The 68,345-nt window shown below is 43.8% G+C and overlaps 1 protein-coding gene across 1 annotated transcript; it reads right to left on the bottom strand.

Moving 5' to 3' along the window:
* Positions 1 to 45,162: 45,162 nt before the first annotated feature.
* Positions 45,163 to 57,190, bottom strand: LOC149443886 (uncharacterized). Its single transcript, XM_089655216.1, has 5 exons — positions 57,155 to 57,190; positions 51,621 to 51,692; positions 49,929 to 50,264; positions 45,822 to 45,927; positions 45,163 to 45,698 (listed from the first exon to the last, which is right to left on the bottom strand). Exons 2-4 carry the CDS (start codon positions 51,664 to 51,666, stop codon positions 45,851 to 45,853), a joined length of 459 nt encoding a protein of 152 aa, XP_089511342.1. The 5' UTR covers positions 51,667 to 51,692; positions 57,155 to 57,190; the 3' UTR covers positions 45,163 to 45,698; positions 45,822 to 45,850.
* Between the last annotated feature and the right edge of the window lie 11,155 nt (positions 57,191 to 68,345).

Here is a 68,345-nt window from a genome sequence, read left to right as displayed (position 1 = left end):
CCCAAGTCACCTTCCCATTAAGAAATTTCCAAAACGGTACTTTTCTGAGGGTGAGGTTGATGCCCGAGTTTTAGGAGTCGGATAACATTTAAGCTACGCTGCACTTTCAACAGCCAGTTTCCCTTTACCTTTGAAAGGGTCACACTTTTAAACACAAAAAGTGTGGGTTCTTTTATTGGGGTTACCTTAGACCCTCTCTGCATTCTATGTACATGCATCTTCTTACTGACCAAACTTAGCTCTGCTTGTTTCCCCACGTACACTGCATGCTTCCTTTTGTCACTGAGATTCTCAGACAACAGCAATGTCCTACTCTCCTTCTGAAGGACAGACCGATTGTCTTTCCCTTCAGATGTTTTTATGTCAGGGGACCTCTTTAAATATTCCACTTCCTTCAAGTTTTCCCTCGGGGGAGATAAGCCATTTAAAGTTTCCCTTCCCAGACAACCCTCCTGAACCTGTAAGGGGCCTAATTCTACTGCAGCTTTTATCTCAGCGGCATCTACCACCTCATTACCCGCCACATCACATGTTTCAGGGTTATCAGCACGCATGTCCACATGACCTTCAGGTCCATCATTAGGCTTATGATCACCTACAGAAACTAAATGATCGACATTTCCTAGTGCCTCGCACTTTTCCTCATCATATTTTTCAACATTTACCAGTGCCTTGCATTTTTCCTCATGGTCAGAAACATCCACACCTTTGTCAGAACTCATTTCAATGTTTGGCAGGGCAGTGTCTGGAGACCGAGCGCACAAAGCGGAGTGGTTGTCTCCCATGGCAACGTCACTATCCACCAGCCCCACTGGCACATGAACCTCTTCCAGCAACTGTCCTGACACCTGACCATCATAACAATTCTACATTTGGGTTACTGACCTCAATCACTTGATTTGTGCCATCTGACACTTCCACCAACACCAGCTCATTTGGTATCACACTATTCATTACCACACCATTGGATGCTTTGTGGTTTGTGGGCATGATCTCTGCTATGTGCTCAATCTCACTTGTCCCTTCCATATTGGGATGGGGACCATCTGCAGCAACAGCAAGTGTGCCCTTGTCTATAAGCTGCTCTGCAGTCCCTCTATTTAGCACAGCAGAAGTCGTGTCCACTCCATTGTTGGCAACAGAGGTCCCTTTCAACAAAGCCAACAGGTTTTTAGCCCATCTGTCCCAGTCTACTTTCTCTGCGCTCCAATCAGAGGTACTACGCAGTACCGCACCAACTGGCGGAGGAGACACAGGACAGAGAGGCTCAGCAGCCGCAGGAACATCACATATCTCACTTTTGTTCAAACCAAACTGTGCACTAAATTTTGAACCTCAACAGGTTGCAATACTACACCCTCACCACCGTACTCTGATGGCGCTTCATTCAACTCATGAACATTTCCATACATTGTATTGTCAGCACTGACAGACTCCATTAACCCATTATCGCCATCATACATTGTATTGTCAGCACTGACAGACTCCATTAACCCATTATCACCATCATACATTGTATTGTCAGCACTGACAGACTCCATTAACCCATTATCGCCATCATACATTGTATTGTCAGCACTGACAGACTCCATTAACCCATTATCAACATCATACATTGTATTGTCAGCACTGAGAGACTCCATTAACCCATTATCGCCATCATACATTGTATTGTCAGCACTGACAGACTCCATTAACCCATTATCACCAGGAGAATTTTCAAATATTTCAGTTTTAGCATTTAAATCATTTGGTTCAAGTACTCTCTTGTCCAGAGCAACACCAAAGTTGTCCTAGGCAACCTCTGGCTCCAACACACAGAGCTACCAGGAGGTTTCCATGGACACCTTTGCAGCCCTGGATACTGTTGCCAAGGGCAACAACATATCTTTACTCATATTCACATCAACGCTGTTATCTTTAGTGAGCTGTGCTAGCCCATCACCAACCATAACATTACATTTACCAATAGTAACAGTTTTGTCGGCATGACCATCAGCATTCTCATTACATATAGACATGACTGTGGCTTTTGCGGGTAGTCCCTGGATATTACCCAGCTGAGCAGCCTGTGAGCCATGCCTCACAGCACTCTCTCTCTCTAAAGGAGCAGTATTTTCAGTTTCAGCAGCTCCATAGCTGACCTGGGAAATCCTCTGCTCCGTCACTGCGGGCTCCTGGGAGGTTTCCCTGGGCATCTCTGCAGCACCTATCACTAGGGAACACGGTGCCAGGATAGTTTTGGTCACCCCTAGTCTAACTTCCCCAGCCATCTGCTGGATTATAGCAGGCCCCTGCAGAGTCCCCATGTCCTATTCCATATTTAGTCCTGCTAATCGTTGGGCTGTTCCCTGTGCCTCCCCACTACTCAGGGTAGCACACAGCAGCCAGTCCATGTCCATCTGTATTGTGGAACTCCCTGAAGGACGCTCTCACTTCCTTGGACTCAGTCCCACAAACCGAAACAGTCTTACCGTTTCCTGAAGCAGGTGTCATAGGCTTCACTTGAGTGCGTAGTCTGTCCTTTGTGGTGTCTCCACGGGCTGATTTCCCCATGTGGTCACGGGGCAACACTGCAGCTGTTCCTGACCAACTTACACCCCCTGCAGGTAACACAAGATCCCTGTTGCTAGGGGTAACAGTAGACTCGCTCTCAAAAGGCAATTGGCTATACCTCATGTCGGATGCAGGCTGTTGTACCCTCTGTTCAGGGCTGACCACTTCACCTAAGCGGCTGTAACACGAAACCTTGCATTTCTCTGGCTTCAGATCCCTTGGCCTTCCAGCGACACCTCTTCCAACCTGGAGCATTGCTGGCCAGCCATGACACGCCGAACTTCCCCTCAAAGAAGGATTTCCTCTTTAACCTCCCTGGTGGTATGATTATTTCAGATTTTTGGTGCTGAAAGCGGTACCATTTTTTTGCATGGAAATATGTATTTTTTTTTATTGTAGGCCTGTAATTTAGGAATAACTCCCTGAAATCTGTCCGAACAAGAGTATAGTAAACATCCCGGGTATGATAAAACTTGAAACACGAAATCATAAATTATAATTTAATAAATACTCATAAAAAATAATAATATAATAATAATAAATTGAATTCAATAATATAATCAAACCAAAAACACAGAAATTTGAAATATATCGCCAATTTCGCACATCGCTGAGCAAAGTCGCAAAATCGTTTTCAGTGTCTGATGATGAATTTCCCCCACGAATCATTATCACTCAATTCTGCAAGTGGTTCTGATTTACTATCGCTGTTCTCTAGCCGGTCTAAAATCGATTTTGACCTAAAGGGACGCTTTTTGGACGCCGTGGACTTTTCTAAGTTTCCAGGCAGAAAGAACAGTCAAAATGCAGGCAGGGCACAGGACAAAGCACTCAGGACAAAATGTATGTGAAATGCTTTGATACAGGAATGTTTTGCTATGAAATAATCGTTTTAAAAAAAATTTCATTTCTTTAAAATTTTCAAATTTGCCACCGGTTCCGGCGCCCGTACGTGCCGACATCACAGGGACCGGAACACGGAAGCCAGATGCCGGCATCGGCCGGAGGAGATCGCCGGGGATGCTGCAGGGGACACATCGTGGGAGCAAAGGACAAGGTAAGCGCTGTAGGGAATCCCTATGCAACGCCGCATGGTAAGCCCGAGTGTAGCTTTTGGTACTGAAACTTTACCCCGAGCTACACTCGGGAATACCGCCAGGGAGGTTAAAGGTGCAGTAGTCATCCTGGTCCCAATCCATGAAATGGTAAATCGACCGGAACGCCCTCGGTAATAAGGATTGCAGCAACTCTGGCCACTGGTCCCTAGGCCATTTTCTCTGTGTAGCGCCTTTTTCAAAGTTTTCAAGGAAGTCCTCCTCTGTAGGTAGCATGGGTTGCATGTAATCAGAGGCCCAGAACTCAGCACCTCTCACCGTAGACTTTACATTGCAGCTATTGCTACGAGCAACCGCACTCCTCTCAAACTTGTGGTCAGCCTGTCGCTCCTTCCTTGCACTCAGAGCCGGCTTGCCAAACGCAGATGCAGTCCTTTGCTTTGCTATGCAACTTTGCACTGGAGGCTGAGACAAAGGGCATTTGGAGACAGTGTGCCCCCACTACCTGCACCGCAAGCATCGCTCTTGCCAGCGTGTTTTGTCCACATTGCAGCCTTTTTCCAGCTTAGGTACACAGCCGGTGACAGATCGCGCCGCTGCGCGGCTCTGCTGGAGCGCAATCTGTGCAGGAGGACGCCATATGGCGTCCACCTGGAACGCTGATGACATTTGCCGGCGGCCATTCGGCCATAGGGCGGGCGGTAAATGGTTAACATTCATTTTCTCTCATTGTATCTATTTGGAAAGCCTTTCATGGTCCCAGTACATTGTTCTGGGAGCATGGTGACAAGCCTTATCTTCCCTTACACAGTGAGGGTGTTTTTTTTTTTTTTTTTAAATGTATTAATTTTTGAAAAATAAAACCTTCAAAGAACTCTTACTAAATACCTTGGACTGTTTGCTTTCCAAAAAGGCGGTCATCTGGGGGGTATTCGCACTGTCCTGGTGTTTTGGGGCCTCAAGAAATGAGATAGGCCATCAAGTACATCAAGACTGATCGATTTTCATATATATATATACAGTATGTGAATCAGCACTCAACCCTAACGGTGAATTTTTCTCATTTGCTCTTTTTTGGTCTGATAAACCTAAATCATAGCAAAATTATTTTTTTTCTGTTTAACCGCCTCCCGCCCGCCATATAGTCCACGAGGTGGTTCTCTAGTTCTGAGAGGACGTCATATGATGTCCTCCCATTCTCACCGTGCATGCGCGGCTCCGGGAGCAATCGCCGGTGCACTGTGTCCCTCGGACACAGCGGATCACCGATTCACGGAAAGAGCCGAAGATGTCAGCTCGGTCATGTGATCAGCTGTGTCCAATAGCAGGTGCCTTGATGATCAGTGTAGCCCCAGCAGTACCACCTGTCAGTGTCCATCAGTGCCAGCACTCAGTGCTCATCCATGTCACCTGCCATTGCCCATCAGTGCCATATCAATGCCACATATCAGTGCCCATCTGAGCTGACTTTCAGTGTCACCTGTGAGTGCCAGCCAGTGCCACCTATCAATGCCAATCAGTGCCACATATCAGTGCCAGTCAGTGCCGCCTATCAGTGCTGCCTTTCAGTGCTCATCAGTAATGCCTGTCAATGCCCATCAGTGCCACCTACCAGTGCCTCCTCATCAGTGCCCATCAGTGCCTCCTCATCAGTGCCCATTAGTGCCACCTATCAGTGCCCATCACTGCAGCCTCATTAGCGCACATCAGTGAAGGAGAAAAATCACTTATTTACAAAATTTTATAACAAAATCTAAGAAAAAACTTTTTTTTTCAAAATTTTCAGTGGTTTTTGGTTTGTTTAAGAAAAAATTTAAATCCCAGAGGTGATTAAATACCACCAAAACAAAGCTCTGTCTGTCACAAAAAAAATGATAAAAATTTCATATGGGTACAGTGCTGCATGACCGCGTAATTGTCATTCAAAGTGTGGGTATAAGTGCCCTGTAGGCTAGTGGTTAATAAAAGCAAAAAAAAAGCCCCATTTATCCTGCCAGAAATCTTATCAGCCCATAAGTCATGGCCTGGACTGAGCGGAGCTAAGGGGAGGGCCAGCATGACTGCGGCTTGCAGACGAGGCGGAGATTGGATTTGGGTGGGAGGATATTCAGTAGGTAGGGGAGGTTACTCACCTGATTGGAGTATTCAAGTTTGAGGGTGGTCTTTCCAGGATGAGGAGAGGGGTTGGGACTTGCTGGGTGTCAATCGGAGCTTGTTCCAGCACGGGTGAGGTTTGTCCCGCCCTCCCTCCCTCTCTGGATTTGTTTTATTGTTTTGTTGTTTTGTTTTTGTTTTTCCTCTTGTCCTTTGTGTTTGTCGTGTTGTTTGGTTTTGTTTGGGTTCCTTGATTTTATCTTCTTTCCTTGATCGGCATTTTGTGTTCTGGGGTGTTTGGCGTTGTTTGTGTTGTCATGGCAGCCGGCAGGGGTCGCTGGGTCTTTGAAGGCGGTGCTGGAGTGACCATTTGGTGGATTATGGGTTGGGTCCATCGTAGGTATGGGTGTTCTTTCCCAATTATAAGGTCATCATGTTGGTAAGGTGGGAGTTCATTGGCTGTATCTGGGACTACGTAGTTGTAGTATTGTCCCCGACGCGGTGTAGTAGCGGCTGGGGGCCTTTTCATTGGGTGTCAGATACCGCCGAGTTATTGATGTGAGTAACAGGGCCTTGGAAGACCTTGGACCTGGTTGGGATCATTACTGTCAGTTGTTATTTGATTGTACAGTATGAAGTGTTATATCAGCTTCCTTTCATGCCATCCATTGTATACAAGTGTGTCTAGCTGTGAATGGTCACAGCGATCACATGCACAAGCTGGGCCAATCACAGCCCAGCTGTGTCATGTGATTAGCCGTGGCCAAATCACAAAAAAAAAAACCCCAGAGTGAATCGATTTCATTCAGGTAAATGCATGCTAGTAGCAAAGTACTTCTTTGCTATAAGCAAATTGTGTAAAAAAAAAAAAAAAAAATACTAATCACTCCCCCAAAGTAGTACAATGTTATTATGGTAACATTATACTACTTTGGTCATAGTGAAATATGAAAAAAAAATATTAGCTGAAAGTAGAAAATATAGTTTTTTTTCAAAATTTTTGTGTTTTTTTTGTTTATAGCGCAAAAAATAAAAAGCGCACAGGTGTTAAAATACCACCAAAAGAAAGTTCTATTTGTGTGAAAAAAAGGACGTAAATTTCGTTTGGGTAAAGCATTGCATGACCGCGCAATTATCATTTGAATTAGTGCAGTGCTGTATTGCAAAAAAGGCATAAATTACAGTATCTATACCATAGTTTGTAGACGCTATAACGTTCACACAAAGCAATCAATATACACTGATTGGGATTTTTTTCACAAAAAACATGTAGCAGAATACATTTTGGCTTAAATTTATGACTAACTTTGAGTTTACGATATATTTTTTATAGCTGAAAGTAGAAAATATTGTTTTTTTTCAAAATTCTTCTGTTTTTTTTGTTTATAGCGCAAAAAATAAAAAGCGCACAGGTGTTAAAATACCACCAAAAGAAAGCTCTATTTGTGTGAAAAAAAGGACGTAAATTTCGTTTGGGTACAGCATTGCATTTGCGTGCAATTATCATTTGAATTAGTGCAGCGCCAAACAGCAAAAAAAGGCCTGGTCATTAAGGGGGTTAAATCCTCAGGAGCTCAAGTGGTTAAATACCACCAAAAGAAAGCTCTAGTTGTGTGAAAAAAAGGTAATATTTTACAATGTTGTATGAGCGCGCAATTGTCATTCAAAGTGTGAGAGCGCTGAAAGCTGAAAATTGGCCTGGGCAGGAAGAGGGTAAAAGTGCCCGGTATGGAAGCAGTTAAGCACTGCACTATAGCTACTTGACATTGGGCAGGTGACAGTTGGCCGTTTTTGAAAACAAGGGTCAGTTTGACAGAGTCTATACCTGGTAACCTCCATAGCACAGTAGTGAGAGTGCCCGTCTAAAGAGTGCATGGTCGTAGGTTCGAGGCTTACCTCTGCCAAGTGCGTCTTTCAGCATGACTATGCAGTACTGGACATGAGATAAATGGATGTTACCAAATTTTTTTTTTTTTGGGCTTTGGTTTTTTTTTTTAACATTCATTTTCTCTCATTTTATCTATTTGGAAAGCCTTTCATGGTCCCAGTGCGGGTAAAAGAGTCCGGACTGGAAGTGGTTAACCACTTGAGCTCCTGAGGATTTACCCTCCTTAATGACCAGGCCTTTTTTTGCTGTTTGGCGCTGCACTAATTCAAATGATAATTGCGCGGTCATGCAATGCTGTACCGAAACGAAATTTACCTCCTTTTTTTCACACAAATAGAGCTTTCTTTTGGTGGTATTTTATCACCTGTGCGCTTTTTAATTTTTGCGCTATAAACACAAAAACCACAAAAATTTAAAAAAAAAAAAATATTTTCTACTTTCAGCTATAAAAAATATATCGTAAACTGAAAGTTAGTCATAAATTTAAGCCAAAATGTATTCTGCTCCATGTTTTTGGTAAAACAATCCCAATAAGTGTATATTGATTGCTTTGTGTGAAAGTTATAGCGTCTACAAACTATGGTATAGATACTGTAATTTATGCCTTTTTTTGCTATACAGCGCTGCACTAATTCAAATGATAATTGCGCGGTCATGCAATGCTGTACCCAAACGAAATTTACGTCCTTTTTTCCACACAAATAGAGCTTTCTTTTGGTGGTATTTGATCACCTGTACACTTTTTATTTTTTGCGCTTTAAACAAAAAAAACACGAAAATTTTGAAAAAAAAAAATATTTTCTACTTTCAGCTATAAAAAATATATCGTAAACTCATAGTTAGTCATAAATTTAAGCCAAAATGTATTCTGCTCCATGTTTTTGGTAAAAAATCCCAATAAGTGTATATTGATTGCTTTGTGTGAAAGTTATAGGATCTACAAACTATGGTATAGATAATTTGAAATTTACACAGCTTTTACTTTCTGACCGCCCATCACATCTCTTGAGGTGCTAAAATACCAGGATAGAACAAACACCCCCAAATGACCCCTTTTCGAAAAGCAGACACCCTAAGCTATCTGCTGAAAGACATATTGTGTCCATGGAAGATTTGAGTTTTTTTCACAAGCTTCTGGAAAATGACAAAAAGGTTTTTTTTTTTTTTTATTACACAAAATTGTCATTTAAATGATTTATTTCTTGCAGAAGCCATGGGTATATGTGGAATTACACCCCAAAATAGATTCTACTACTTCTACCGAGTATGAGGATACCACACATGTGACACTTTTTGGGAGCCTAGCCACATACAGGAGCCTGAAATCCAATGCCCACTTTGAAAGCCTGAAGGTGCGTAACTTCTTCATTTCACTTCCCCACTACCTATCACAGTTTCGGACCCTGAAATGCCAGGATAGCACCAAACCCCCCCCCCCCCCCCCCAAATGACACCTTTTTGGAAAGTAGACACTCCAAGGAATTTAAAAAGAGGCATGGTAAGTATTTTGCAGATCTCATTTTTTTCTCACAAGGTTTTGAAATATAAAAAAGAAAAGAAAAAATATGTTTTTATTTTCTTTTTTCATTTTCCAAAAACTTGTGCCAACAAATGAGATCTTCAAAATACTTACCATGCATCTTATTAAATTCCTTTGGGTGTCTACTTTCCAAAAAGGGGTCATTTGGGGTGTTTGGTGCTATTGTGGCATTCCAGGGCCTCCGAAACTGTGATAGGTAGTCAGGAAGTGTAATGAGGAAATAAAGCCCTTTAAAAGCCTGAAGGTGCTTATTGGATTTTGGGGTCCTGTACTTGGCTAGACTGTCAAAAAGTCTCTCATATGTGGTACCCCCATACTCGGGAGAAGTAGCAGAATGTATTTTGGGGAGTAATTCCACATATACATATGGCTTGTGTGAGCAATAAATTATTTCAATGACAATTTTGTGTAATTTTATTTTTTTTTTTGTCATTTTCCACAAACTTGTGGTAAAAAAAAAAATTCTTCTATTGATTCAACATTCCACTCAGCAAATAGTTTGGGGTGACTACTTTCCAAAAAGGGGTCATTTTGGGGGGTGGGGGCGTTTTATGCCCAGCATTAGAAGTTTATGCCACACATCATTCACTCTTCTAACCACCTGAAGACCAATCCTTTTTGTTCACATAAAAAAAATGTGTATTTTTTGCTAGGAATTTAATTTAAACCCCCAAACATTATATATTTTTTTAAAGCAGACACCCTAGTGAATAAAATGGTAGGTACTACAATTTTTCATGGCACATAGTACTCACGCAGCGATTTTTCAAAAGCAATTTTAAAAAAAAAATACACTTGTTTTACTTTTAATGCACAAGAACACAATATATTGGCCAATTGTTTGGTAAAATATAAAAGATAATGGTATGCCGAGTAAATATATAGCAAACATGACATGCTTTAAAACTGCGCATGCCCCGTTCAATGGCGACAAACTGCAAACATTTTTAATATCCATAGGCAGCGCTTTAAAAGCCACCATTTTAGATTTACAGAGGAGGTCTAGTGTTAGAATTACTGCCCTTGATCTGATGTTCAGTGCAATACCTCACATGCATGGTGCAACCGCTGTTTACATAATGGCACAGGGTCAAGGCTTGTGCACACAGGTGTGCTCGCATGGGAGGGGCACATTTTTTTTTTTTTTTAGTTATTTTGATTTTTTTTTAATTATTTTTACATTGTATCTTTCATTTTTTTTTTTATCACTTTTAATGCTATAACAGGGAATGCAAATAACCCCTATAACTTCAATGGGCATTGTCATATATTCTTTTTTTTTGAGAAATCTGGGGTCTATCAGACTCTAGATATTGTCAAGGTCCTACCTTTTCCCAGAGATTATGTTTCTCCATGTGCTGGCATCCATGTTGGATTTCTGCAGAGCATGGTGGGAATCTTTTATGCCTTCTGGTCTCTGAGGTCCATCCCCCAGAGAGGTGTGGCCGATTACATATAAGCCTGTGGTCCGCACATGCCCTTTGCACTTGTGTCTTGTGTCTTGGTGTTGCTATAACGCTGTTCTGACTCTCGTGACTCTCCTGGAAGCTGACTCGGCTTGTGACCTGACCATTCTTTGTGTTCTCCTTTGATCTGACCCTCCATTGCTGAACTCGGCCCGTGACCCGTGATTCTCGTCTGCTGTCCTGTACCGTTTTGTCCCGTTGTTGTCGACCCGGCCTGCCCAACTACTCTATTGTCTTTTCCACTAGCTACACGCCATTGGCGGCGGCCATTACCGCAATTGAGGTGTCCCGGGGGCCGCGACCTGGTTCCTGGCTGCGTCAAGTCCATCCCCACCATCAGGGGCCCTTGTGAAGGGCAGCCTGGGACTTAGACTCCGCGCCCTGGGGGACTTCGGTCTGTGGGTGGTGGTTGTCGCCAGCCAGTGCGTTACATTGTTATTAGGCCTGCCTGTCCGTTCCTCAGCTCCTGCCCTGACAGATATCTCCTCTGCCCTTACATTATCTAATCAAACCAAAATCGGTGTGATCAGATGCTTTCCCAATTTACAAATGGCGCTGTTTATATCCTGCGAAACTGAAGTGATGAAATGCTTGTAGCTTCCGAATTATTAGACTATAGAGATGATTGGCACCACTCTGGTCTCCAATCAGCTCTATGGTCAGCTGGCAGAAACACCGGCTGCATTCTCAGGTTCCCCTGATGGCATGGGACTGCCCGAGATGGCCGTGGAAGGCAGTGGAGGAGGGGGGACATCATCTCCCACTTCTTGTAAAAGCAATCTTGCAGCTAATTAGCCACTAGGATTGCTTTTACATGAAAGCCGATAACCGGCTGAAAAAAACAACACCAGGATGATGCCTGCAGCTGTAGGCATCATCCTGGTATAACCCTTCAAATCCAGTGATGTACCAGTACATTGCTGGTCATTTATACTATGTTCTTTTTTTTTTGTATGCAGCCAGTGGACTGAATGAAAAAATGAGAAGAAATCTCTGCCAGAAAAAGTGTGTGGTATGCCCACCATTAGAATATACCGCCCTGCATCCACCCACTTCTAATGGTGAGCACACATTAGGTCACACTTTGCCACAAGTGCCAGTTCCAAGATTGAATAAATGTCTAAATAGTGGCACGCTTGAATAAAAATTGTCCACGTATAAGTGGTACCCCATATGGAGAAATGATGACACCAAGTCCCAAACTATCTTGCCACTGCTCCCCATGTAGTCTGGGCATCCGGGGGGGGCTCCACGTGACTATCTTTTCCCTCATAAATCCGAAACTTATAAGTATAGCCCAGGGGCGGACTGACCATTTGGAAACTCGGGCACTGCCCGGGGTCAGTAGGGGGCCCCATGAGATGCCCCTGGTACCTTTTTCATAGGCTTTTTGAGTTTGGGCAAGGACACGGGGGGCCCCATGAGTTGTCAGTCCACCCCTGGTATAGCCTGTTGTCCTCTCAAAGGTCTTCTACATCTTGACCCCATATCTGGCACGCTTGCAGGGGAGAAATTGTTTGAATGCAAGGCGGCCAGAAAAATTAATAAGGAACTCATCAACGCAGATATTTTGCTGGGGAGTATAGACATCTGCAAATTTTAGGTTAAGGTGATTTGCGAGGGGCTGAATTTTGTGGAGCCGGTCAAATTCAGGGTTACCCCGAGGATGACAGAGTGTATTGTCGCTGAAATGCATAAAACACATTATACTCTCATATCTATGCCTGGCCATGGCAGCAGAGAACACGGCATATGATGATTCGGGTCTGCGGACCAATACAACCGCAATTCATTTCTTTTAGTAATGCCCATGTTGAGGGTTAGGCCCAAAAAAAAAGTAAATTTGAAAACCGTAACGAGTTTCCATGCGAATGGTCTAGCAAGGTTTGAATTTGGGTTGGCGGCAATAAATTGTTGTGCATATAAACTGCTTTGATCCACAATCAACGCATACAGATATTCCGTGAAAAACAGCTCCAAAAATCAAGGAGGTATGTGAAAGACCAAGATGTACTAGACCTCTGGTACTCGACAGTTCACCAAAAGGTAGCGCGGCACTAGTACTGGCACTCTGCTGCATGTGAGAGTCATCAAAATTTACCGACAAGTGCTAACAGAGATCAGGCCTGATTCTGCGAACACTGCGGTTTTGTGTGCAATGTATCAAGTAACAGTGACCTACTGAGACTACACTTGCTGGGGGAGAAGGGGGGGGTAAGTGTAGGGGCTAAACGCAGGTGTTGGCAGGTGCCGGGGCTGATCCCGCTAACGCTGCGTTTTTGGGGATGCTATACTAATGTGATCGCTGGTATAGTGCTGACCTGATCAAAGATATTGACCCGTTCAGACACTATACTAGCAATGGAGGTTTATTGTACATGAGCGTGCTCCTGGCAATCAAGGGGTTAAATGTGATGACTGGTGTACTGACGGGCAATCTGACGCTATCTGGGAGGGGTGTGAAAACCACGGGAGCGCGACTCACATATATCTAAATATATATATATATCTAAATATATATATATATATATATATATATTGTGGGAACTCGCTGCAAATGGTAGAGCTTTGTTAAACGCACACAGCAACTCGCTTTCTTTTTTTAAGGCTTTTTAGCCCACTTTTATTTAAAGAAAATGTCCCGTCACATAAGGCTTCCCACGCAGGGGTATCCACCATCAAACACATGCAAATGAAAACTCAGCCTCCTAGCTTGTACACAGGTTTTATGTCTGTCTCCTACAGACTCTTTCCAAAATATGGCTCTCGCACACAGCTGGCCACCAGCACACAGCTAGTCAGGAGCACACAGCTAGTCAGGAGCACATAGCTAGTCAGGAGCACACAGCTAGTCTTGCTTCCACCTCTCCTGGGTGATGTCCTCCTGACTCCAAGGCAGAGACCTCCTGTCTGCCGGGGTGTTGCCCTCCTGACTCCTATCTGCCGGGGTGGAGCCCTCCTGACTCCTATCTGCCGGGTGGAGCCCTCCAAATCTCTTAGAAATCTCCAGGCCACAGGTCCCAAAACAGGCTTTACAAACCAAAGAGGAAACCAATAAACCCATTTCCTTTGCATTATGAGAACTGCCTGGAGCCCCTCAACCTGTATGGTTGAGAATCCTGGGTCACCACTGTGATTTTCACCGTGGCAGGATACCGCACTGCCACATATCCCCCCCCCCCTTTGTTTTGATCCCGTAGGGGGCAGAACACACAAGCCCAAACTCTTTAATTTGGCAGCTCTGTGCCAGCTTTCACCCATATGCGCCCATTCCTGACTGACATCACTTTCAAAGGAAATGTCTTCCTGTCTTACGAGGCGACTTTCCCTGTGTTCTCCTACTACATGGACGCGACCTCTATAAAGACACTGTGCCTTTTTACGGGTTCGCTTCCAAAACCGTTGCCTCTCTATTTTCCTATCGTTCACCCAAGTCACCTTCCCATTAAGAAATTTCCAAAACGGTACTTTTCTGAGGGTGAGGTTGATGCCTGAGTTTTAGGAGTCGGATAACATTTAAGCTACGCTGCACTTTCAACAGCCGGTTTCCCTTTACCTTTGAAAGGGTCACGCTTTTAAACACAAAAAGTGTGGGTTCTTTTATTGGGGTTACCTTAGACCCTCTCGGCATTCTATGTACATACATCTTCTTACTGACCAAACTTAGCTCTGCTTGTTTCCCCACGTACACTGCATGCTTCCTTTTGTCACTGAGATTCTCAGACAACAGCAATGTCCTACTCTCCTTCTGAAGGACAGACCGATTGTCTTTCCCTTCAGATGTTTTTATGTCAGGGGACCACTTTAAATATTCCACTTCCTTCAAGTTTTCCCTCGGGGGAGATAAGCCATTTAAAGTTTCCCTTCCCAGACAACCCTCCTGAACCTGTAAGGGGCCTAATTCTACTGCAGCTTTTATCTCAGCGGCGTCTACCACCTCATTACCCGCCACATCACATGTTTCAGGGTTATCAGCACGCATGTCCACATGACCTTCAGGTCCATCATTAGGCTTATGATCACCCACAGAAACTAAATGATCGACATTTCCTAGTGCCTCGCACTTTTCCTCATCATATTTTTCAACATTTACCAGTGCCTTGCATTTTTCCTCATGGTCAGAAACATCCACACCTTTGTCAGAACTCATTTCAATGTTTGGCAGGGCAGTGTCTTGAGACCGAGCGCACAAAGCGGAGTGGTTGTCTCCCATGGCAACGTCACTATCCACCAGCCCCACTGGCACATGAACCTCTTCCAGCAACTGTCCTGACACCTGACCATCATAACAATTCTACATTTGGGTTACTGACCTCAATCACTTGATTTGTGCCATCTGACACTTCCACCAACACCAGCTCATTTGGTATCACACTATTCATTACCACACCATTGGATGTTTTGTGGTTTGTGTGCATGATCTCTGCTATGTGCTCAATCTCACTTGTCCCTTCCATATTGGGAGGGGGACCATCTGCAGCAACAGCAAGTGTGCCCTTGTCTATAAGCTGCTCTGCAGTCCCTCCATTTAGCACAGCAGAAGTCGTGTCCACTCCATTGTTGGCAACAGAGGTCCCTTTCAACAAAGCCAACAGGTTTTTAGCCCATCTGTCCCAGTCTACTTTCTCTGCACTCCAATCAGAGGTACTACGCAGTACCGCACCAACTGGCGGAGGAGACACAGGACAGAGAGGCTCAGCAGCCGCAGACACATCACATATCTCACTTTTGTTCAAACCAAACTGTGCACTAAATTTTGAACCTCAACAGGTTGCAATACTACACCCTCACCACCGTACTCTGATGGCGCTTCATTCAACTCATGAACATTTCCATACATTGTATTGTCAGCACTGACAGACTCCATTAACCCATTATCGCCATCATACATTGTATTGTCAGCACTGACAGACTCCATTAACCCATTATCGCCATCATACATTGTATTGTCAGCACTGACAGACTCCATTAACCCATTATCGCCATCATACATTGTATTGTCAGCACTGACAGACTCCATTAACCCATTATCACCATCATACATTGTATTGTCAGCACTGACAGACTCCATTAAGCCATTATCACCAGGAGCATTTTCAAATATTTCAGTTTTAGCATTTAAATCATTTGGTTCAAGTACTCTCTTGTCCAGAGCAGCACCATAGTTGTCCCAGGCAACCTCTGGCTTCAACACACAGAGCTACCAGGAGGTTTCCATGGACACCTTTGCAGCCCTGGATACTGTTGCCAAGGGCAACAACATATCTTTACTCATATTCACATCAACGCTGTTATCTTTAGTGAGCTGTGCTAGCCCATCACCAACCATAACATTACATTTACCAATAGTAACACTTTTGTCGGCATGACCATCAGCATTCTCATTACATATAGACATGACTGTGGCTTTTGCGGGTAGTCCCTGGATATTACCCAGCTGAGCAGCCTGTGAGCCATGCCTCACAGCACTCTCTCTCTCTAAAGGAGCAGTATTTTCAGTTTTAGCAGCTCCATAGCTGACCTGGGAAATCCTCTGCTCCGTCACTGCGGGCTCCTGGGAGGTTTTCCTGGGCATCTCTGCAGCACCTATCACTAGGGAACACGGTGCCAGGATAGTTTTGGTCACCCCTAGTCTAACTTCCCCAGCCATCTGCTGGATTATAGCAGGCCCCTGCAGAGTCTCCATGTCCTATTCCATATTTAGTCCTGCTAATCGTTGGGCTGTTCCCTGTGCCTCCCCACTACTCAGGGTAGCACACAGCAGCCAGTCCATGTCCATCTGTATTGTGGAACTCCCTGAAGGACACTCTCACTTCCTTGGACTCAGTCCCACAAACCGAAACAGTCTTACCGTTTCCTGAAGCAGGTGTCATAGCCTTCACTTGAGTGCGTATTCTCTCCTCTGTGGTGTCTCCACGGGCTGACTTCCCCATGTGGTCACGGGGCAACACTGCAGCCATTCCTGACCAACTTACACCCCCTGCAGGTAACACAAGATCCCTGTTGCTAGGGGTAACAGTAGACTCGCTCTCAAAAGGCAATTGGCTATACCTCATGTCGGATGCAGACTGTTGTACCCTCTGTTCAGGGCTGACCACTTCACCTAAGCGGCCGTAACACGAAACCTTGCATTTCTCTGGCTTCAGATCCCTTGGCCTTCCAGCGACACCTCTTCCAACCTGGAGCATTGCTGGCCAGCCATGACACGCCGAACTTCCCCTCAAAGAAGGATTTCCTCTTTAACCTCCCTGGCGGTATGATTATTTCAGATTTTTTGTGCTGAAAGCGGTACCATTTTTTTGCATGGAAATATGTATTTTTTTTATTGTAGGCCTGTAATTTAGGAATAACTCCCTGAAATCTGTCCGAACAAGAGTCTAGTAAACATCCCGGGTATGATAAAACTTGAAACACGAAATCATAAATTATAATTTAATAAACACTCATAAAAAATAATAATATAATAATAATAATAAATTGAATTCAATAATATAATCAAACCAAAAACACTGAAATTTGAAATATATCGCCAATTTCGCACATCGCTGAGCAAAGTCGCAAAAACGTTTTCAGTGTCTGATGACGAATTTCCCCCACGAATCATTATCACTCAATTCTGCAAGTGGTTCTAATTTACTATCGCTGTTCTCTAGCCGTTCTAAAATCGATTTTGACCTAAAGGGACGCTTTTTGGACGCCGTGGACTTTTCTAAGTTTCCAGGCAGAAAGAACAGTCAAAATGCAGGCAGGGCACAGGACAAAGCACTCGGGACAAAATGTATGTGAAATGCTTTGATACAGGAATGTTTCGCTATGAAATAATCGTTTTAAAAAAAAATTCTTTAAAATTTTCAAATTTGCCGCCGGTTCCGGCGCCCGTACGTCCCGACGTCACAGGGACCGGAACACGGAAGCCAGATGCCGGCATCGGCCGGAGGAGATGGCCGGGGACGCTGCAGGGGACACATCGCGGGAGCGAAGGACAAGGTAAGCGCTGTAGGGAATCCCTATGCAATGCCGCATGGTAAGCCCGAGTGTAGCTTTTGGTACTGAAACTTTACCCCGAGCTACACTCGGGAATACCGCCAGGGAGGTTAAAGGTACAGTAGTCATCCTGGTCCCAATCCATGAAATGGTAAATCGACCGGAACGCCCTCGGTAATAAGGATTGCAGCAACTCTGGCCACTGGTCCCTAGGCCATTTTCTCTGTGTAGCGCCTTTTTCAAAGTTTTCAAGGAAGTCCTCCTCTGTAGGTAGCATGGGTTGCATGTAATCAGAGGCCCAGAACTCAGCACCTCTCACCGTAGACTTTACATTGCAGCTATTGCTACGAGCAACCGCACTCCTCTAAAACTTGTGGTCAGCCTGTCGCTCCTTCCTTGCACTCAGAGCCGGCTTGCCAAACGCAGATGCAGTCCTTTGCTTTGCTATGCAACTTTGCACTGGAGGCTGAGACAAAGGGCATTTGGAGACAGTGTGCCCCCACTACCTGCACCGCAAGCATCGCTCTTGCCAGCGTGTTTTGTCCACATTGCAGCCCTTTTCCAGCTTAGGTACACAGCCGGTGACAGATCGCGCCGCTGCGTGGCTCTGCTGGAGCGCAATCTGTGCGGGAGGACGCCATATGGCGTCCACCTGGAACGCTGATGACATTTGCCGGCGGCCATTCGGCCATAGGGCGGGCGGCAAATGGTTAACATTAATTTTCTCTCATTGTATCTATTTGGAAAGACTTTCATGGTCCCAGTACATTGTTCTGGGAGCATGGTGACAAGCCTTATCTTCCCTTACACAGTGAGGGTGTTTTTTTTTTTTTTAAATGTATTAATTTTTGAAAAATAAAACCTTCAAAGAACTCTTACTAAATACCTTGGACTGTTTGCTTTCCAAAAAGGCGGTCATCTGGGGGGTATTCGCACTGTCCTGGTGTTTTGGGGCCTCAAGAAATGAGATAGGCCATCAAGTACATCAAGACTGATCGATTTTCATATATATATATATATACAGTATGTGAATCAGCACTCAACCCTAACGGTGAATTTTTCTCATTTGCTCTTTTTTGGTCTGATAAACATAAATCATTGCAAAATTTTTTTTTTTCTGTTTAACCGCCTCCCGCCCGCCATATAGTCCACGAGGTGGTTCTCTAGTTCTGAGAGGACGTCATATGATGTCCTCCCATTCTCACCGTGCATGCGCGGCTCCGGGAGCAATCGCCGGTGCACTGTGTCCCTCGGACACAGCGGATCACCGATTCACGGAAAGAGCCGAAGATGTCAGCTCGGTCATGTGATCAGCTGTGTCCAATCACAGGTGCCTTGATGATCAGTGTAGCCCCAGCAGTACCACCTGTCAGTGTCCATCAGTGCCAGCACTCAGTGCTCATCCATGTCACCTGCCATTGCCCATCAGTGCCATATCAATGCCACATATCAGTGCCCATCTGAGCTGACTTTCAGTGTCACCTGTGAGTGCCAGCCAGTGCCACCTATCAATGCCAATCAGTGCCACATATCAGTGCCAGTCAGTGCCGCCTATCAGTGCTGCCTTTCAGTGCTCATCAGTAATGCCTGTCAATGCCCATCAGTGCCACCTACCAGTGCCTCCTCATCAGTGCCCATCAGTGCCCCCTCATCAGTGCCCATTAGTGCCACCTATCAGTGCCCATCACTGCAGCCTCATTAGCGCACATCAGTGAAGGAGAAAAATCACTTATTTACAAAATTTTATAACAAAATCTAAGAAAAAACATTTTTTTTCAAAATTTTCAGTGGTTTTTGGTTTGTTTAAGAAAAAATTTAAATCCCAGAGGTGATTAAATACCACCAAAACAAATCTGTCTGTCACAAAAAAAATGATAAAAATTTCATATGGGTACAGTGCTGCATGACCGCGTAATTGTCATTCAAAGTGTGGGTATAAGTGCCCTGTAGGCTAGTGGTTAATAAAAGCAAAAAAAAAAGCCCCATTGATCCTGCCAGAAATCTTATCAGCCCATAAGTCATGGCCTGGACTGAGCGGAGCTAAGGGGAGGGCCAGCATGACTGCGGCTTGCAGACGAGGCGGAGATTGGATTTGGGTGGGAGGATATTCAGTAGGTAGGGGAGGTTACTCACCTGATTGGAGTATTCAAGTTTGAGGGTGGTCTTTCCAGGATGAGGAGAGGGGTTGGGACTTGCTGGGTGTCAGTCGGAGCTTGTTCCAGCACGGGTGAGGTTTGTCCCGCCCTCCCTCCCTCTCTGGACTTGTTTTATTGTTTTGTTGTTTTGTTTTTGTTTTTCCTCTTGTCCTTTGTGTTTGTCGTGTTGTTTGGTTTTGTTTGGGTTCCTTGATTTTATCTTCTTTCCTTGATCGGCATTTTGTGTTCTGGGGTGTTTGGCGTTGTTTGTGTTGTCATGGCAGCCGGCAGGGGTCGCTGGGTCTTTGAAAGCGGTGCTGGAGTGACCATTTGGTGGATTATGGGTTGGGTCCATCGTAGGTATGGGTGTTCCTTCCCAATTATAAGGTCATCACGTTGGTAAGGTGGGAGTTCATTGGCTGTATCTGGGACTACGTAGTTGTAGTATTGTCCCCGAGGCGGTGTAGTAGCGGCTGGGGGCCTTTTCATTGGGTGTCAGATACAGCCGAGTTATTGATGTGAGTAACAGGGCCTTGGAAGACCTTGGACCTGGTTGGGATCATTACTGTCAGTTATTATTTGATTGTACAGTATGAAGTGTTATATCAGCTTCCTTTCATGCCATCCATTGTATACAAGTGTGTCTAGCTGTGAATGGTCACAGCGATCACATGCACAAGCTGGGCCAATCACAGCCCAGCTGTGTCATGTGATTAGCCGTGGCCAAATCACAAAAAAAAAAACCCCAGAGTGAATCGATTTCATTCAGGTAAATGCTTGCTAATAGCAAAGTACTTCTTTGCTATAAGCAAATTGTGTAAAAAAAAAAAAAAAAAAATACTGATCACTTCCCCAAAGTAGTACAATGTTATTATGGTAACATTATACTACTCTGGTCATAGTGAAATATGAAAAAAAAATATTAGCTGAAAGTAGAAAATATAGTTTTTTTTCAAAATTTTTGTGTTTTTTTTGTTTATAGCGCAAAAAATAAAAAGCGCACAGGTGTTAAAATACCACCAAAAGAAAGTTCTATTTGTGTGAAAAAAAGGACGTAAATTTCGTTTGGGTAAAGCATTGCATGACCGCGCAATTATCATTTGAATTAGTGCAGTGCTGTATTGCAAAAAAGGCATAAATTACAGTATCTATACCATAGGTTGTAGACGCTATAACGTTCACACAAAGCAATCAATATACACTGATTGGGATTTTTTTTACCAAAAACATGTAGCAGAATACATTTTGGCTTAAATTTATGACTAACTTTGAGTTTACGATATATTTTTTATAGCTGAAAGTAGAAAATATTGTTTTTTTTCAAAATTCTTGTGTTTTTTTTGTTTTTAGCGCAAAAAATAAAAAGCGCACAGGTGTTAAAATACCACCAAAAGAAAGCTCTATTTGTGTGAAAAAAAGGACGTAAATTTCGTTTGGGTACAGCATTGCATTTGCGTGCAATTATCATTTGAATTAGTGCAGCGCCAAACAGCAAAAAAAGGCCTGGTCATTAAGGGGGTTAAATCCTCAGGAGCTCAAGTGGTTAAATACCACCAAAAGAAAGCTCTAGTTGTGTGAAAAAAAGGTAATATTTTACAATGTTGTATGAGCGCGCAATTGTCATTCAAAGTGTGAGAGCGCTGAAAGCTGAAAATTGGCCTGGGCAGGAAGAGGGTAAAAGTGCCCGGTATGGAAGCGGTTAAGCACTGCACTATAGCTACTTGACATTGGGCAGGTGACAGTTGGCCGTTTTTGAAAACAAGGGTCAGTTTGACAGAGTCTATACCTGGTAACCTCCATAGCACAGTAGTGAGAGTGCCCGTCTAAAGAGTGCATGGTCGTAGGTTCGAGGCTTACCTCTGCCAAGTGCGTCTTTCAGCATGACTATGCAGTACTGGACATGAGATAAATGGATGTTACCAAATTTTTTTTTTTTTGGGCTTTGGTTTTTTTTTTTAACATTCATTTTCTCTCATTTTATCTATTTGGAAAGCCTTTCATGGTCCCAGTGTGGGTAAAAGAGTCCGGACTGGAAGTGGTTAACCACTTGAGCTCCTGAGGATTTACCCTCCTTAATGACCAGGCCTTTTTTTGCTGTTTGGCGCTGCACTAATTCAAATGATAATTGCGCGGTCATGCAATGCTGTACCCAAACGAAATTTACCTCCTTTTTTTCACACAAATAGAGCTTTCTTTTGGTGGTATTTTATCACCTGTGCGCTTTTTAATTTTTGCGCTATAAACACAAAAACCACAAAAATTTAAAAAAAAAAAATATTTTCTACTTTCAGCTATAAAAAATATATCGTAAACTGAAAGTTAGTCATAAATTTAAGCCAAAATGTATTCTGCTCCATGTTTTTGGTAAAACAATCCCAATAAGTGTATATTGATTGCTTTGTGTGAAAGTTATAGCGTCTACAAACTATGGTATAGATACTGTAATTTATGCCTTTTTTTGCTATACAGCGCTGCACTAATTCAAATGATAATTGCGCGGTCATGCAATGCTGTACCCAAACGAAATTTACGTCCTTTTTTCCACACAAATAGAGCTTTCTTTTGGTGGTATTTGATCACCTGTACACTTTTTATTTTTTGCGCTTTAAACAAAAAAAACACGAAAATTTTGAAAAAAAAAATATTTTCTACTTTCAGCTATAACAAATATATCGTAAACTCATAGTTAGTCATCAATTTAAGCCAAAATGTATTCTGCTACATGTTTTTGGTAAAAAATCCCAATAAGTGTATATTGATTGCTTTGTGTGAAAGTTATAGGATCTACAAACTATGGTATAGATAATTTGAAATTTACACAGCTTTTACTTTCTGACCGCCCATCACATCTCTTGAGGTGCTAAAATACCAGGATAGAACAAACACCCCCAAATGACCACTTTTCGAAAAGCAGACACCCTAAGCTATCTGCTGAAAGACATATTGTGTCCATGGAAGATTTGAGTTTTTTCCACAAGTTTCTGGAAAATGACAAAAAGGTTTTTTTTTTTTTTTTATTACACAAAATTGTCATTTAAATGATTTATTTCTTGCAGAAGCCATGGGTATATGTGGAATTACACCCCAAAATAGATTCTACTACTTCTACCGAGTATGAGGATACCACACATGTGACACTTTTTGGGAGCCTAGCCACATACAGGAGCCTGAAATCCAATGCCCACTTTGAAAGCCTGAAGGTGCGTAACTTCTTCATTTCACTTCCCCACTACCTATCACAGTTTCGGAGGCCCTGAAATGCCAGGATAGCACCAAACCCCCCCCCCCCCCAAATGACACCTTTTTGGAAAGTAGACACTCCAAGGAATTTAAAAAGAGGCATGGTAAGTATTTTGCAGATCTCATTTTTTTCTCACAAGGTTTTGAAATATAAAAAAGAAAAGAAAAAATATGTTTTTATTTTCTTTTTTCATTTTCCAAAAACTTGTGCCAACAAATGAGATCTTCAAAATACTTACCATGCATCTTATTAAATTCCTTTGGGTGTCTACTTTCCAAAAAGGGGTCATTTGGGGGGGGGGTTTGGTGCTATTGTGGCATTCCAGGGCCTCCGAAACTGTGATAGGTAGTCAGGAAGTGTAATGAGGAAATAAAGCCCTTTAAAAGCCTGAAGGTGCTTATTGGATTTTGGGGTCCTGTACTTGGCTAGACTGCCAAAAAGTCTCTCATATGTGGTACCCCCATACTCGGGAGAAGTAGCAGAATGTATTTTGGCGAGTAATTCCACATATACATATGGCATGTGTGAGCAATAAATTATTTCAATGACAATTTTGTGTAATTTTATTTATTTTTTTGTCATTTTCCACAAACTTGTGGTAAAAAAAAAAATTCTTCTATTGATTCAACATTCCACTCAGCAAATAGTTTGGGGTGACTACTTTCCAAAAAGGGGTCATTTTGGGGGGTGGGGGCGTTTTATGCCCAGCATTAGAAGTTTATGCCACACATCATTCACTCTTCTAACCACCTGAAGACCAATCCTTTTTGTTCACATAAAAAAATGTGTATTTTTTGCTAGGAATTTAATTTAAACCCCCAAACATTATATATTTTTTTAAAGCAGACACCCTAGTGAATAAAATGGTAGGTACTACAATTTTTCATGGCACATAGTACTCACGCAGCGATTTTTCAAAAGCAATTTTAAAAAAAAAATACACTTGTTTTACTTTTAATGCACAAGAACACAATATATTGGCCAATTGTTTGGTAAAATATAAAAGATAATGGTATGCCGAGTAAATATATAGCAAACATGACATGCTTTAAAACTGCGCATGCCCCGTTCAATGGCGACAAACTGCAAACATTTTTAATATCCATAGGCAGCGCTTTAAAAGCCACCATTTTAGATTTACAGAGGAGGTCTAGTGTTAGAATTACTGCCCTTGATCTGATGTTCAGTGCAATACCTCACATGCATGGTGCAACCGCTGTTTACATAAAGGCACAGGGTCAAGGCTTGAGCACACAGGTGTGCTCGCATGGGCGGGGCAAATTTTTTTTTTTTTTTTTAGTTATTTTGATTTTTTTTTTAATTATTTTTACATTGTATCTTTCATTTTTTTTTTTTATCACTTTTAATGCTATAACAGGGAATGCAAATAACCCCTATAACTTCAATGGGCATTGTTATATATTCTTTTTTTTTGAGAAATCTGGGGTCTATCAGACTCTAGATATTGTCAAGGTCCTACCTTTTCCCAGAGATTATGTTTCTCCATGTGCTGGCATCCATGTTGGATTTCTGCAGAGCATGGTGGGAATCTTTTATGCCTTCTGGTCTCTGAGGTCCATCCCCCAGAGACGTGTGGCCGATTACATATAAGCCTGTGGTCCGCACATGCCCTTTGCACTTGTGTCTTGTGTCTTGGTGTTGCTATAACGCTGTTCTGACTCTCGTGACTCTCCTGGAAGCTGATTCGGCTTGTGACCTGACCATTCTTTGTGGTCTCCTTTGATCTGACCCTCCATTGCTGAATTCGGCCCGTGACCCGTGATTCTCGTCTGCTGTCCTGTACCGTTTTGTCCCGTTGTTGTTGACCCGGCCTGCCCAACTACTCTATTGTCTTTTCCACTAGCTACACGCCATTGGCGGCGGCAATTACCGCAATTGAGGTGTCTCGGGGGCTGCGACCTGGTTCCACGAAGTCCCCCAGGGCGTGGAGTCTAAGTCCCAGGCTGCCCTTCACCAGGGCCCCTGATGGTGGGGATGGACTTGACGCAGCGTCAAGTCCATCCCCACCATCAGGGGCCCTGGTGAAGGGCAGCCTGGGACTTAGACTCCACGCCCTGGGGGACTTCGGTCTGTGGGTGGTGGTTGTCGCCAGCCAGTGCGTTACATTGTTATTAGGCCTGCCTGTCCGTTCCTCAGCTCCTGCCCTGACAGATATCTCCTCTGCCCTTACATTATCTAATCAAACCAAAATCGGAGTGATCAGATGCTTTCCCAATTTACAAATGGCGCTGTTTATATCCTGCGAAACTGAAGTGATGAAATGCTTGTAGCTTCCGAATTCTTAGACTATAGAGATGATCGGCACCATTCTGGTCTCCAATCCGCTCTATGGTCAGCTGGCAGAAACACCGGCTGCATTCTCAGGTTCCCTTGATGGCACGGTACTGCCCGAGAAGGCCGTGGAAGGCAGCGGAGGAGGGGGGACATCATCTCCCACTGCTTGTAAAAGCAATCTTGCAGCTAATTAGCCACTAGGATTGCTTTTACATGAAAGCCGATGACCGGCTGAAAAAAAACGACACCAGGATGATGCCTGCAGCTGTAGGCATCATCCTGGTATAACCCTTCAAATCCAGTGATGTACCAGGATATCGCTGGTCATATATACTATGTTCTTTTTTTTTTTGTATGCAGCCAGTGGACTGAATGAAAAAATGAGAAGAAATCTCTGCCAGAAAAAGTGTGTGGTATGCCCACCATTAGAATATACCGCCCTGCATCCACCCACTTCTAATGGTGGGCACACATTAGGTCACACTTTGCCACAAGTGCCAGTTCCAAGATTGAATAAATGTCTAAATAGTGGCACGCTTGAATAAAAATTGTCCACGTATAAGTGGTACCCCATATGGAGAAATGATGACACCAAGTCCCAAACTATCTTGCCAATGCTCCCCATGTAGTCTGGGCATCCAGGGGGGCTCCACGTGACTATCTTTTCCCTTATAAATCCAAAACTTATAAGTATAGCCCAGGGGCGGACTGACCATTTGGAAACTCGGGCACTGCCTGAGGGCCCGGGGTCAGTAGGGGGCCCCATGAGATGCCCCTGGTACCTTTTTCATAGGCTTTTTTGAGTTTGGGCAAGGACACGGGGGCCCCATGATCCCCTATTGCCCGGGGGCCCCATGAGTTGTCAGTCCGCCCCTGGTATAGCCTGTTGTCCTCTCACAGGTCTTCTACATCTTGACCCCATATCTGGCACGCTTGCAGGGGAGAAATTGTTTGAATGCAAGGCGGCCAGAAAAATTAATAAGGGACTCATCAATGCAGATGTTTTGCTGGGGAGTATAGACATCTGCAAATTTTAGGTTAAGGTGATTTGCGAGGGGCTGAATTTTGTGGAGCCGGTCAAATTCAGGGTTACCCCGAGGATGACAGAGTGTATTGTCGCTGAAATGCATAAAACACATTATACGGGCATATGATGAATCGGGTCTGCGGACCAATACAACCGCAATTCATTTCTTTTAGTAATGCCCATGTTGAGGGTCAGGCCCAAAAAAAAAGTAAATTTGAAAACCGTAATGAGTTTCCATGCGAATGGTCTGGCAAGGTTTGAATTTGGGTTGGCGGCAATAAATTGTTGTGCATATAAACTGCTTTGATCCACAATCAACGCATACAGATATTCCGTGAAAAACAGCTCCAAAAATCAAGGAGGTATGTGAAAGACCAAGATGTACTAGACCGCTGGTACTCGACAGTTCACCAAAAGGTAGCGCGGCACTAGTACTGGCACTCTGCTGCATGTGAGAGTCATCAAAATTTACCGACAAGTGCTAACAGAGATCTGGCCTGATTCTGAGAACACTGCGGTTTTGTGTGCAATGTATCAAGTAACAGTGACCTACTGACACTGCACTTGCTGGGGGAGAAGGGGGGGTAAGCATAGGGGCTAAACACAGGTGTTAACAGGTGCTGGGGCTGATCCCGCCAACGCTGCGTTTTTGGGGACGCTTTACTAATGTGAACGCTGGTATAGTGCTGATCTGATCAAAGATATTATTGACCCGTTCAGACACTATACTAGCAATGGAGGTTTATTGTACATGAGCGTGCTCCTGGCAATCAAGGGTTTAAATGTGATGACTGGTGTACTGACGGGCAATCTGACACTATCTGGGAGGGGTGTGAAAACCACGGGAGCGCAAATCATGTATATATATATATATATATATATATATATATATTTGATTTTGCATACCCTTGCCGCCCTGTGGCAGTATTTCTGCTTTAGGGTGGTCAGGAATCGGTTACAGAAGAGGTTTATGGTACGGCGCTGCGTTACTTTAACTGACAATTGCGCGGTCATGCAACACTGCACCCAAATTAAATTTACATCCTTTTTTTCCCACAAATTGAGCTTTCTTTCGGTGGTATTTGATTGCCTGTGCGTTTTCAATTTTTTGCGCTATAAAAAAAAGGCTGACAATTTTGAAAAAAAAAAACAATATTTTGGACTTTTTGCTATAAAACATGTCCAGTAAAAAAAATGAAAAAATCAAATTTAGTCACAAATTTCATCCAAAATGCATTCTGCGACATGTCTCTGCTAAAAAAAAATCCCAATACGTGTAAATTAATTGGTTTACATGAAAGTTATAGCGTTTACAAATGGCAGGAAAGATACTGGGATTTTTAATTTTTTTATGCTAATAATGGCGGCGATCAGCAACATCCCCAATGACACCAATACAGTGATCAGTGAAAAAAAACCCACTGACACTGTACTCATGGCACTGGGGAGGAAGGGGTTAACATTTTTAGGGTTTACTGTGTGAAGGGAGTGTTTTACTAGGGGGCAGGGGTGTGTGCTGGACAGGGACAGGCTGATCGAGAGAGAGAAACTCTTCTCTCCCTCTTCAGCTTGTCACGAGCTGTCAGGGAACTGACAGATAGCAGGGCTGTGTATAAACAATGCAGCCCTGCTCTCTGTCAGCGATCACCGCAAATCACGGGGAAACGGCCGGTAATGACCGGCCGTGACCCGGCGGCGGAGACCCGCTGCTGACACCCGCGGGACAGGTAGGGCGGACGCGCGCCCCCTACCTGTTTTGCAAAACTACATTTTAAAACGTGGTTTTGCGCAGCCGTGCCGCCCTGCAAACGTACATATGCAGTGGCTGGGGCTGAAGTGGTTAACCACTTCCCTCCTGGCCAACAGCCGAATGGCGGCAGGGAAAACGCACTAGATCGCAGCGGCGCGATCTGTCACCGGCAGTGTACCTCGGACACGGCCTATGACAGATCTGAGTACCGGTCCCCGTTGCCGGTACCATGTGACTTGCTGTGACCAATCACAGCAGGTCACATAACAGTTGTATACAATGGATGGCTTCATTCATGCCATCCATTGTATACTAGTGTCTAGCTGTGAATGGTCCCAGAGATCACATGCACATGTCATGTGATTAGCTGTGGCCAAATCACAGATAAGCACAAAAAAAAAAAAAAACCTGAATGAATCGATGTCATTCAGGTAAATGCTTGCTTATAGCAAAGTAATTCTTTGCTATAAGCAAATTGAGTAAAAAAAAAAAAAATACTGATCACTTCCCCAAAGTAGTACAATGTTACTATGGTAACATTGTACTATTTTGGACATAGTGAAATATGAAAAAAAAAATCATAGAAAAAGAAAAAATTTTTTATAAAAAATTAAAAATAAATTTTTTTTTTAAAAAATTTAAGAAAAATGTATATATATTTTTTTTCATACTGTCACCAGTCAGTGTCCCTGATCACCGCCATGCCAGTAATATGATGACGCTGTACTGCACTGGTGACAGTATGCATTCAGCTGTTTGACTGAAGATTACATTCAGGGAGGCTGAGTAATAGAAGTGGAATACAAACACAAAAATCTACTATGCAAATCTTTGGAATCTGATTTACCGTAGATCTGGATGCGCCCTCAGTATGTAAACGAGGGCAGCTCCCAAATGTAATCACAGGCATCCTGTTGGTGCAAATCCTCCTTTGTGATGTGCTGAGGCTGCCAATGTAATTATTACCCCTGGCTTGTCAATAGTAGGATGTCTGCTATATTCATGCAGTGTATCGATCAATAGCCCAGCATCAGATGCATTCCATTTTTTAAGTGCGCAATACTCTCCCCATTTTTTTTCAAGGCTTTTTTTTAATAGGCCTGATATTTTTAGTACATGCTATATGTCTACAGTATGTATATAGCTTCTAATGATATGAGAAATACACCGATCAGTCATGGCATTATGACTGCCCACCATAACATGACCACCCGCCTAATAATGAGTAGGTCCCCCTTTTACTGCCAAAACAGCCCTGGCCCCATTGAGGCATGGACTCCACTAGACTCTGAAGCAGGGGCGGACTGACAACTCATGGGGCCCCCGTGCAATAGGGGATCATGGGGCCCCTGTGTCCTTGCCCAAACTCAAAAAAGCCTATGCAAAAGGTACCAGGGGCATCTCATGGGGCCCCCTACTGACCCCGGGACCTCGGGCAGTGCCCAAGTTTCCAAATTGTCAGTCCGCCCCTGCTCTGAAGGTATGTTTTTTATTGATTTATTTCAGGTACTTATATTTACACAGCACTTTACATATATATTGTACATTCACATCATTCCGTAACCCTCAAGGGGCGTACAATTGAAAGTCGCTAGCTTAAATTCATACATACACATACTAGGGCCAATTTAGACAGGAGCCAATTAACCTACCAGCATGTCTTTGCAGTGTGGGAGGAAGTCGGAGTACCTGGAGGAAACCCACACATGCACAGGGAGAACATGCAAACTCCAGGCAGGTGGTGCCGGGGTTGGGATTTGAACCAACAACCTTAGTACTGCCAGGTGGAAGTGCTAACCATTTAGCCACTGTGCTGCCCCATGTTGTAGCATATGAGCCAAAAGGAAGAAATTTGGAAAATGACACCAGCTTGTAGCTGTCACAAATTTTGTTACAAAAATGTAAAATGACAACCCAGTATTCCCTTCCAGCTACCCCCCTTCCCCACACTCATGATGAACCCAACATCCCTCCCCTATCCCAACCTCCCCAAAATTCCCCCTTGGATGATACCCTATGGTACCCCAACCACCTAAAGGACTAATAAGATCTGTCTGCTGCTGAAAACACAGGGATAGTGTGATGGAATGCCTGCCACCCAGATTAGGTGATTCCATCAGAGAACGGCTTTCTCTGGGACACAGGACTAAGGTAATATAGCCAGGCATCACTCCCAAGACTAGGCGACACTACCTTAATGTAAACTAGAACTCTTTATTGAACAGAAAATTCAGGGTTTTTATACACTCTAGAAATAGGAGCAGTCCCCACATGAGCAATAAACACAACTATTATACATTATGATAAACATCCCACACTGATTAACCACTTCCAGAACGCCCTATAGCAGAAACACTGCTATAGGGCAGCACGGGTGCGCAAAATCACGTATATACACGTATATACATTTTCCTACCCACACCACCATTCACGGCAGCGACTTTCAATCACCAGGTGATTTTCGAGGATCTCCGACGGGGAGTATAACTGTTTTCTTTACTAACAGTTCTCCCTATCAGCTCGTGCATACTGCTTTGGATGGCTGTGCACAGCACAGCCATCCAAAGTAGTGTGCTTACAATGAAGCACAGGACACAGACCCATAATAAAACACACCCAGCACACAGTTAACCCTTTGATCGCCCTCATGTTAACCCCTTCCTGCCCAGTGCCATTAGTACAATGTCAGTGTTTTTTTTTTAGCACTGATCACTGTATTGGTGTCACTGGGGATGTCAGTTTCCCCCAGTCTCAGAATGTCCGCCGCAGTCCCGCAGTCCCACTATAAGTCGCTGATCGCCGCCATTGCTAGTAAAAAGAATCCCAGTATATATACTGCCATTTGTAAACTCTATAACTTTTGCGTAAACCAATTAATTTACACCTATTGGAATTTTTTGTTTAGCAAAGACATGTAGCAGAATACATTTTGATGTAAATTTATTCCGAAATTTGATTTTTTAAATTGTTTTATTGGACATGTTTAATAGCAAAAAAGTCAAAAATATTGTTTTTTTTCTCAAAATTGTCGGCCTTTTTATTTTATAGAGCAAAAAATTTAAAACACACAGGTGATCAAATACCACTGAAAGAAAGCTCAATTCGTCAGAAAAAAAGAACATACATTTTATTTGGGTGCAGCGTTGCATGACCACGCAATTTTCCGTTACGCAGTGCCGTAATGGCCTGGTCAGGAAGGGGCAGAAATCCTCTGGAGGGCAAGTGGTTAAAGAGAGAACACATTAAATATTAGATTGTTCCTGCTTGGCTTTTTTTCCTTTATTATCATCTGTTGATCTTGCCAGTAACACTCTTCCTGTCCTGCGGTGAACACACTTGTTTACTGTACTTTATGTCACTCTAGACTAAACCTTTCTGATTTGGACTACAGAACACCACCACCTTCCTTCATCTCTGTACTTTATGAAAGTAACCTGGGAAGGTGTTAGAAAGTGGCTGCAGACATGACTCTTACCAGGCAGATGGTGCTGAACACACACTTCTTGTTTTCTCGGAAAGAACAGGAAAACCGCAGAGAAAGGAAATGACATCATAGCCATGTAGTTCCATTAGAGAGAACAGAACGTTACATTATAGAAGGATTAGAAAGCAGAACCAGCAAACACAGTATATCATATGACAATGGCAGTTGCGCCTATGTCTCTATAAACAGTGTAGCATTACCCCTTTAGGAGTTGCTGAAGATTTTGGCCCCCCTACAGGTTTGCACAGCCAGGCAACATGCATTCTCAGACTTGCATTCCAGAGACAGTATACAGTCATTGAGCTTAGTTTTTTTAAGTTCCTGGCAACTATGTACAAAATAGGAAATTCTCTTCTGGGAGAGCTGTCCTGCTGGTGTACAACCCTAGACCCCAGATAAATGCTCTTCTTTACCCAGCTGTCTGGAGGAAGCACTAGGCAAGGGGATCCGGTGTCTGCCACTTTGACCACTTATAAACAACAACAAAACAGCGCAAAATCCAAAACCAAAATTATAACAGTGAACAAACACAAAATTAATAATATGTATCCATATAAAGATGAGTCCTTATTCCCATCAGAACCAGTAATAAATATCAAAATGTGCTTCCACCACATGAGAAATAAAATTGACCGCACTCACCAGATGGAGGTGAGTAATGAGCCTTATAGGATATAAGGGATCCTATAACCCCTCAAACAGAGATCAAATCTTCTTTTTCACCCTGCTTAGGTATCTAAATCGTCTCCACTTTATTCCTCCATGGATTCCTCAATGGTGTATAGAGAAAGAAACTACATAGTGTAATACTGCCACTTCACATAAAATATAAAGATAGAATAAGGCCGCTCACATGTTTAAATATAATTAAAAGCCTTGTTTAATAGCCTAGATGGCTTCAAGATAACCAGTTTCCACAATGCACATACAGGGATCTCATGCTTCTGTAGTCTCTGCAGAGGATGAACAGCCTTCCACCACTAAGATGGCCGCTTCAACCGCATAACTCGGCGTGCGTTCCAAACACCGGAAGTAACGTGAACCAGAATGACGGCGGATCATAGTAGAAGGATCCTTCTCATAAGCTTGACCATCATTGAAGGATGAATATATGGCCTTCCTGGGTAACCACCCCAAATGGAAATGTATCCACAGTAGTAAGTGATTAGTGTCACCTTCCATGGGAGCCCCAGAGTCTGCAGAACTCTTGGGCGCTGGGATATATATATTTTTGTTATATATATTTTTTTGACACTTTGACCACTTGCCTACCGGGCACTTTTACCTCCTTCCTGCCCAGGCCAGTTTTCAGCTGTCAGCGCTGTTGCACTTTGAATGACTGTTGCGTGGTAATATAATACTGTCCCAAACAAACTTTTTATCATTTTGAGACAGATAGAGCTTTCTTTTTATGGTATTTAATCACCGCTGGGTTTTTTATTTTTTGCTAAACAAAATAAAAAATACTGAAAATTTTGGAAAAAAATAGTTTTTTTTCTTAGTTTCTGTTATAAAATTTTGTAAATAAGTAAATAAGTAATTTTTCTCCTTCACTGATGTTCACTAATGAGGCTGTTTCATAGTAACTGCTAGTCTCCATGAGATTGGTAATGGTACTACTGTTCTTTTTTACAGCATTGTACGTCAGCAAGAAGAACAGTACCAAAAGACCCGTAATGACTGCATCTCCCTGCTTCTGTTCCTTTCAATCTGTGGATCTGCGCTCTTGAATATCACATCACCAGTCATAAGGGGTAAAGCTGTGAAAGTCCTGCCTCTGCTAACAGGACTACAGGCATGGTAAGTCAGCATTGGAGAAAAGATCAGCTACAGGGTGACTATTGGCAATACTGGTGACTAGTGTTGGGCTCGATGTTTGAGTCGAACATAAGTTCAACTCAGACATCGGCCTTTCGTGTTTGTTCGCCAAACACACAAACGACAAGGGCCCTGAGCTCTTACAGTGCATTGTGAGAGCCATGATTGGCCAAAGCAATGTACTTAACCACACGACAGGTGCAATGCTTTGGCCAATCACAGCACAATGCACTGTGAGAGCCATAATTGGCCAAAGTCACTGTGACTTTGGCCAATCCTGGCTCACGGCTAAGACCACGCCCCACACTATATAAGGCTGCTTACACGGCAGCCTTGCGTAGTGTGTTGCTGGACACTGCCGAAGACAGAGGGGAGAATACTCTCTCCAAAATAAAGAAATAATAAAAAAAAAAAAATGAAATATCATTTGTGACAGGAGTCAATTTGGGTGGGGGGCCCATGGAACCCAAATCACTTTGGAGAGATGGGGAGACCCCTGTCTCAGCTCCCCATATCCCTCTTATGTGTAAATCACCCTGTGCCTGTTAGGGGTACAGGGTGATCTGTCTTAATATTTGGGGGGCTTTGTCTTGTTGGTTATGTGTTAGAGAAGACACTGGTAGTGATGAGGAAGAATTCTGGCTTTACTTGTGTGGCTTAAGTTGCAAACATACAGAGCACATTTCAGCAATGTATAACAGTGATGGCAGACATGTTACTTCCTGAAGATAGAGAGAAGAAGGAGGAAGAGGGAGAACCAACAAGTCTTACACATATGCACAACTAGTGACCTTAGTGTACAGTGCCATCTACTGGTCAAGCGATATTAACACACAATACTATATAGTACATTATAGTACATGCTGTTGCATTCCCAACATGTCTCAGACTGTGGAGATACTTTAGGAGATAGGTGGGGTGGGGGTTGTTTATTGTTTAATGTTATGTGGCTAGATGCCATTGTTCTATTGTTTGTCTGGCTTGGAAGCAAACTATTATGGGACATATGTATTTATGTGTATTAGCTTGGTGGGGGGGTGTCTCCAGCAGCCCTCCCTCCTGATGGGACTGTCTGCTGGTGTGAAGTTTGAATACCTGTGTGTCTCTTGTTACTAAATGTAGATTGCCCTGCCCTGTGTCATTATGCAGGGAGGGGGGATTGTTCCCTGAGTGTATATATCTCGTATCTGTGTTTAAATAAACTAGTCTACCTCCTGGTTTACTTCAAATCTGGTGTTGTCTAGTCTTGTATGGTCGGCTGTGGTGTCTGTTCTCAGTGTTCAGATGGGGAAGTGGTATTCTAAGGGAAGTACTCAAGCGCAGTCTGGGTCGGTTCCGTTACATCAGTCTCTACTGGTGACTAGTTCTTTGCAGTTTGGGTCCTCTTCAAGGGCTAATTTTAGAGAGACTTGGGGGTTAAAGTTAAGCATTAAGGTCCGGGTAAGTAACAATGATGGGCTCCCAAACTGACTGAAACCTACTGGACTCCCATCCTCTGTTGGATGAGTATCACTGCTGTAATCAGTGAGAAGAATGGGCAACACTAGGCATGATGCCAAACACATAAGTCTCAAAACTGGGACCAGTTTAGACTACATTCACCTACCAGGGGCAGACCGTTTGCTGTGATCAGAGGCAGTTAAATGTCAACACTATGGCTATGGCCACTTGCAAACTGGCTGATTAGCTGTGGAAATTTGTGTGCAGCCAAAACTTTGCAGATATGCTGATCGCACTGGCCGGCACTGATTGCGGTCGGTTGGAGGCTCTCTTCACATGCAACCACTCCAATGAGCAGTTACATGCAGACAGAGGTGGCGCTAGTCATCGATTTGTTAAGTACTGACCAGGGGCGGACTGACAACTTATGGGGTCCCCGGGCAATAGGGGATCATGGGGCCCCTGTGTCCTCACCCACACTCAAACCACACCCAAAAAAGCCTATGAAAGGTACTAGGGGCATCTCATGGGGCCCCCTACTGACCCTTGGCCCTCGGGCAGTGCTCGAGTGCACGAATGGTCAGTCCCCCACTGGTACAGAAATGCCCGCAGCGAAAAAAGAAGAAAAGAATTAGCGCAGGGCAGGCATGACTAGGCCCAGAGTGGGAAGGAAGATGTGTAAGGGTTAATGTTAGTATTAGGGTTGGTAAAGGATAGCTGGGGGATCTGGTTGGTAGAGGAGAGTGTAGGTGGGGTCTCCTGCACTTTAGGGTGGAGTGTTCTGGGGAGGGGCGTCAGTTGGGAGCTGGACGTGGGAAAGAGAGCTTCCCTCTCGCCCTCCACCAGGGTGTCCTTCCCTGAGGTTTAGGTACAGTGGCAGCTGCCAGGGAGGGACAATTGGCCCGGCTGCGGCTTGCAGGGGCTGTACTGGCTGCGGAGCCGGGTCTCTGCCTCACTGCGGGGCCCGGGCTTGTCACCAGCGGCAGGGGGGCAGGAGCGCCCATGTGCTTAGGCCTCCGGAGCACTTTTGCCCGCCCCACAGACAGCTCAGGACCAGAACGGGAGCCCCACTCGGGACCCTCCGGCCCCGCTGGCAGGGCGCTCTCCTGAGTCTGCCTGTGGGGAGGCCGGGAAGTAGAAGGACGGTTGGGCCAGGCTGGGTGAGTCTGCGGCCTCCAAGGGGAGGGCCTGGCTGCGGAGCCGGGTCTCTGCTTTTCTGCAGGACCCGGGCTCCTCGGAGGTAGTCGGGCGGGAGCACCCATGTGCTGGGAGGTCTGCGCCTCCGGAGAGCTTTCCCCCGGTCTCCCCACTAGCCCAGGGCTCGGCTCCATGATGGGAGCCCCACTCGGGACCCTCCGGCCCCCGCTGGCAGGGCGCTCTCCTGCCTCTGCTCCCGGGGAGGCCAGGAGGAATCCTAGGCTTCGGCGGAGTTCGGGGGGGGCGGGGTCACTCGTGGACGAAGCCCCGCCCCCCGCCCGCACGGCAGTGAGGACGGGATGACAGCGGCTCCTCCGCTGACAAGGCACCTGTCAGGGAGGGTGCCCGGCGGGGGGAGATGTCCTGCTGCAGCTGCCGGGCTGTCTGGTGCTGCGGCCGGCGGGCCCCCTGTCAGCATGGAGCAGCAGCTCCATTAAAAAAAAAAAAAAAAATAATAATTTTTCCACAGGTGCAGCGCTAGGCGGAGGGCTGGCAAGTGCCCAGGGTCGTCAGGGAGCGTGGCTGGTGCTGGGCGGCAGGAGCGGCACGGACCTGCGGGACCCCTGGCTCCTGGGACTGGGAGGCCATCCAGTCATCGAGAGGAGGAGGACCGATCGGAGGGCGAGCTATCGGAACCCGATCCGGGGGCGACAGCTGGCCGCTCGGCGCCGGTGGATTTTGGACGCGCGACTGCTGGGACGTCTCCTGGGCAGCCTGGTGAGTTACCATTTTTTTTGGGGTCTGCTCTCTTCTTTTCAGCTGCTCTCCGGGAACTGTTGGGGGCGGGCTTCTGCGGTGTCGGGGGGCGGCGTCATCTCGTTGGGTATTGGTGCGGGGGTCTGCGTTTTGCGGTCCGGCTGGGGACTTGTTGCGGCGCTTTGCGCTGGGCGGTAGTGGGGGCGCTGGGCCTGTTTCTGTGTGATTACCGCCTGCAGGTGGGGATGTTTGCGGGGGCCTAGGGCAGGATAATGGGGACGCACGGGGGCCTGGTGTTTTCTTCTCCGGGTTAGGGTCAGGGGTGGTTACGGCGGGGTCCGGTGCTCTGGGCTAGGCGGCCCCATCCACGGTTTTGGGTGAGGGTGCGGGGGGTGCCAGGGCCGGGCGGCTTCGCAGTGTGCCGGTGGTTCGAGGGCCCGTTGGTGTGCATTGACATTCGGATGTACGGGAGTAGATTGGGTGAGGTGTGTATGTCGGGATCTTCACGCTCTTGCTCTTGGAGCGGCTGCCTGTCGATGGGTCGAGGGTTGACGGGGGCAGGCGGGAGGACGAGGAGAAGCGGCGTTCTTTTTCGTTTATCCCGCGTGCTTTTGCTAATTGGTTGCAGGCTTTCGCGATTGTGGCCAGTGTCATTGGGGAAACGGCCCCTGAGCATTGCTCGGCGTTTTTCTGTTCCCTTTACGCTATTAGCGAGGCTCCTGGGTTTAAGGGGGGATCGCTGGGCTACGGTGCGATGAACAGTTTCGGCAGCGTAGGGCGGTTTACCCGTCATTGCGCTGGGACAATACGGTCCGTGGCCTTTGGATACAGCTCATGACTCCGGCGAGGCCCTCTGGTCTGTTTTCGGGGTGGGCCGGTGGTTCGTTCTCCCCGGGACAATCAGCCTCAAAGCGTAGGGGTTCTGCTAGCGGTTCCAGTTTTGTTCGGAGGGTTTCCGCATCCCGTGTACTTTGACTTCGATTCCTCCTTTTAGCACGGAACTCACGGTCGGCCTTGCAGTATACAGCGGTGGTTTCGGATAAGTTGTGTAAGGAAGTGGGTTTAGACCGCGTGGGCGGCCCGTTTCCTTTTTCTCCCTTGGGGGGTTGTGCCCAAAAAGGAGCCTCATGCGTTTCGGTTAATTCCTCACCTGTCCTTCCTGACAGTGGGGTCGGTGACCGACGCCATCGATACAGAGTCAGGTGCGGTGTATTATACGTCGTTCGATGCGGCAGTTTTCTGGGTTATTCGGTATGGGCGCGGTGCGCTCCTGGCGTTATGGGATATTGAGTCAGCGCTTCGGCTGTTGTGGGTACATCCGGCCGGTCTTCGTGTTTTTGGGTTGTCGTTGGGAGGGCTCGTTTTATGTTGTGAAGTGCCTTCTCATGGGGTGTTTTATATCCTACGCTTTGTTCGAGAAGTTCAGTTCATGCATGGAGTGGGTGGTGCGGGATGTCTCCGGGGTGCCTGCGGTCATCCGTTATTTAGATGATTTTCTTTGTGTGGGTCCGCCAGCTTCCGGGGTATGTGCAGCTTTTGCTGGCCACTTTGCAACACATTGCACAACGTTTCGTTATTCCGCTGGCGTTGGACAAGACGGAGGGCCCGGCTGCGGTGATTACTTTCCTGGGCGTTGTTTGGATTCCGGAGCTGTGGAGTGCCGGCTGCCTGAGGACAAGCTGTTGGCCTTCAAAGTTGAGATTCGTGGCGTACTGGGCAAGTGTAAGTTTCAGCTGCGGGCCTGGCAGTCGTTGTTGGGCAAAGCTTACCTTCGCTTACCGTATACTGCCGATGGGTTGGGTGTTCTGCCGCCGATTGCAGATTTGGCTCACCTTTTTGGATTACTTCAACAGGCGAGCTCTGTGGATGTCGGGCCCTGGGAGCTATTTTGACCTGGATTTGTTCCCGGATGCGGCGGCTTCCGTGGGATATGGGGCCTTTTGCTGAAGTCGGTGGAGCGCGGTTCCATGGCCTGCTTCCTGGTGGGAGGCGGGGGGTTTGTTCTTCGTATCTTGGTGCTGTTGGTATTTTTTTTTTTTTCCGGTGGTGCTGGTGGTTGCCGTGTGGGGGGAGCATTTTTCGGAAGTAAAGGTTCATTTTCGGTGTAACATTTTGGGGGTGGTTCGGGTCATCAATCGGGTCTCAGCTTCTTCGCGGCCGGTGGTTGGCCTGCTTCGCCATTTCGTGTTGCGTTGCCTGCAGCTGACCATTTTTCTTCATGCTGTGCATCTCCCTGGGATTGAGCAAACTCTGGTTGTCGCTTTGGCTCATTTTCAGTGGGACACATTCCGAGGGTTGGTGCTGGGGGAGGAGCACCGCGGGGTTCCTTGTCCCGACTGGCTGTGGGATTTTGCCTTGGGGTCGTTGCAGGCTGGATCCGGTAGTCGGGGAGTGAGGCGACATGGTCTGCATACTCGACTTAAATGGTGTGGGACCCATCGTTGGTATGGTGTGCCCGGGTACATTCCAGTTAACCAAGGTTTAACTGGCAGGTGGTGGTGCTGCACTGCGGATGGTATGGTTGTCTCCGAGCTGGTTGGTTGCGTCTGGAGGCCTAGTGGCATATGGTTGTCCGCAGGTGCATTTTTTACTGGCGGGAGTGGTGGACCTGCTGCGGCGGGTCAATATTGATCCGTGGGGGCCTGAGGTGGGTTCGCTGTGTTGTAATTTTGGCACGGAAATTAGAGCGGGGGTGTCGGCTGCTGTGTTTGATTGCCGGTTGGCTGGTTTGGCCTTCTTCTTAAGTTGCTGGGGTGTCGGGGTTTTCACGAAAGCCTTTTTGGGTTCGACAGGCCCTTCGGGGTTCCCGTAGGGCTCATCGCTGAAGGGATTCACGGCATCCGGTGTCCGTTGAGTTGTTAGGGTCTTGGTTTGTGCGCCTGCGGTCTGTGTGTCTTTCGGGCTTCGAGGTGTTTGTTTCGGTACGGCCTTTGCGGTGGCCTTTTGGGGGCATTGCGTTTTGGTGAGTTCGGTAGTCCGTCTACATCAGTTATTGGGGGGTTATTGGGGGATGTGGTCGTGTGCTGGGTTTACTGGGGTGGGAGGTGCTCCTCCATCGGTCTAGGATGGACCAGTTGGGGCGTGGTGCATGGGGTGCAGTTCTTTGCTCTTCCAGCATCTTATGTGTGCCCAGTGGGTGCGGTGCCGGATTTTCTATCCCATCGTCCGGTGGGGCAGGGGTCCTTTTTTCCAGCACGCTGAGGGGTCCTCTTAATTCACTTTGTGTCAGTTTTCTGACGGTGTTTCACGGCGGCTGGTTGGATGCGTCCTTGTGTGCTTCACATTCGCTTTGGATGGGGGCTACTACGGAAGCTGCCGGGTGGGGTTTGTTGGATATGGGTCGCACGTATTGGTAGGTGGGATTCACGGAGATTTCGACTGTGCGTTCGTCCGCATCTGTTGGGGGTCTAGTGGGGTCTCGTGTTCTGTTGTCATGGCCTGGGGGGAGTGCCTGTCCTGTCTGGGTGATGTATTGTCCTGGGGGTATTGCTTGTCCTTTTCTTTCAGAGGGAGCGGTGTGGCCTGGTGTGGATCCTGGGTCACTCCTATGTGTTCTTGGGGATGTTAGGCCTACTGGTAGGCAGCTGGGGTTGGCTAGGCAGGAAGCTTCTGTCAGCTGGATGGGTGTGCCGGGTATGTTGTGGGGTCGTGTGCTGCAGGGGGGCAGCGTTTGACTCGACGGGATGGCCCACTGGATGTCCTGGTGCTTCCTGCGGGTGGCATCGATCTGAAGGTCGACAAGAAGGTGGGGCGCTTCTTTGTCCGTAATGGGGGGCTGGTGGTCCGGCATCTGGAGCTAGAGGTGGATACTTGGAGGTATCTTTGGAGTGCTGGGGTACATCTGACTGCGGTTGGAGCGGATTTATGGTCTCTGGGTCTAAGGGATGGAGTTCGGAGGGGTTTGTTGTGGTGTGGCACGCATGGGTAAGGGCTCACCCAGCGTGCTGTGGCGGTGGTTGGTCTTTGGAGGCGGTTCTTATCTTGGAGGTACAAAATGGTGTGGGACCCATCGTTCGTATGGTGTGCCCGGGAACATTCCCAGTTAACCGAGGTTTAACTGGAAGGTGGTGGTGCTGCACTGCGGACAGTATGGTTGTCTCCGAGCTGGTTGGTTGCGGCTGGAGGCCTAGTGGAATATGGTTGTTCGCAGGTGCATTTCGGATCGTTTTGGTGGTGCCTTCAAAGACCAACGACAACTCTTTATGTTTTCTGTTATAAGGAATGGTTGATGTGTTTAAACTTGATTGGTTAATAAAAGGCCGTGCTGGCCATTTACTCCAAAATTGGTGTTGTGTTTTCTGTAAGTACAGTAAGTAAAGGGGATTGGTATGGAAGGGTAATGGTGGTGTAGTGGGGTCTGGATGAACCTATCTCGGGTGCACTAGTCAAGAAATGCCCGCAGCGAAAAAAGAAGAAAAGAATTAGCGCAGGGCAGGCATGACTAGGCCCAGAGTGGGAAGGAAAATGTGTAAGGGTTAATGTTAGTATTAGGGTTGGTAAAGGATAGCTGGGGGATCTGGTTGGTAGAGGAGAGTGTAGGTGGGGTCTCCTGCACTTTAGGGTGGAGTGTTCTGGGGAGGGGCGTCAGTTGGGAGCTGGACGTGGGAAAGAGAGCTTCCCTCCCGCCCGCCCTGTTTGGTGAATGTTGTGTTCCTCCTGGGGGGGGGGTGATTTTGGTTCCTGGGCGGTGGTTGGTCTTTGGAGGCGGTTCTTATCTTGGAGGTACAAAATGGTGTGGGACCCATCGTTGGTATGGTGTGCCCGGGAACATTCCCAGTTAACCGAGGTTTAACTGGAAGGTGGTGGTGCTGCACTGCGGACAGTATGGTTGTCTCCGAGCTGGTTGGTTGCGGCTGGAGGCCTAGTGGAATATGGTTGTTCGTAGGTGCATTTCGGATCGTTTTGGGGGTGCCTTCAAAGACCAACGACAACTCTTTATGTTTTCTGTTATAAGGAATGGTTGATGTGTTTAAACTTGATTGGTTAATAAAAGGCCGTGCTGGCCATTTACTCCAAAATTGGTGTTGTGTTTTCTGTAAGTACAGTAAGTAAAGGGGATTGGTATGGAAGGGTAATGATGGTGTAGTGGGGTCTGGATGAACCTATCTCGGGTGCACTAGTCATGACAGCAGCTGCTGGTCACACATAGAAGGGTTGATTCACTAAAGGCAAATAGACTGTGCACTTTGCAAGTGCAGTTCCTCCAGAGCTTAGTAAATGAGGGGAAACTCTGCTGACTTCCATCATCCAGCAAGAATGCTATTGTTTTTGTTTCCTTGCATGTGATTGGGTATTCTTTGCAAAATGAAGCTTTATTTAATTTACTAAGCTCTGGAGCAACTGCACATGCACAGTACACAGTGTATTTGCCTTTAGTAAATCATCCCAACAGTGTGCAGGCAGCATTTTGTACCACCAGCCAGAATCTAGTGCAGGCTCAATGCTCCTGTGTGAATGTAGCTTTAGGGCTGGTTCACACTTTAGAAATGCAGTCCAGATGCGTTTTGGCCTGTGTGTTTTTGGCGCATTTTTAATGCATTTTTGACACATTCCAATGCGTTTTTGATGCATTCCAGTTAATTTTTCCCCTCTCTCTTTTTCTTCAATTTAAATAGCGACATGTGCATTCCAGTGCGTTTTTGGTGCATTCCAGTGCGTTTTTGATGCGTTTTACCGCGTTCCAGTGCAGTTCTGTGCAGAAAAAATGCAGCATGTTCTACTTTTTTTTTCTGCAACCGAAATGCACTGAAACGGCAAGTACTGATGTGAATTATGACATTGACCACCATATAATCTACTTTCTGTGTGCTTTGGATGCAGAAAAGCAACTGAAACGCATGTAATGTGAACTGGCCCTTAGTGTAGCAATGTGATTGGAGCTAATGAGAACTGATAGATACCACCGTAATGGATTTTCAATTTCTTTTCATGAGCAAAATAAACCTTGTACATTATAATTTGGAGTAATGTCTTTTTTTATACTTATAAGCTTTAGGACTGTATGTTATCCTCATAGCAAGAAAATGATAAATAATACTTGTGTTTTATTTGTCAAAAATTATAATTTTTATCATAACGAATTTAATGACTAAATATCTGATCACTATTTGCTATAGGAGATAGTATTTATGTGTTATTCATTAGCTCCATGAACGTGAGAACCTCTTTTCTGTGTATTCAGAGGTATATTCTTGACACAATGGAGAATACATTTATACATGGGGTCTTCAAAAAGTTTCCGCACATTTATATATATATATTAGAGTTAAAAAAAAGTTCAGAACCCTTTTGAAGAACCTTTGAATGTACAGTTGTGTTCAAAATAATAGCAGTCAGACATCACTAACCGGATCAATCACTGTTTTTGGTAGAAATTATATTTCTACATGGCAAATAATTTACTAACAGGTGTAGTAGAGTAATAGAAATCCAACAGACCCAACAGTCATGACATGCATGCTGCTGATTCTGTGTAATTGAATCACTAATTGAAAGGGGCATGTTCAAAATAATAGCAGTGTGGAGTTCTATTAGTGAGGTCATTCATTCTTTGAAAAACAGGTGGCAATTATTGCCCTTATTTAAGGAAGGAAGGCAGCAAATGTTGTACATGCTGGTTACAGTGCATTTCTCTCTGAAATTCTGAGGAAAATGGGTCATTGTTCAGAAGAACAGCGTACCTTGATTAAAAAGTTGATTGGAGAGGGGAAAACATATAAAGAAGTGCAGAAAATGATAGGCTGCTCAGCTAAAATGATCGCAAATGCTTTAAAATGGCAACCAAAACCTGCAAGACGTGGAAGAAAGCGAAAAACTACCATTCGAATGGATAGAAGAATAGCCAAAATGGCAAGGACTCAGCCAACAATCAGCTCCAGGAAGATGAAAGAAGGTGTAAAGTTCCCTGTGAGGACTGTTACAATTAGAAGACGCCTATATGAAGCCAAGCTATCTGCAAGAAGCCCCCGCAAAGTCCTACTGTTGAAAAAAAGACGTGTGCTGAAGAGGTTACAATTTGGCAAAGAGCACATTGACTGGCCTAAAGAGAAATGGTGCAACATTTTGTGGACTGATGAAAGTAAGATTGTTCTTTTTGGGTCTAGTGGGCGGAGACAGTTTGTCAGACGACCCCCAAACACTGAATTCAAGCCACAGTACACTGTGAAGACAGTGAAGCATGGTGGTGCAAGCATCATGATATGGGGATTTCTCATACTACGGTGTTGGGCCTATTTATCGCATACCAGGGATCATGGATCAGTTTGAATACATCAGAATACTTGAAGAGGTCATGCTGCCTTTTGCTGAAGAGGAAATGCTCTTGAAATGGGTGTTCCAACAAGACAACGACCCCAAACACACCAGTAAACGTACAACATCTTGGTTCCAGACCAACAAGATGGACGTTATGGAGTGGCCAGCCCAATCCCCGGATCTTAATCCAATAGAAAACTTGTGGGGTGACATCAAAAATGCCGTTTCTGAGGCAAAACCAAGAAATAGAGAAGAACTGTGGAATGTAGTCCAATCATCCTGGGCTGGAATACCTGATCACAGGGGCCAGAAGTTGGGTGACTCCATGCAACACAGATGTACAGCAGTTCTCAGAAACAGTGCGACTACAACCAAATATTCATGAAGTCATTCAAAGGAAAGCAAAATCTTCAAACATTTTTCAGTTTATATAGTGAATGTTTGAGTTTGTAAAGAAGAATACAAACACTGCGATTTTTTTGAAACGTCTAATATTCACTTTTCTTCAATTTTTTTAGAGGAACAACACAAATTTGATCTATGTTTCTTCATGTTTTGATTTGGAATAGAATGTGTCGTGTTCCCAATGCATTTGTGTGGATGGAAATAAAAGCTATTAGAAGGATTTTGAGCTTTATTCACTTTTTTTCAACACACTGCTATTATTTTGAACACAACTGTATATGATACTGGATATATTTACTTTTGTATGTCACTTATCTTGCATATGCATGCGAGATACAATAACATACATTTTTTTAATTTTTTGTCAAAAGTCGGAAGGATGAAACGCGTCGAAACATGGCTACATGGCAACAGGAAGTGACGAACTGTGGAATGTTCTGGGCTGGGTGAGAGAAGTTGGAACAAACGCTATCCTTATATATATATATAATTTTTTTTTTTAATATATAGACATTTTCTTGTGATTGAGTGAATTTCAAGAGGTGTGCATTTAATATTAAATACTCTTGCATGTTATAACAAGGCATTTTTTGATAACAAGAATATTTTTTTTTCATTGGCTATTGTTGATTTTTAAAAATACCCTAAGCCTGTATTTTTCCCTATAGAAGCCATTATGAGTCTGATCAAAGCATACAAAAATTGCTTGTTGGGCATAATTGGATGAATTCAACTGGCGACTTTGTATATGTCTAAATGACCGCAGTGGGAGCCTGTCCATGACATAACTCCTATCTCCAACTTCCACCTGAAAAGTTACACAAATGTTTCAATCTCTTAGTTCGAGTTTCTCAATTTATTTATTCTGCATTATGCATAATCCATAAAATATAATATAATCCATACATACTGTACTTCATAACAGCTGAAAACAAAGGGTCTAATGGAAGGATCTCTGTACCCGCGTACATAATAGAGCAGGTCGGTGAGCCAACCGAATCTCTGAAATTCTGAAAATCCAGCATCAATTTTGTTATAGCAAATACATGGTCGTTCATTTTTATTTTTGAATTTGATTGCTATACTTCTATCATCACAACTGAACATCTCAAAATACATTTTTTATGATTCTTCTCAATGGAACACTAGAGATGGAACCCAGTTTTGAGAGTGAAAGCAAAGTTATCCTTCAGGAGTCTTCACGTGCTGATGAATTGGGACAGAGAATCATGATTTCAACCAATCCAAAGCTGTAAAAACACCCAATAATTTATACTGGAGAGAGGAGAAGGTAGCATGCCTGCCAATCTGTCCTGAGAGTATTTTGTCTGATTGTAATTTGGTTCTCTGGACACACGTCTGTAAAGTATCTCCTAGAAAACAACGAAACAGAGAAGTACAGTTAGGCTGATATATACTACAGAGAGAAAAGTGCTAAAAAGAGTAAAGTTCACCTATAATATGGTGTGTAAAGTCATTAATCCACTTGTTCTCACCTCTTTGTTCTCTTTCTTGTGGTTCCCTCTTAGAAAAGTATAAATGATGATGCCAACCCTGCAACGGCCAGGAGGACAGTGGAGGAAAGCTCAAAACGTATAGCTCCTGGAAAACAAAATTAGAAAGGACCCCATTTAATTGGCATTTTATCAAAGAGCTTTTTTTCTTTTTAATTTATCAAAGCTTTTTTTTTTTAAATTGAATTTCCAGACATAATTTGTTCTTATAATTGGATTGAGTGAAAAAAGGTTAGGGGCGACTGACAGGTTATTTTTTCATCTGTGTCCACACCAGGGGCGGACTGACCATTTGGAAACTCGGGCACTGCCCGAGGGCTCGGGGTCAGTAGGGGGCCCCATGAGATGCCCATGGTACCTTTTTCATAGGCTTTTTTGAGTTTGGGCAAGGACACAGGGGCCCCATGATCCCCTATTGCCCGGGGGCCCCATGAGTTGTCAGTCCGCCCCTGGTCCACACTAAGGAAATTTTACATAGCACCTTATTCCAGAGGCATGATGGGAAATGATATGATATCTCCCCAAATTAATGGGAAACGCTGCCTTTAAAAGTTGCCACTGAAAGAAGATGTCCCCCCTTATTCTTTTGAGAACAACATTTCAGATGTGCCCTAAGATTCTATCCCTTTGACAACTGTCTATGGGGAAGGAACTGAGAGTGAAACAACCTAACAAGGATGCACACAGCATCAATGAAGAAAATACCGCACCTGAGGAGTCTAATCCTTCATTACTGTATGCTAGTGGTCTCCAAACTGCAGCCCAGGGGCCGGATGTGGTCCTTGGCTTGCCTCTGACTGGACCTTGGGGCAAGAGCTGCTGTTAGAAACCACTTGGCCCCATACATCCAACCTGACAGGGCCCCACCCCCCTCCCCCGAAAAAACTATGCTTCAGTTTTGAATAAACAGAGTGAGTGATCTCTACTGATCACTTATTGTGTTCATTCAGGAAAGGGCTGCCAAAGGTGACATATTTACCGGACCCCTCTACCACTATCCATCCTGCAGTATCCTATTGTGTGCTTGCAGCTGGCGGTAGGAAGGAAAGGAGGGAAGCCAGCAGCACTTGGAGGGGGCACACAGGAGGGCTTGGACATTGGGCAGCAGGGGGAAATGTGTGGTGTACAGGGAGGAAGATGGGTGTAGCAGGGGGTTGGGTGGGGGGGCAATTGCTGGAGCCAATGCCCTGTATGGCTCTCTCTACAGCAGCTGAAAGCCAGTGGGAGGGAGAGGAGAAGAAGCCAACTTTAAGCAGCTGTAGAGAGAGTCATACAGGGGATCGGTTCCAGTAATTGTCCTCCATGCTGTGGTGATCACGCTCCCTGCCCACAACCGATTCACCTAGTTGCCTGGGCCCCCGTGCTGTCCTGGGCCCCATACAGGAGGACTGGTGGTACCCCCTTATCCACGGCCTTGCTTGGTGCACTATTCCACCAACTCACACCATCAATGAGGAACTATTCTTCCCATTGATAGCAACAACGTGGCACTTTTCCTTCCATTCAAACCATTGATGGAGCATTGCTTATGCCCACTGATGCCGGGGCATTTTCTGCTCCCACTGGTCACAGTCTGACCCCCTCAAAGTCTGAAGGACTGTAAATTGGACTTTTCCTTTGACATTTTGGAGACCCTTGCGGTATAATGGAGAATCAAAGTCAGATGTATACGTAAGAATATGGTCATAGTAATGCCATTTTGGGGTTGATTTACTAAAACTCGAGAGTGCAAAATCTGGTGCAGCTGTGCATAGGAGCCAATCAGCTTCTAATGTCAGCTTGTTCAATTAACTGCTATGCAGAGCAACACAAAGCAGCATGCAGGAGCTGACAAGGGAGAGATCTGTATTGTTTACATACAGAGCTCTCCCCTATCAGTGATAGTCGGCGATCGCCGGGTGCCAGCGGGGAATCTCCGCCCGGGACCCGTTGATCAACAGTGGCGGCTCGGGTAGGGTGTGCGTGTGCCCCCTACCCAGAAATACATATATACATGTGATTTTGCGCACCCAATAGCAGGTAATAGCTCATAGCTGTCAATAGCATTTTGTTTCTGCTTCTAGAAGCTAAATAGTGTTCTCCTCTGTGTCCATGCATGCTACTTTAGGCTAGTAGCATTTTTTGTGCTTCAGTTTCTAGGAGCAGAAAAAAAAAATCGTTTTTTGTAGAGTTTTTTTGGAGATGTTTTCCGGCAGAAAAAAAAATGCTAAACAGTCCTAAACTCTACAACAATGCTACTTACAGCTTTTTTATTAATTTTTTTTTCTACAAGTACTGTAAGAATGCTAATAAAATGGGCAATAGGGGATCATGGGGCCCCTATGTCCTTGCCCAAACTCAAAAAAAGCCTATAAAAAAGGTACCAGGGGCATATCATGGGGCCCCCTACTGACCCCGGGCCCTAGGGCAGTGCCCGAGTGCTTGAATGGTCAGTCCGCCCCTGATCCAGGGAATATCCGATTGCCTCTCAGGGGATCAGGAAGGAATTTTTTTCCCTGCAGGAGCAAATTGGATCGTGCTTTGCTGTTTTTTTTTTGCATTCCTCTGGATCAACTGTGGGTATAGGATTATAACTTTTTTTTTTTTATGGTTGAACTGGATGGACTTTTGTCTTTTTTCAGCCAGACTAACTATGTAACTATGTAACAGATTTTTTTTCTTTTTTACATGTCCTGTAAAAATGCTAATAAAACGCTTACGCTTCTAAACACTACTAATATGCTACTAAAATGTTACTAAAAGTGCTTTTACCAGCTTTTTGGAGCAGAGATGTTAAATGCTACCAACATTTATAGGTAAAGTAGATCCAGGGAATATCCGATTGCCTCTCGGGGGATCAGGAGGGAATTTTTTTCCCTGCAGGAGCAAATTGGATCATGCTTTGCTGGTTTTTTTTCCTTCCTCGGCTGATTTTCGCACTGTTAGTGGGGCAATGGCATCAACCAATTTTCACACTGTTAGTGGGGCAATGGCATTGGCCGATTTTCGCACTGTTAGTGGGGCAATGGCATCAACCGATTTTCGCACTGTTAGTCGGGCAATGGTATTGGTCGATTTTCGCACTGTTAGTGGGGCAATGGCATCGGCCGATTTTCGCACTGTTAGTGGGGCAATGGCATCGGCCGATTTTCGCACTGTTAGAGGGGCAATGGCATCAACCGATTTTCACACTGTTAGTGGGGCAATGGCATCGGCCGATTTGCGCACTGTTAGTGGGGCAATGGCATCGGCCGATTTTCACACTGTTAGTGGGGCAATGGCATCGGCCGATTTTCGCACTGTTAGTGGGGCAATGGCATCGGCTGATTTTCGCACTGTTAGTGGGGCAATGGCATCAACCGATTTTCGCACTGTTAGTGGGGCAATGGCATCAACCGATTTTCGCACTGTTAGTGGGGCAATGGCATCAGCCGATTTTCGCACTGTTAGTGGGGCAATGGCATCAGCCGATTTTTGCACTGTTAGTGGGGCAATGGCATCGGCCGATTTTCGCACTGTTAGTGGGGCAATGGCATTAACCGATTTTAGCACTGTTAGTGGGGCAATGGCATCAACCGATTTTCGCACTGTTAGTGGGGCAATGGCATCGGCCGATTTCCGCTCTGTTAGTGGGGCAATGGCATCAACCGATTTTCGCTCTGTTAGTGGGGCAATGGCATCAACCGATTTTCGCTCTGTTAGTGGGGCAATGGCATCAACCGATTTTCGCACTGTTAGTGGGCAATGGCATCAACCGATTTTCGCACTGTTAGTGGGGCAATGGCATCGGCCGAATTTAAAGGTTCCTCCTCATTTCTTTTGTCGGTCATGCTGGAAAATTTGCAAAGAACGGCCGATTTTCACAATAATTGGTGGCAACAGAGCGACCGATGTTTCGTATTTCGGACGAAAAATCGACCGATAAACGAACCGTCTATGGCCTGCATTAGGCACGGTTCACACTAATGGCATTTTGCAGGTTGCAGCACGGCAGCTTATTCATTTGAATGGGCTGCCATGCCTCGCAAAACGCAGGGAAAAGGTCCCTGCACCTTTCCAGAAGTCGAAGCCCGCACTAAATAACGAGTAAACGGTTATTTGGATACTCACCGTTAAAGACACGGCTGGCCATTTCTAGTTTCTCAGAAGTTTGTGCCAACAGCATATAATTGCCTATATAAGCCTGGATCAGACTCGGGATATGTAAGGTGCAGTTGTTATCTATGCTGAGGCCGTCATAACTTCTTGTTTTATTTGAGCTTCGGATGAAGGAAGCGATGGCTTTACTAGGTAGACCGTATCCTTTGTACCAATTACATGACTGAATATCAGTGACGTTTACTCCAGAGGGCATTAAATACACCGAGCCCCTCAAATTAACCCAACTAAGTTGTTGATCGATTTCGAGATCGCAGAATGTTGGTGTAATCCAAAGACAAACAAGAGCTGCAAAAAAAAAAAGAACAAAAAATATTTTTGTTATAACAGATGTCGGGGCGGCAGCCATAGAATCGCATTTCAATGAATAAATACTATAAACTATTCCAAAAATTTTTTAAAAAAGCTAATTTTGCTACGGTCCGCTGTGCGATCTGTTTCACGGGGATCAGACAACTGCAGATCTGGAAAAAAAAAAAGCCCCTTTTGTAAGCCCTTATTCACACCTGAGTGTTTTTTTTCAGCTTCAAGCCTCCCCAAATGCTCAACATCCAAAATGCTGTGGAATTGAATGAAGCAGTGGCGTCCCGAGGCAGGTGCCTCCTACACGGGGTGACACCAGAGCCGCTTCACAAAAAGGTATGTTGTAAAGAAAGCCGACGATTCCCGCAGGATGGATCCGATCCATTGCCGGCTTTCTTTACAACTTACCTTTTCTTGGAGTGGGTCCAGTGCAGGGGCAGACTGACCATTTGGAAACTCGGGCACTGCCCGAGGGCCCAGGGTCAGTAGAGGGCCCCATGAGATGCCCCTGGTACCTTTTTCATAGGCTTTTTTGAGTTTGGGCAGGGACACAGGGGCCCCATGATCCCCTATTGCCCGGGGGCCCCATGAGTTGTCAGTCCGCCCCTGGTCCGGTGTCACTCCGTATAGGTTGCATGCCGGAGGTCACAGGGGGCACCAGAATACGGTGCTGCGCGGTAAAAGCAGGGAGCGGGGAGGACATTTATAAACGGCCACCCGCCCCTGCACTTCTCCCGCCCGGCCGTTTATGTACATGGGCCGGATGGGAAATGGTTAAAAATAGTTACTCACAAATATCGGTGCTGCTGATAACTTATAAAAGACAAGAAAAGCGAAACTGTCAAACTTTTCTTCAGCTGCATGTGTAAATGCACTTTTACAAAACATTTCTCCTCAAAAATTAGCATTTTAAAGTAAGTTTACAATTTTGTGTTGGGCGGCATTTATAGCTGTCTTGGGCCGCATGCAGTCTGTGGGTGCTTGTAGGTTGGACACCCCTGATTTAGACACAAGACTCCAACTAGCTGTCCCTTGGGCCCAATTTCAAAGACAGAGAAATACCAGACCATCAACATTTTTGGACTCATTTTCATTTTGGGGAAAGCCATTTATATACAGTTGTAAATACACATACTGTATGTGTGCACAAAGCCTGTGCAAACATAACAGTCTATTTTGTTAAAAATCAAGGAGAATGATAAACCCAAAGCAACAAATACATTAGTTGTTTACTTTTCTGCACATATGACACATTTAGCTTGGTTTTTTAATCTACAATGTGTCTGGGGTGTTACAAAGTAAAAGCAAATCAACTGAACCATTATATTATGGTTTTCTTACCTGTCAGGACTACCACCATGAAGGATGGAGAATTCATACTTTTCATCGGTATTATAGCAAGCTGTGTCTCTCCTGTGTGTTAAAAAGGAAATTTAAATTGTTGAAGATGAAGTATGTGCAAACAAATGTTTTTAGAAGTTATACTTAAATACATTATAAGCGTCTCAGCATCTAGACCAGTCTTTCTGAACCAGGGTTCCTCTGGGGCAGCCATTCTCCACCAGGATTCCATGGAACCCTAGGGTTCCTCTAGAGCAGCCCTTCTCCACCAGGAATCCATGGAACTCTAGGGTTCCTCTAGAGCAGCCATTCTCCACCAGGAATCCATGGAACCCTAGGTTTCCTCTAGAGCAGCCCTTCTCTACCAGGAATCCATGGAACCCTAGGTTTCCTCTAGAGCAGCCATTCTCCACCAGAATTCCATGGAACCCTAGGGTTTCTCTAGAGCAGCCATTCTCCACCAGGAATCCATGGAACCCTTAATTTTCTCTAGAGCAGCTATTCTCCACCAGAATTCCATGGAACCCTAGGTTTCCTTTACAGCAGCTATTCTCCACCAGGAATCCATGGAACCCTAGGTTTTCTCTAGAGCAGCCATTCTCCACCAGAATTCCATGGAACCCTAGGGTTCCTCCAGAGCAACCATTCTCCACCAGAATTCCATGGAAACCTAGGGTTCCTCTAGAGCAATCATTCTCCACCAGAATTCCATGGAACCCTAGGGTTTCCCTAGAGCAGCCATTCTCCACCAGGATTTCATGGAACCCTGGGGTCCTTCCAGAAGTTGCTCATGGTTCCTTGAGCTGTGGCTGGATTACCTCCCAGTTGATAGTGCCTGCATAGTTTGGGGCCAAATGCCACTTTCATCAGTATCAATCATCTTTTTAGCTTTCTGTAAGGGTTGCATTTTTCTTACTCACCACCAATGTAAGGAGCGTTTTTTTCCCACTGACATCTAATGAATTGGTTTTAGCAGGAGTTCCCTGAGACCTGAAAATTATTTCAAGGGTTCTTTTGGGTAAATGTTTGATAAATGCTGCTCTAGAGGACACTAGGGGTTTCTTGAGCAATGAGCAATGTCTGGCACCATTGATGTTTTTAGCTACCTGTAAGAGTTTATTCTTTCCACTGACCACAAAGGTAAGGAGCATTGTCAAGAGTGACCATCACACTAATGTACCATAAACTGTAGGTATAGCAATTACTAGTCGGGTTTCCCTCAGCCCAGAAAGTTATTTAAAGGTTTCATCGGTGTTAACAAAATATTGAGAAATGCTAATCTAGACATTCTTTGGAGACTCTGTCCATGGACAACAAAGAAGGTTCAGATACAATTGCCAAGGGTGCGTGATATGAACTGACTCATAAAAGGGAGTACTTTGTTAATTCTGGCTTTTATAATTGAGTTTCACTTCAAGAGTTGGACATGTTTTTATTGCCTAATGGGAGTGGGAGCACACAAACCACAGCAGGAAATTATTTTTACCAAAAGTAGATTCTAAAAGATTTAAAAAGACAGCATTACTAATACTATTATTATACAGAATTTATATAGCGCCAACAGTTTGTGCAACGCTTTACAAAATTAATGTGCCTGAGTCCACCAATGCCCACCCAGAAATAGAATATTAGATATTAGTGACATCAGACTAAGTCATTCTACTAACAAGATCAATTGTAATGCACTTAAAGGATACTGGCATTAGAAACACGCAAAATGAAAACATTTGTTTCGTTTTGAATCGATTCATGAAGTTACTTAGTTTTGTTGCATTTGTTCTTTTTTTTCGTTTTCGACTGGATTCAAATTTTTCCAATGGATTCAAAGTATTTGAAAAGAATTTGAATCGAAAATATCGTATCGATCCAAATTCATTGTGAAGAACAGCTGGTTCTATTCTATTAAAAATTTTAATTTCAGAAGACAGTTATGGTAATTCTACTTTATTCTGTTCTATTTTTTTCTATTCTATTCTTGAATTTTTTATTTTATAATTCTTTTTTTTTTTAATTCTATTTTTTTTAATTCTATTTTTTTAAATTCTATTCTATTCTTTTCTATTCCATTACTTTATTTTCTATTCTATTTTATTATGTTCTTCTATTTTAAATTTTTATATATTCTATTATTTTCTATTTTATTCTTTTGTATTCACTTCTATTCTTTTCTATTACATTCCTTTATTTTCTATTGTATTATGTAATTTTCTAAGCTATTCTATTCTGTTTTACTCTATTCTATTCTGTTTTATTTTATTCTATTCTGTTTTACTCTATTCTTTTCGAAATTCAAATTTCAGAAGACAGCTATATTCTAGCACTAATGCAGGCTATAGACGGGTTGAAAATCGGCCATTTAAAAAGAAAAAGCCCAGAAATATCGGTCATTCAATCGGTAAAAAAATCGGCTGATTATTGTCCCGTCTACGGCCGGCATTTTTACTTCTGTCCCTGCAGAGAGCTTCGCTATTATATTTTACATGAAAAAGTCTTGCGGTTGCAACAATGTATCCATTTGTATCCATTTCGGATACAGATGTTTTTATTCAGATACAAATAGATACATTGTTGCAACCGCAAAACTTTTCATATAAAATATAATAGCGGACTGGAATTCTTCTTCTTTTTCTTCTTCTTCTTTTTCTTCTTCTTGCAGGTCACAGCTCATGCGCAGATTTTTGCATCGGTAAAATGATTGGCCGATTTGCCCATAATTTCTGGGAAAATCAGCCGATTGTCAAAATAGCCGGCGAATTTTCCAACTTTACCGATAAAAAAATGTGCCAAAAAAATCAGCTGACAAAATTATAAAGTTCACCCCATAACTTCTGTCCCTTGCAGGTCACGGCTCATCCATGGACTTTTTATCGGTAAAACGATAGGCTGATTTGCCCATCATTGCTGGAAAAATCGGCCGATCGTCAAAATCGACCGCAAATTTTCCAACATGACCAATAAAAAAAATTTGCAAAAACGGCCGACCAATTAACCCACTAACGGTCCAAAAATCGGCCGATTTTCGACCCGTCTATGGCCTGCATTATACACAAAGAAGATTATTTATTAAAACTGCATGGTGCAAAATCTGGTGCAGCTGTGCAAAGAAACCCATTAGCTTCCTGTCAAAGCTTAATTAAACAATCAGACATTAGAAGCTGATTGGCTACCATGCACAGCTGCACCAGATTCTGAGTGGACTAGTTTTAGTGAATCTCCCCCATAGAGTTTGAAGAAAATCAGCAATAGTCAGTAATATGTTTATATTTCAATTTGTTTTCAAATTTCGATTTTGTTTCTTTAGTTCAGATTCATTTTAAATTAGTTTCTATTGTAATTTGGAAATTTGGATACATCCAAATCTCCAAATTATCGATTCGGAACAAAACTAACGGCACAAATCTAATTGGCTGGACTAATAGATCTTGTAAACAAAACATCATCTATAATGAAACACAATGTAATTTTTCCCAAAAGTCAATTGTATATAAAACTAAAACAGTAGCCCAAAATGATCAGTTAGATATGCGCCTATACATTGATGTTCATTCAGGACAGGGTAGATGCAAATATAAGAACAGAGTGCACCAGCAAAATATAATATCTTGGCTTGTATTCATTATAAAATACAATTTGTTACACTCACAAAAAGATGAGTTTTGGCAAAGATCCCTCAGAACCTTCAGCTTGTGGCCTACAGCTGATGGTCTGGTCAGAAACAATGTGCTCTGTAGTGTGGATCTGTCAGCATCCTCCCATGATGTTCCTAGGGAACGAAGCAGGTGAAGTCCACAAAAGTGTTCACGATGTTAGAAGAAATGAGCCAAAACTTCAAAGTCCAAGGGTCCTAGTCCAGACACCACACAAGAACATGGATGGGTCCACATTACAAAGGCTGCTAAGGTTGCTAACAGGACCTCCAACCCAATGCCAAGAGCTATGGTCATGAGGTATCATCCTTGGTTGTGATATGATCACCATACTTCATCCTTTGGTGACTCTAACAAATTGTGTTTTACTTTAAACGAAGTTGCTCTGCACAACGTTCTTAGCTTTGTACTGGATCTCACCCACCTTTGTTAATATTTACATTTCAAGTAAATGACAGCACATGAGAATACAGTCTCCAATATTTTTAGCATGGGACTTCTGTATAAATGGATTTGAAGCCCATTCTTAAGAATCTTATTGAAAAGGATTAGTGAGAACACTGATAACTAACCATCAATGTCCTCACTTCCCCCAAAGTACTACATGAATTAATCTTAAATGCTTTTTAAAAAATAAAAAAGAATTCAAAAAAATGTAAAAATGAAATTAAAAAAGTGAGTTTGCAAATTACTTTGATCAACAAAGATCAGGTCTCCCACTAGTACCAATGGGTAGGTAGAAGAAAGGACCACCTTGAGCTATTCATCAGTGATGAAGAGTCAAAGGAGGCCAAAGGAGGTCACCACTTCTGCCCAGTACTGGGACAGGTTTGTTAAGCACCCTGGGCAAGGATGCAGAACTGTACCATCTCCCCCATTGCTAGTGCATGTCATAAAATGAGTGCAACGCCTTGTGCCCATTCTCTGCCCCCTTGCACAAGCTGTCCATGGTTGGCATGGAGTGTGCACAACACATTCGTGGCCGTTTTCTTGATTTTTGTAGCAGTAGCTGTCAAAGCAGATCCTTTGGCCCTGTTTTCTAACCACGGTTCTAGAGCTTAGATGCAGCCCCCTACTACTGCGCCCTAGGCAACTGTCCCCCCTGCCCACCCCTTGTCCCAGCCCTGCTTCTGCCTACATCATCTGCCCTCCAGGTAGCATCAAGTTGAAATTCAGTCATATTTCAAACAAACCATTCTTCTTACAGTAAGCCCTCATGCACACGGGACGTTTTTACAGCGGCTGTTTTTGGCTTTTGACATTTTTTTTCTACAGCCAGTAAACCCCCCAGCATGTTATCAGCATGTCCATGCACACAGACTGTAATGGAAGTTTTTTGGCAGGGATGTTTTTTTGGCTGGAAAAAACCCCAGAATTAGTGGGTTTCTAGAGGAGTTTATTAGCTGTAAAAATTCTCTAATGCTGAAAATTGTGACAATCCGCTGTAAAACGCCGCAAACCGGTGTTTTTGGATGTTTTTTTTGACCCCCCAAAATGTTTGAGATTTTTTTTGACCCCCAAAATTTTTTTTTTTGTATAAAAATGCTAAAAAAACACTTAAAAACTCAAACTCGGGAAAACGCCACTAAATGCGGCAAAACGCAGTAAAACACAGCAAACCGGTGTTTTTGGACTTTTTTTGTCCCAAAAAAATGTTTTTTGGTAAACAAAAACGGTAAAAAACGCAAACGCGAAAAAATGTGGGAAAATGCAGCTAAACGCTAATGCAAAAAATAAAAGCTAAAAAAGCTGAAAAACTCATGTTTTTTTAACGTGACTTTATACAGCTGATGTTACCAGCCTTATCAAAACATCCCGTGTGCATGACGACTTAACCTTGAATCTCTGTAGCAGTGCAAAATATGGGATCAATCAAAAAAAACTTACAGTACTAGTCTCCTCTGGGATGCTCTTCGAGGCACACGATAATTATGACAGCAAAGTGATCCCAGCTCTGACTTTATACCTTACTATGGAATGTTTCAGGCATGCTGCACTTCCTCAATTTGAATACCAGAGCTCTGAATGATAGATACTTTTACATTAGACTCTGCAACCGGCACATACCTGCATATTAATATGTACTGATTATTAGGTCGAAAAGAATAATATGGAGCGTAAGGCATGTGACAAAGCTTTTTTGGACAGATAAGGACTGATTTACTAAACCTGGAGAGTGCAGCTGTGCATAGAAACCAATCAGCTTCTAATGCAGGCCATAGACGGGGAGAAAACCGGACGGTTTTTTAACAAAAAACGGAAAATCGGTCGTTCAATAGGCCAACGTTACCACCAACAGTAAAAAAAAATCGGCCGATTTTCTTCCCGTCTACGGCCGGCATTTAATTACTTCTGTCCCTGCAGAGAGCTCCGCTATTATATTTGACATTAAAAAGTATTGCGGTTGCAACATTGTATCTATTTGTATCCATTTCGGATACAGATGTTTTTTTCGGATACAAATAGATACATTGTTGCAACCACAATACTTTTTCATGTCAAATATAATAGCGGACTGGAATTCTTCTTCTTTCTCTGCTTCCTTCTCTTCTTTCTCTTCTTCTTCTACTGCTTTCTCTTCTGCTTCTTTCTCTTCTTCTTCTTCTTTCTCTTCTTCTTCTTTCTTTTCTCCTTCTTTCTTTTCTACTTCTTCTTTCTCTTCTACTTCTATCTCTTCCTCTTCTTTCTCTTCTTCTTCCTCTTCTTCTTCTACTTCTTTCTCTTCTTCTTCATCTTCTTTCTCTTCTTCTTCATCTTCTTTCTCTTCTTCTTCATCTTCTTTCTCTTCTTCTTCATCTTCTTTCTCTTCTTCTTCTTATTCTTCTTCTTCTTCTTTCTCTTCTTCTTCTTTGACTTCTTTCTCTTCTACTTCTTTCTCTTCTTCTTCTACTTCTTTCTCTTCCTCTTCTTTCTCTTCTTCTTCTACTTCTTTCTCTTCTTCTTTCTCTTCTTCTTCTTTCTCTTCTTCTTCTTTCTCTTCTTCTTCTACTTCTTTCTCTTCTACTTCTTTCTCTTCCTCTTCTTTCTCTTCTTCTTTCTCTTCTTCTTCTTTCTCTTCTTCTTCTTTCTCTTCTACTTCTTCTTCTTTCTCTTCTTCTACCTCTTTCTCTTCTACTTCTTTCTCTTCTGCTTCTACTTCTTTCTCTCTTCTTTCTCTTCCTCTTCTTTCTCTTCTCCTTCTACTTCTTTCTCTTCCTCTTCTTTCTTTTCTTCTTCTTTCTCTTCCACTTCTACTTCTTTCTCTTCCTCTTTTTTCTCTTCTTCTTCTACTTCTTTCTCTTCTGCTTCTTTCTCTTCTTCCTCTTTCTCTTCTTCTTCTGCTTCTTTATCTTCTACTTCTACTTCTTTCTCTTCTACTTCTTTCTCTTCTGCTTCTTTCTCTTCTTCTTCTACTTCTTTCTCTTCTTCTTCTTCTACTTCTTTCTCCTCTTCTTCTTCTTCTTCTTCTTCTTCTTCTTCTTCTTCCTCTTTCTCTTCTTCTTCTTCTTCTTTCTCTTCTTCTTCTTCTTCTTCTTCCTCTTCCTCTTTCTCTTTCTCTTCTTCTTCCTCTTTCTCTTTCTCTTTCTCTTCTTCTTCTTCTTCTTCTTCTTCTTCTTCCTCTTTCTCTTTCTCTTCTTCTTCTTCTTCCTCTTCTTCTTCTTCTTCCTCTTTCTCTTCCTCTTCTTCTTCTTCCTCTTTCTCTTTCTCTTTCTTCCTCTTTCTCTTCTTTTTCTTCTTCCTCTTTCTCTTTCTTCCTCTTTCTCTTTCTTCCTCTTCCTCTTTCTCTTTCTTCCTCTTTCTCTTCTTCTTCCTCCTCTTCTTCTTTTTCTTCTTTCTTCTTCCTCTTTCTCTTTCTCTTCTTCTTCTTCTTCTTCTCCTCCTCCTTCTTCTTCTTCCTCTTTCTCTTCTTCTTCTTCTTCTTCTTCTTCTTCTTTCTTCTTCTTTCTTCTTCTTTCTTCCTTCTTCTTCTTCTTTCTTCTTCTTCTTTCTTCTTCTTTCTTCTTTCTTCTTTCTTCTTTCTTCTTCCTTCTTCCTTCTTCCTTCTTCCTTCTTCCTTCTTCCTTCTTCCTTCTTCTTTCTTCTCCTTCTTCTTTCTTCTCCTTCTTCTTCTTTCTTCTCCTTCTTCTTCTTTCTTCTCCTCCTTCTTCTTTCTTCTCCTTCTTCTTCTTTCTTCTCCTTCTTCTTCTTTCTTCTCCTCCTTCTTCTTTCTTCTCCTTCTTCTTCTTTCTTCTCCTTCTTCTTCTTTCTTCTCCTTCTTCTTTCTTCTCCTTCTTCTTTCTTCTCCTTCTTCTTCTTTCTCCTTCTTCTTCTTTCTCCTTCTTCTTCTTTCTCCTTCTTCTTTCTTCTCCTTCTTCTTCTTTCTCCTTCTTCTTCTTTCTCCTTCTTCTTCTTTCTTCTTCTTCTTTCTCCTTCTTCTTCTTTCTCCTTCTTCTTCTTTCTCCTTCTTCTTCTTTCTCCTTCTTCTTCTTCTTTCTTCTTCTTCTTTCTCCTTCTTCTTCTTTCTCCTTCTTCTTCTTTCTCCTTCTTCTTCTTTCTCCTTCTTCTTCTTTCTCCTTCTTCTTCTTTCTCCTTCTTCTTCTTTCTCCTCCTTCTTCTTCTTTCTCCTCCTTCTTCTTCTTTCTTCTCCTTCTTCTTCTTTCTTCTCCTTCTTCTTCTTTCTTCTCCTTCTTCTTTCTTCTCCTTCTTCTTTCTTCTCCTTCTTCTTTCTTCTCCTTCTTCTTTCTTCTCCTCTTCTTCTTTCTCCTTCTTCTTCTTTCTTCTTTCTTCTTCTTTCTTCTTTCTTCTTCTTTCTTCTTTCTCCTTCTTTCTTCTTTCTCCTTCTGCTTTTTTCTTTCTCCTTCTGCTTTTTTCTTTCTCCTTCTGCTTTTTGCACGTCACAGCTCACGCGCAGATTTTTTATTGCTAAAAAGATCGGCCGATTTGCCCATTAACGGTGCGAAAGTCGGACAATTTTCGACCCATCTATGGCCTGCATAAGGCTTGGCCATACACTCTACAATTTTCTGTCCAATTTCTGCCCAATTTCCTTTAGAGTTACCTTCAACTATGTAGTGCAAGAACCTGCCTGATTGGAGACAATTGAAAGTGTTATTAATTTTGACCTCCTATTATATGGTTTTTGGTAAATTTAAACCAAAAATCTCAAGAAAATTGTATATTATATGACCAGCTTTATGCAGACCAGAGTCGGTTCGTTTATCGGCCGAATTTTCGGCCGAAAAACGAAACATTGGTCGTTCTGTTGCCACCGATGATTACGAAAATCGGCTGTTTTTCGTAAATTTTCCAGCACGACCAATAAAAGAAATGAGGAAAACCGCAAAAATCGGCCGATGACATTGCCCCAATAATGGTGCAAATACGGCCGATTATTCTTTTGGACAAAAATTCGGCCAATAAACGAACCGTCTATGGCCTGCATTACTTCAGTTTGTTCAATTAAGCGTTGACAATAAAACTTTGAAGCTGATTGGCTTCTATGCAGGGCTGCATTCGATTATTCACTCTCTAGTTTTAGTAAATCAACCCCATGATGTCTAAGCACTCAGTCAATTGTTTGTATGTTTTCATTTGTATATTTTCAGAAAATATTTGCGTTTGATCCGTTTCTGCAGTGCTTTTTGCAGTGCGTTTTGTGTTTTTGCACATGCGGTTTTGATGCGTTTTGCTTTTTTTGGCCACCTTGTTGCTGGGCAGATTAAAAATGCAAAATGCATCAAAAACGCACCAAAAACGTGTCCAAAATGCACGCAGCACTTCCATTTTAAATGCAGTTCCATTGAAGTCTATTGGACTAAAAATGCAAACTGCTGCGGACAAATTAGTCCCTGACCCTTTCTAAAAAACGTACCCGCAAAAACTGCATAGATGTGAAATTGATAAATAGGAAATCATGATAAATGGCATGCGCTGCATTCCTGCAAAACGCATAGAAAAACACACAGATGTGATCCTGTGGCCTTAGGCGTTTTGTTATGCTTTTTGCATTTTTAATCTGCCTAGCAACAAATTGTCCAAAAAAAAAAAAAAAAGCAAAATGCATAAAAAACGAGTTAAAAACACGTCAAAAACGTATATACAAAAACGCAAAACGCACCGCAAAAAGCATTGCAGAAACGGATCAAATGCAAACTGTATGGGTGTGGACCTAGCCTTAAACCACTGTTTCAATTAGCTAAATACTCAACAAGTGCACAAGAAGGTGTGCAATATTTTACAGTTCATTTTCTTTAAAAATTGTCTACAGTATAAGAAGATCATAAATATAGCTGGTTGTTAAGGAGCTGGCACCCACCGCATCCTTATCAACCATGACTCATCTGCTGTCAGTGGGATTCCCTGATGACAGCAGAATGTTCTGTAAAAAAAAAGAAAGAACCAGCTTAACAGAAAAAAAACAAAAAAACAGGATGGGTTTTACCCCCTATCCATGCCAGGCCCTTTGGGTTTGGTATGAATTTTAAGGGGTACCCCATGCCAAAATAAAAAAAATAACAGGGGGATCCCCCCATAATTCCTACCAGACCCGTATCCTAGCATGCAGCTTGGCAGGCCATAAAAGGTGAGGGAGGGGCAAGTGAGTACCCCCCTTCCTGAACCATACCAGGCCATGTGCCCTCAACATGAAGGGGGGCGCTTTGGAGGGATCCCCCCAAAGCATCTTGTCCCCATGCTAATGAGGAGAAAAGCCGGGTGGTTGTGGAGGTGCGGTAGGTGACCTACTGAAATGTGAATGAGTATGGGGTACATAATAGCCCTATTTATTCACCCCAAAAAGTGAGCACCTCCCTTCCTGAACCATATCAGGCCATGTGCCCTCAACATGAAGGGGGGCGCTTTGGAGGGATCCCCCAAAGCATCTTGTCTCCATGCTGATGAGGCGAAGGACTGGGTGGTTGTGGAGGTACGGTAGGTGACTTACAGGAATGTGAATAAGTATGGGATATATAACAGTTCTATTTATTCACCCCAAAATGTGAGCACCTCCATTCCTGAACCATATCAGGCCATGTGCCCTCAACATGAAGGGGGGCACTTTGGAGGGATCCCCCAAAGCATCTTGTCCCCATGCTAATGAGGAGAAAAGCTGGGTGGTTGTGGAGGTGCGGTAGATGACTTACTGGAATGTGAATGAGTATGGGGTACATAACAGCCCTATTTATTCACCCCAAAAAGTGAGCACCTCCCTTTCTGAACCATATTAGGCCATGTGCCCTAAACATGAAGCGAGGGCACTTTGGAGGGATCCCCCCAAAGCATCTTGTCCCCATGCTAATGAGGAGAAAAGCCGGGTGGTTGTGGAGGTGCGGTAGGTGACCTACTGAAATGTGAATGAGTATGGGGTACATAATAGCCCTATTTATTCACCCCAAAATGTGAGCACCCCCCTTCCTGAACCATACCAGGCCATGTGCCCTCAACATGAAGCGAGGGCACTTTGGAGGGATCCCCCCAAAGCATCTTTTCCCCATGCTAATAAGGAGAAAAGCCGGGTGGTTGTGGAGGTGCGGTAGGTGACCTACTGAAATGTGAATGAGTATGGGGTACATAATAGCCCTATTTATTCACCCCAAAATGTGAGCACCCCCCTTCCTGAACCATACCAGGCCATGTGCCCTCAACATGAAGGGGGGCACTTTGGAGGGATCCCCCCAAAGCATCTTGTCCCCATGCTGATGAGGAGAAGGGCCGGGTGGTTGTGGAGGTACGGTAGGTGATTTACTGGCATGTGAATGAGTATGGGGTACATAATAGCCCTATTTATTCACCACAAAAAAATGGGCGAAGTAAATAAAAACTCAGTGAGAGGTCACAGCAACATCTCAGGGACCGGTTAAAGGGCTGTTCGCCTTGATACTGTGAGCAGGGAATGAGCCACTGAAGGCAGGACACCAAGTGTACCCAATCCATACCACACCCATACTGCACTCTATAGCACACTTATTTCAAACCTAGACTGCACCTACAGTTGCAAGAAAAAGTATGTGAACCCCTTGGGATTCCGTGGAGTTTTGCATGAATTGGGCATAAAATGTGCTCTGAATGTCATCTAAGTCACAACAATAGAAGAGCACAGTCTGCTGAACATAATACTACACAAACATTAGATGTTGCCATGGTTTAATTGCACATAACATGTAAACATTCACAGTGCAGGGAGGAAAAAGTATGTGAACCTTTGGACTTAATAACTGGTTGACCCTCCTTTGGCAGCAATAACCTCAACCAAACGTTTCCTGTAGTTGCAGATCAGACCTGCACAACGATCTGGAGTCATTTTGGACCACTCCTCTTCACAAAACTGTTTCAGTGTAGCAATATTCTTGGGATGTCTGGTGTGAATCACTCTCTTAAGGTCATGCCACAGCGTTTCAATGGGGTTGAGGTCAGTACTCTGACTGGGCCACTCCAGAAGGCGTATTCTGTGCTGTTGCAGCCATTGTTTTGTTGAATGACTTGTATGCTTTGGGTCATTGTCCTGTTGCATCACCCATCCTCTGCGGAGCTTCAGTTGGCGGACAGATGGTCGTACGTTTTCCTGCAAAATGTCTTGATAAACTCTGGAATTCATTTTCCCATCAATGACAACGATCCGTCCAGGCCCTGAGCCAGCAACGCAGCCCCAAACCATGATGCTCCCTCCGCCATGTTTCACAGTGGGGATGAGGTTTTGATGTTGGTGTGCTGGGCCTTTTTTTCTCTACACATAGTGTTGTGTGTTCTTCCCAAACAACTCAATCTTGGTTTCATCTGTCCACAGTATATTTTGCCAGTAGTGCTGTGGAACATCCAGGTGCTCTTTTGCAAACTTCAAACGTGCTGCAATCTTCTTTTTGGACAGCAATGGCTTCCTCCGTGGTGTCCTCCCATGTACTCCATTCTTGTTTAATGTTTTCCTTATTGTAGATGTGTCAACAAAAATGTTAGCATGTGCCAGAGATTTCTGTAGGTCTTTAGCTGACACTCTGGGATTCTTCTTTACCTCATGCAGCATTCTGCGCTGTGCTCTTGCAGTCATTTTTACAGGACGACCACGCCTAGGGAGAGTAGCAACAGTGCTAAACTTTCTCCATTTGTAGACAGTCTGTCTTACCGTGGACACATGAACACCAAGGCTTTTGGAGATACTTTTGTAACCCTTTCCAGCTTCATGCAAGTCAACAATTCTTGATCGTAGGTCTTCTGAGAGCTCTTCTCTGCCAGGCATGGTTCACATCAGACAGTGCTTCTTGAAACCAGTAAACCCAAAACAGGTGTCAGCAACACATCCAATATCATCCCACTGATTGGAGTCAAGGTTGGCTCACTTCTGGCTCCAATTAGCTCTGGGAGAAGTCATTAAGCTAGGGCCTCACATACTTTTTCCTCCCCGCACTGTGAATGTTTACATGTTATGTGCAATTAAACCATGGCAACATCTAATGTTTGTGTAGTATTATGTTCAGCAGACTGTGTTCTTCTATTGTTGTGACTTAGATGACGTTCAGAGCACATTTTATGCCCAATTCATGCAAAACTCCACGTAATCCCAAGGGGTTCACATACTTTTTCTTGCAACTGTATATCAACTCTATAAAGCATTATAGCAAACCTTTGCCACATCTGAACCACATCTACCTAGACTATACAGTACCATACCTATACTGCAAGCAGGTTAACCGAGACTGTAGTTAAGTGCAACACTTCTCTTAAAGGGCCCCAACGATAGCTGGCAGAAGAACATCTCAAAGGATTGCCCCTCCCATAATAATTATTCTGCAAGCCCCCATTGTTTCCCTGCCCCTCCACTACCATCCTCCTTTCCTTTTGGACAATGCATTCCCAGCCGGTCTAGGACTAGCATCAATACCAAAAATGCACTCTGGCAGTATAATTTCAGCACTTAGTAGAATACACTTTACTACTACGTACCATTAATATTCCATTTTATGCTTGCCTAGTTACCAACCATACAGGGCGACAATATATTGGGTTTACCTTTACTACCTGGTTTGGTGCCTGTTTTCTTTTATACAGTGCTACTTTTGGGTACTGAGTCCTCATGCACACGGGACGTTTTTACAGCGGCTGTTTTTGGCTTTTGACGTTTTTTTCAACAGCCAGTAAACCCCCCCCAGCATGTTATCCCATGTGTCCTTGCACACAGACTGTAATCAACGTTTTTTGGCTGGGACGTTTTTTGGCTGGAAAAAAACCCCAGGACTAGTGGGTTTCTAGAGGTGTTTTTTAGCTGTAAAAACGCTCTAAAGCTGAAAAACGCAACAATTTTGGCTGGGACGTTTTTTGGCTGGAAAAAAACCCCAGGACTAGTGGGTTTCTAGAGGAGTTTTTTAGCTGTAAAAACGCTCTAACGCTGAAAAATGCAACAAACCGCGGTAACATGCCGCAAACCAGCGTTTTTGGACTTTTTTTTTACCCCCCCAAAAAGTTGGAGTTTTTTTAGTAAAAAAAAAAAATGCTAAAAACACTAAAAAACACAAACGGGAAAAAGCAGCTAAATGCAGCAAAACACAGCTAAACGCTAATGCAAAAACGCTAAAAAAAGCTGAAAAACTCATGTTTTTAATGTGACTTTACACAGCTAACGTTACCAGCATTATCAAAACGTCCCCCCCCCCCAGTGTGCATGAGGACTAATTGTTGCTTTCAGTGAACAGGGATAGAGCTGTCTTTTTATTTTTTACCTGTGTTGGGCTGTATACTTATTTTCTAAAGCTGGAGGACAGTTTTAAAGGGCCTATCCAGCCCAAAGACATGTTTCCATATTTCAGAGATAGGTGCAGTTAAACTTGCTAAGTCAGTTATCTGCATGTGTTGAGCACTTCTGCAGTTACATTTATCTACAGAGATTTTGGCTCTGTGCCATACGCCTTAAGGGTGTTCCCACTCCACCAGCTCTATTCTCCATAAATTAAAGTAGATCCAAACCCTTACTGAATGATGTTTAGTTTGCCAGAGTTCTCTCTCTCTCTCTTTCTCTGTATGTGTATAAATATATATATATATATATATATATATATATATATATATATATGTAAACAATTAACAATATAAATTAACAATTAGATATAAAACAAAAAATTTCAATATTAATGAGTGTTTATGCTATAAAGGGCCTTGTTCAGCCTGTTATTTGGTGACAACGTCCCCCTGTACACATATAATACAAGCATGTTCCACCATCACGAGGCCTGCTCTGAGCAAAATGATATAAAAAAAAAATTAAAAAAATAAAAATAATATATATATATATATATATATATATACGGGGCACGGGAGTCCATTCAAATGAATGGGTTCTCGTGGCCACGTAAAATGCAGCCCGCACAGCCACATATATGTGAACCGGAGGTAAAGCCATACACTGATTGACATTTTGATTGTGTAGGCTGCCCTGCTCGATGGAAGTCGAATGTTTAATCAACTTTTGTTGAAGGGGCATGTTGGAAAATTTCCCTTCAATTGCTGGTTGATGATATGCCCATTTACTCTCATCCTTATGAGTGTATTTTAACCCTTTCCTTTAATTAAATACATACACTTAGATGGTGGCGCCTTCTGTTTGTTTATTGTTCCTATATTTGTGAGCAACTATTTTCGAGGATGAAGTACATGATGGGCAAAATTAAAACCAAAATATCTGATGGGCACCTTGAGAATTCATTGAGAATTGCTACTACATCCATCCACCCAGATAAGGATGCGTTGTGTCTAATATTGTACTTGTTTTATGTTGCCATCTTTTATTTTGTAATAAAAAATATTACAAAAAGTTAAGTTTTGTTACTCAGATAGGTACATATATCAATGATAGGTAACTTGTGATCTGCCTGACTGATTCTGCTCTTCTGCTATCCTTATTGTTAGTGTATTTTTTGTGTGGCCCAAGGCACTTCCTCTTCTTCCAATGCAGCCCAGTAAAGTCAAAAGGTTTGACACCCCTGGTTTAATTACTTGCCCTCCTGAGGATTTACCCCCCTTCCTGACCAGGCCTCTTTTTGCTACTCGGTGCTGCACTAATTCAACTGATAATTGCGCGGTCATGCAATGCTGCACCCAAACAAAATTTATGTCCTTTTTTTCACATAAATAGAGCTTTCTATCGGTGGTATTTGATCACCTGTGTGCTTTTATTTTTCATGCTATAAACAAAAAAAGACCAAAAATTTTGAAGAAAAACGATATTTTTTACTTTCAGCTATAAAAAATATATAGTAAACTCAAAGTTATAAATTTAGGCCAAAATGTATTCTGCTACATGTTTTTGGTAAAAAAAAATCCCAATACGTGAAAATTAATTGGTTAACATGAAAGTTATACCATCTACAAATGGCGGGAAAGATACTGGGATTTTTTTTTATTATTCTAATAATGGCGGCGATCAGCGTCTTATGGAGGTGATCAGCGATTTATGACAGTGATCAGCGACTTATGGCAGGACTGCGGTGGACATTTTGACACTGGGGGGGACTGACTTGGGGTCACTGACATCCCCAGTGATACCAATATAGTGATCAGTGCAAAAAAAAAAACCACTGACACTGTACTAATGGCACTGGGGAGGAAGGAGTTAACATTTTTTAGGTAATGAAAGGGTTAACTGTGTGAGGGGAGTGTTTTACTAGGGGGCGGGGCTGTGTACTTCACAGGAACATGCTGATCCTGAGAGATAAACTCTTCTCTCAGGATCAGTGTGCTCTGAACTGACAGAGAGCAGACTTGCAGTGTAAACACTGCAGCCGTGCTCTCTGTCAGTGATTGCCGGTAATCGCCGGGACCTGGCCAGTCGACCCGCTGCTGCGATCGGCGGGACAGGTAGGGCGGGCACGCGCCTCGCGCGCACCTTCTACCTGTTTTGCAGAGCGACATTAAAAGACGGCACTCTGCGCAGAGGTGCCGCCCTGCCGCAGTAAAAACACTGTGGCTGGGCGGCACCCAGTTAAATCTTGTGCATGATGCAGTTTGATTCAACAGCCAATTATCATATATACAGTACATGGCCCATAACCAGATATTGGGGATGATTTACTAAAACTGGATAGTGCAAAATCTGGTGCAGCTGTGCATGGTAGCCAATCAGCTTTTAAATTCAGCTTGT

The sequence above is a fragment of the Staurois parvus genome, unplaced genomic scaffold (assembly GCF_062004578.1).
Source record: "Staurois parvus isolate SC_StPar_1 unplaced genomic scaffold, SC_StPar_1.0 ptg000827l, whole genome shotgun sequence".
NCBI lineage: Eukaryota > Metazoa > Chordata > Amphibia > Anura > Ranidae > Staurois > Staurois parvus.
This window is presented reverse-complemented; position numbering and strand designations above follow the sequence as displayed.

Coding starts and splice junctions, on each gene's coding strand:
- LOC149443886 (XM_089655216.1), bottom strand. CDS start 51,666: ATGAAAAGTATGAATTCTCCATCCTTCATGGTGGTAGTCCTGACAG. Junction 50,265..51,620: donor CATGGTGGTAGTCCTGACAG/GTAAGAAAACCA, acceptor TTTTTTTTGCAG/CTCTTGTTTGTCTTTGGATT. Junction 45,928..49,928: donor GGCCAGCCGTGTCTTTAACG/GTGAGTATCCAA, acceptor TTTGTTTTCCAG/GAGCTATACGTTTTGAGCTT.